This window comes from Oncorhynchus nerka, linkage group LG11 (genome assembly GCF_034236695.1).
Source record: "Oncorhynchus nerka isolate Pitt River linkage group LG11, Oner_Uvic_2.0, whole genome shotgun sequence".
Classification (NCBI taxonomy): Eukaryota; Metazoa; Chordata; class Actinopteri; order Salmoniformes; family Salmonidae; genus Oncorhynchus; species Oncorhynchus nerka.
Window position 1 is genome coordinate 7,321,117 of NC_088406.1, and position 72,089 is coordinate 7,393,205.

Here is a 72,089-nt window from a genome sequence, read left to right on the forward strand (position 1 = left end):
AGTAGTCTATTAGTCTTGTATTATATTAGTAGTCTATTAGCCCTGTATTATATTAGTAGTCTATTAGTCTTGTATTATATTAGTAGTCTATTAGTCTTGTATTATATTAGTAGTCTATTAGTCTTGTATTATATTAGTAGTCCTGTATTATATTAGTAGTCTATTAGTCTTGTATTATATTAGTAGTCTAGTAGTCCTGTATTATATTAGTAGTCTATTAGTCTAGTATTATATTAGTAGTCTATTAGTCCTGTATTATATTAGTAGTCTATTAGTCTTGTATTATATTAGTAGTCCTGTATTATATTAGTAGTCTAGTAGTCCTGTATTATATTAGTAGTCTATTAGTCCTGTATTATATTAGTAGTCTATTAGTCCTGTATTATATTAGTAGTCTATTAGTCTGTATTATATTAGTAGTCTATTAGTCTTGTATTATATTAGTAGTCTTGTATTATATTAGTAGTCTAGTAGTCCTGTATTATATTAGTAGTCCTAGTCTTGTATTATATTAGTAGTCCTGTATTATATTAGTAGTCTAGTAGTCCTGTATTATATTAGTAGTCTATTAGTCCTGTATTATATTAGTAGTCTATTAGTCTTGTATTATATTATATTATTAGTCCTGTATTATATTAGTAGTCTATTAGTCTTGCATTATATTAGTAGTCCTGTATTATATTAGTAGTCTATTAGTCTTGTATTATATTAGTAGTCCTGTATTATATTAGTAGTCTATTAGTCTTGTATTATATTAGTAGTCTATTAGTCCTGTATTATATTAGCAGTCTAGTAGTCTTGTATTATATTAGTAGTCTATTAGTCTTGTATTATATTAGTAGTCTATTAGCCCTGTATTATATTAGTAGTCTATTAGTCTTGTATTATATTAGTAGTCCTGTATTATATTAGTAGTCCTGTATTATATTAGTAGTTTATTAGTCCTGTATTATATTAGTAGTCGTCTATTAGTCTTGTATTATATTAGTAGTCTATTAGTCTTGTATTATATTAGTAGTCTATTAGCCCTGTATTATATTAGTAGTCTATTAGCCCTGTATTATATTAGTAGTCTATTAGTCTTGTATTATATTAGTAGTCTATTAGCCCTGTATTATATTAGTAGTCTATTAGTCTTGTATTATATTAGTAGTCTATTAGTCCCGTATTATATTAATAGTTTATTAGTCCTGTATTATATTAGTAGTCTTGTATTATATTAGTAGTCTATTAGTCTTGTATTATATTAGTAGTCCTGTATTATATTAGTAGTTTATTAGTCCTGTATTATATTAGTAGTCTTGTATTATATTAGTAGTCTATTAGTCTTGTATTATATTAGTAGTCTATTAGTCTTGTATTATATTAGTAGTCTATTAGTCTTGTATTATATTAGTAGTCTATTAGCCCCGTATTAGTAGCTGTATTTGTATCCAAGTGACCTAATGAAGTCCAATAGGGTCAGAAAGCCTGATTGATGCCAGCTTCAACCTGATTCATTACCACGGTAGTGTGGAGGGTTTGGTCGGTGACCTTCAGGCTAGCAAAGAGGAGCTCTACAACTACTAGCATGTTCAAATCAGACAACAACCATCTCTACAATCCATCTTCTCACTATTGATTTTACTTTATTAAAAAAAAACTCAATGTTGCAGCAACAGAAAAATGTCTTCAACTATGAAAGATGATAACAAGCTCATAACAAAACCAGCAAATGTGGTCCCTATAGGTCTGTATACCTCTCTCTGGTCCCTACAGGTCTGTATACCTCTCTCTGGTCCCTACAGGTCTGTATACCTCTCTCTGGTCCCTACAGGTCTGTATACCTCTCTCTGGTCCCTACAGGTCTGTATACCTCTCTCTGGTCCCTACCTCTCTCTGGTCCCTAGGTCTGTATACCTCTCTCTGGTCTGTATACCTCTCTCTGGTCCCTACCTCTCTCTGGTCCCTACAGGTCTGTATACCTCTCTCTGGTCCCTACAGGTCTGTATACCTCTCTCTGGTCCCTACTCACCTCTCTGGTCCCTAAGGTCTGTATACCTCTCTCTGGTCCCTATAGGTCTGTATACCTCTCTCTGGTCCCTACCTCTCTCTGGTCCCTAGGTCTGTATACCTCTCTCTGGTCCCTATAGGTCTGTATACCTCTCTCTGGTCCCTATAGGTCTGTATACCTCTCTCTGGTCCCTGTATACCTCTCTCTGGTCCCTACAGGTCTGTATACCTCTCTCTGGTCCCTACAGGTCTGTATACCTCTCTCTGGTCCCTACAGGTCTGTATACCTCTCTCTGGTCCCTACAGGTCTGTATACCTCTCTCTGGTCCCTACAGGTCTGTATACCTCTCTCTGGTCCCTACAGGTCTGTATACCTCTCTCTGGTCCCTACCTCTCTCTGGTCCCTACAGGTCTGTATACCTCTCTCTGGTCCCTAGGTCTGTATACCTCTCTCTGGTCCCTACAGGTCTGTATGCCTCTCTCTGGTCCCTACAGGTCTGTATACCTCTCTCTGGTCCCTATAGGTCTGTATACCTCTCTCTGGTCCCTATAGGTCTGTATACCTCTCTCTGGTCCCTATAGGTCTGTATACCTCTCTCTACAGGTCTGTCCCTATAGGTCTGTATACCCTCTCTCTGGTCCCTATAGGTCTGTATACCTCTCTCTGGTCCCTATAGGTCTGTCTGGTCCCTATAGGTCTGTATACTCTCTCTGGTCCCTATAGGTCTGTATACTCTCTCTGGTCCCTATAGGTCTGTATACCCTCTCTCTGGTCCCTATAGGTCTGTATACCTCTCTCTGGTATACCTCTCTCTGGTCCCTATAGGTCTGTATACCTCTCTCTGGTCCCTACCTCTCTCTAGGTCTGTATACCTCTCTCTGGTCCCTATAGGTCTGTATACCTCTCTCTGGTCCCTATAGGTCTGTATACCTCTCTCTGGTCCCTATAGGTCTGTACTCTCTCTGGTCCCTATAGGTCTGTATACCTCTCTCTGGTCCCTATAGGTCTACCTCTCTCTGGTCCCTATAGGTCTGGTCTGGTCCCTATAGGTCTGTATACCTCCTCTGGTCTATAGGTCTGGTCCTCTCCCTAGGTCTGTATACCTCTCTCTGGTCCCTATAGGTCTGTATACCTCTCTCTGGTCCCTATAGGTCTGTATACCTCTCTCTGGTATAGGTCTGTATACCTCTCTCTGGTCCCTATAGGTCTGTATACCTCTCTCTGGTCCCTATAGGTCTGTATACCTCTCTCTGGTCCCTATAGGTCTGTATACCTCTCTCTGGTCCCTATAGGTCTGTATACCTCTCTCTGGTCCCTATAGGTCTGTATACCTCTCTGGTCCCTATAGGTCTGTATACCTCTCTCTGGTCCCTATAGGTCTGTATACCTCTCTCTGGTCCCTATAGGTCTGTATACCTCTCTCTGGTCCCTACAAGTCTGTATACTGGGGTGTTTCTCTGTGATCATTCATCTGAATTCCTATTACTGATCCACCAAAGCAGCAAGCTCCCTCCTGGCTGTAGCAACGCCAAGCGAAGACTGTTGATTTCCATGCCTGTGTTTTTGGGTTAGTCCTTCGAGGGCCTCCAGCAGCACACAGGAGGCTGAAACAGTGTTAGTTTTAGTCCTACGAGGGCCTCCGGCAGCACACTTGGGGCTGATCAAGGTTTAACCTGCCCCCTGCAGCAGCGCCTGTAGGTGTGCGTTCCAAATGGCAACCTATTCTCGATATAGTGCACTGCCCTATGGGGCCCTAGTCAAAAGAAGTGCACTATATAGGGAACAGTGAGTCATTTGGGACGCAACCCAGCTCCCGCCATGCCTGCCTCTATATGTAAAATAGTTTGTCATCCTGCTCGACAGGCAGAGACACGTCTAGGGACAGAGAAAAATGCAGCAGAGCGCCTATGACAACGCCCTCACTTTGTCACTCAGAAAACGTGACAGAGTGACTCCCAGTGTGCAAAGCATCGTGGCGTAACCCTGGACAACACCCCTGTCGTCCTCTGCAAACATCAAAGCATCGTGGCGTAACCCTGGACAACACCCCTGTCGTCCTGCAAACATCAAAGCATCTTGGCGTAACCCTGGACAACACCCCTGTCGTCCCTGACAACACCCCTGTCGTCCTGCAAACATCAAAGCATCGTGGCGTAACCCTGGACAACACCCCTGTCGTCCTCTGCAAACATCAAAGCATCGTGGCGTAACCCTGGACAACACCCCTGTCGTCCTCTGCAAACATCAAAGCATCGTAGCGTAACCCTGGACAACACCCCTGTCGTCCTGCAAACATCAAAGCATCGTGGCGTAACCCTGGACAACACCCCTGACGTCCTGCAAACATCAAAGCATCGTGGCGTAACCCTGGACAACACCCCTGTCGTCCTCTGCAAACATCAAAGCATCGTGGCGTAACCCTGGACAACACCCCTGTCGTCCTCTGCAAACATCAAAGCATCGTAGCGTAACCCTGGACAACACCCCTGTCGTCCTCTGCAAACATCAAAGCATCGTGGCGTAACCCTGGACAACACCCCTGTCGTCCTCTGCAAACATCAAAGCATCGTGGCGTAACCCTGGACAACACCCCTGTCGTCCTGCAAACATCAAAGCATCGTGGCGTAACCCTGGACAACACCCCTGTCGTCCTGCAAACATCAAAGCATCGTGGCGTAACCCTGGACAACACCCCTGTCGTCCTGCAAACATCAAAGCATCGTGGCGTAACCCTGGACAACACCCCTGTCGTCCTCTGCAAACATCAAAGCATCGTGGCGTAACCCTGGACAACACCCCTGTCGTCCTGCAAACATCAAAGCATCGTGGCATAACCCTGGACAACACCCCTGTCGTCCTCTGCAAACATCAAAGCATCGTGGCGTAACCCTGGACAACACCCCTGTCGTCCTGCAAACATCAAAGCATCGTGGCGTAACCCTGGACAACACCCCTGTCGTCCTCTGCAAACATCAAAGCATCGTGGCGTAACCCTGGACAACACCCCTGTCGTCCTCTGCAAACATCAAAGCATCGTGGCGTAACCCTGGACAACACACCTGTCGTCCTGCAAACATCAAAGCATCTTGGCGTAACCCTGGACAACACCCCTGTCGTCCTGCAAACATCAAAGCGGTGACTCGATCCTGCAGGTTCATGCCCTACGACATCCGTAGAGTACGACCCTTCCTCATACAGGAAGCGACGCAGGTCCTTAATCCAGGCACTTGTCATTTCCTGTCTGGACAGCTGCAACTCGCTAAAATGACTCAAATGTGTTCAGGCTAGCTTCCCCTCAGAAGCATAGTCTACTGCTTAGACAATACAGTATGAAACTGAGGCTAATGCAAAGACAATACAGTATGAAACTGAGGCTACTGCAAAGACAATACAGTATGAAACTGAGGCTACTGCAAAGACAATACAGTATGAAACTGAGGCTACTGCAAAGACAATACAGTATGAAACTGAGGCTACTGCAAAGACAATACAGTATGAAACTGAGGCTACTGCAAAGACAATACAGTATGAAACTGAGGCTACTGTAAAGACAATACAGTATGAAACTGAGGCTACTGTAAAGACGTCACAAGCTTGATTCAGAAGACCGGGAGAGATTTTTAATTGGCTACGAAAGAACGGATTGGCTTGTCAATGCTAATTAAAGGATACTAAAGCCCGAACGGATTGGTGAACTGAATGAGCCAAACGTAAAAAAATAATTAGTCAAGCCGTTTCCAGTTACAATAGTCATTTACAACATTAACAATGTCGACACTGTATTTCGGATCAGTTTTATGTTATTCTAATGAAGAGAAGAAAAACAAATCCATTTGCTTTTCTTTCAAAAACAAGGACATTTCTAAGTGACCACAAACTTTTGAACTGTGGTGTATATTTTGGGCAGAAACCTCTAAGGTGCAGGGTTACGTAACCGGGTGGAAGCCGCCTAGTGATGACCACTGTCTCTTTAAAAATAAATAAATACAAATTACAAGGACCCGACTGAAAAACCATCAGCAGCCCAGTAACGACCTGAAAGGGAGTCGGTCACCTCCGTCTGTTGACTGTAGAACCCCGTTGTTCTGTTTACCGAAGACAACCAGACCTGTCAAGAGAAGGTCGGCGCAGGGCCATTCACCACAAAAGGAACCTCGTCAACAGAAATGAGTTCACATCAGTTACTCTGTCCAACACATGAGACTCTGTCGCTGGCCCAGACGGCTCCCTAGTCAGAAGGAAGCAGCCATATTTCACCAAATAAACCTGTGTACAGGAATATGATTTGGTGAAAACAGTGATGCCACAATAAACAGAATCTAATCAAATCAAATGTTGAATAATAATGTAGGGTATGTAAACATTATATTAAGTAGCATTGTTTAAAGTGGCTCTCTGCACACACACAAAGTCTACATATGGACAAAATATAAGAGACTCAGAATCCACATACACTATATTGCACTATGAACCCTTGTTGGGCTACAGTGCACCATGTAGGAAGAGAGAATAGGGTGCCATTTGAACCACAAACACTCAGCCAGCCAATACCCAATATGTTCAAGTGTATCTGTTTTAGCCAAGTACCCTATAAAAAAAATAATGTTTTTAAAATGTGTGCATTTAACTACAGTATGGACTACTACTATAACCTAAGGTAAGCTACAAAATAATGTTTTATAGATGTGGGCATTTAACTACAGTATGGACTACTACTATAACCTAAGGTAAGCTACAAAATAATGTTTTATAGATGTGGGCATTTAACTACAGTATGGACTACTACTATAGCCTAAGGTAAGCTACAAAATAATGTTTTATAGATGTGGGCATTTAACTACAGTATGGACTACTACTATAGCCTAAGGTAAGCTACAAAATAATGTTTTATAGATGTGTGTATTTAACTACAGTATGGACTACTACTATAGCCTAAGGTAAGCTACAAAATAACGTTTTATAGATGTGTGTATTTAACTACAGTATGGACTACTACTATAACGTTTTATAGATGTGTGTATTTAACTACAGTATGGACTACTACTATAACGTTTTATAGATGTGTGTATTTAACTACAGTATGGACTACTACTATAATGTTTTATAGATGTGTGTATTTAACTACAGTATGGACTACTACTATAACGTTTTATAGATGTGTGTATTTAACTACATAGCTACAGTATGGACTACTACTATAGCCCAAGGTAAGCTACAAAAAATAAATGCTACAGTAATGTAGCTGTAATTAACTATTAGTGACCACCCTGGAGAGACACGAATGGCATTCAGTCACAAATTGCACTGTCTGTATCTGAACCAGGAGTTAATTAAACAGCCGTGTAAAATGTGTAAGTCCCAGGTTCACTGCCTATTCCAGCACCCAGGGGACAGGGGCTAAATTACACAGAACCGTTGTTTTCTGGGTAGACTACAGACGACGTTGTTTTCTGCTTGGATAAGATATCAGCATGTTTTATTCACAGTGTAGCCAACCAGTAGGCCTGTGATCTCAAAACAGTCTTAAAAGGTACAGTGCCTACAGGAAGTTCACATCACCTTGAACTTTCTTTGACATTATTTTTTTTGAATGACTACCCCCCTTCTTCCTCTGTCCCGCAAAATAAGGATGTGTTCTTAACTGACTTGCCTAGTGAAATAAAAAGGTAAAAATAAAAATAACTGAAATACATACAACATCTGTAAGGTCCCAGAGTCAAGTATCGGAATTTCAAGCACAGATGAAACTACAAAGACCAGGAGCTTTTCAAAAAGCCTCACAAAGAAGTGCAGGGATTGGTAAACGGGGAACGATGACGAATCAGACATTGAATATATCTTTAAGCACATGGTCAAGCACATAATTAGGCTGTGGATGAATTATTAAACTACCCAGACACATCAAAGATGCAGTCGTCCTTTGGAACTGAAAAGACAGGAAGGAAACTGCTCAGGGAAGTCACCGCGAGGCCATTGGTGGGCTTTTTTTTTTTAAAGGTACAAAGTTGAATGGCAGAAAACAGAGGATGGATCAACAACATTGTAGTGACTCCACAATAATATCCTAAATGACAGAGTCAAAAGAAGGAAAATACTACAGAATAAAAAGGATGCTTCACTATAGTTACCTACTTCTACTCTGCACACAAACGGTAAATTATTCCCTAGACAGTGATCAGGGCCCATTTGGATCTGTCTGAATAACTCACATGGTACGAGTAGGCCACTGTACTGTCAGTAGGTCTGTAGACTACATACAGCACCCAGAGTCTACTACAGAGCCTAGCCTACATACAGCACCCAGAGACTGCTACAGAGACTAGCCTAAACACAGCACCCAGAGGTCTGTAGACTAGCCTTCACACAGCACACAGAGGTCTGTAGACTAGCCTACACACAGCACCCAGAGGTCTGCTACAGAGACTAGCCTACATACAGCACCCAGAGGTCTGCTACAGAGACTAGCCTAAACACAGCACCCAGTCTGCTACAGAGACTAGCCTACATACAGCACCCAGAGTCTGCTACAGAGCCTAGCCTACATACAGCACCCAGAGTCTACTACAGAGACTAGCCTAAACACAGCACCCAGTCTGCTACAGAGACTAGCCTACACACAGCACCCAGAGGTCTGTAGACTAGCCTACATACAGCACCCAGAGTCTACTACAGAGACTAGCCTAAACACAGCACCCAGTCTGCTACAGAGACTAGCCTACACACAGCACCCAGAGGTCTGTAGACTAGCCTACATACAGCACCCAGAGTCTACTACAGAGACTAGCCTACATACAGCACCCAGAGTCTGCTACAGAGACTGTAGTCTACCCAGAGTCTGCTACAGAGACTAGCCTACATACAGCACCCAGTCTGCTACAGAGACTGTAGTATACCCGGAGTCTGCTACAGAGACTGTAGTCTACCCGGAGTCTGCTACAGAGACTGTAGTCTACCCGGAGTCTGCTACAGAGACTGTAGTCTACCCGGAGTCTGCTACAGAGACTGTAGTCTACCCGGAGTCTGCTACAGAGACTGTAGTCTACCCGGAGTCTGCTACAGAGACTGTAGTCTACCCGGAGTCTGCTACAGAGACTGTAGTCTACCCGGAGTCTGCTACAGAGACTGTAGTCTACCCGGAGTCTGCTACAGAGACTGTAGTCTACCCGGAGTCTGCTACAGAGACTGTAGTCTACCCAGAGTCTGCTACAGAGACTGTAGTCTACCCAGAGTCTGCTACAGAGACTGTAGTCTACCCAGAGTCTGCTACAGAGACTGTAGTCTACCCAGAGTCTGCTACAGAGACTGTAGTCTACCCAGAGTCTGCTACAGAGACTGTAGTCTACCCAGAGTCTGCTACAGAGACTGTAGTCTACCCAGAGTCTGCTACAGAGACTGTAGTCTACCCAGAGTCTGCTACAGAGACTGTAGTCTACCCAGAGTCTGCTACAGAGACTGTAGTCTACCCAGAGTCTGCTACAGAGACTGTAGTCTACCCAGAGTCTGCTACAGAGACTGTAGTCTACCCAGAGTCTGCTACAGAGACTGTAGTCTACCCAGAGTCTGCTACAGAGACTGTAGTCTACCCAGAGTCTGCTACAGAGACTGTAGTCTACCCAGAGTCTGCTACAGAGACTGTAGTCTACCCAGAGTCTGCTACAGAGACTGTAGTCTACCCAGAGTCTGCTACAGAGACTGTAGTCTACCCAGAGTCTGCTACAGAGACTGTAGTCTACCCAGAGTCTGCTACAGAGACTGTAGTCTACCCAGAGTCTGCTACAGAGACTGTAGTCTACCCAGAGTCTGCTACAGAGACTGTAGTCTACCCAGAGTCTGCTACAGAGACTGTAGTCTACCCAGAGTCTGCTACAGAGACTGTAGTCTACCCAGAGTCTGCTACAGAGACTGTAGTCTACCCAGAGTCTGCTACAGAGACTGTAGTCTACCCAGAGTCTGCTACAGAGACTGTAGTCTACCCAGAGTCTGCTACAGAGACTGTAGTCTACCCAGAGTCTGCTACAGAGACTGTAGTCTACCCAGAGTCTGCTACAGAGACTGTAGTCTACCCAGAGTCTGCTACAGAGACTGTAGTCTACCCAGAGTCTGCTACAGAGACTGTAGTCTACCCAGAGTCTGCTACAGAGACTGTAGTCTACCCAGAGTCTGCTACAGAGACTGTAGTCTACCCAGAGTCTGCTACAGAGACTGTAGTCTACCCAGAGTCTGCTACAGAGACTGTAGTCTACCCAGAGTCTGCTACAGAGACTGTAGTCTACCCAGAGTCTGCTACAGAGACTGTAGTCTACCCAGAGTCTGCTACAGAGACTGTAGTCTACCCAGAGTCTGCTACAGAGACTGTAGTCTACCCAGAGTCTGCTACAGAGACTGTAGTCTACCCAGAGTCTGCTACAGAGACTGTAGTCTACCCAGAGTCTGCTACAGAGACTGTAGTCTACCCAGAGTCTGCTACAGAGACTGTAGTCTACCCAGAGTCTGCTACAGAGACTGTAGTCTACCCAGAGTCTGCTACAGAGACTGTAGTCTACCCAGAGTCTGCTACAGAGACTGTAGTCTACCCAGAGTCTGCTACAGAGACTGTAGTCTACCCAGAGTCTGCTACAGAGACTGTAGTCTACCCAGAGTCTGCTACAGAGACTGTAGTCTACCCAGAGTCTGCTACAGAGACTGTAGTCTACCCAGAGTCTGCTACAGAGACTGTAGTCTACCCAGAGTCTGCTACAGAGACTGTAGTCTACCCAGAGTCTGCTACAGAGACTGTAGTCTACCCAGAGTCTGCTACAGAGACTGTAGTCTACCCAGAGTCTGCTACAGAGACTGTAGTCTACACACAGCACCCAGAGTCTGCTACAGAGACTAGCCTACATACAGCACCCAGTCTGCTACAGAGACTGTAGTCTACCCAGAGTCTGCTACAGAGACTGTAGTCTACCCAGAGTCTGCTACAGAGACTAGCCTACATACAGCACCCAGTCTGCTACAGAGACTGTAGTCTACCCAGAGTCTGCTACAGAGACTGTAGTCTACCCAGAGTCTGCTACAGAGACTGTAGTCTACCCAGAGTCTGCTACAGAGACTGTAGTCTACCCATAGTCTGCTACAGAGACTGTAGTCTACCCAGAGTCTGCTACAGAGACTGTAGTCTACCCAGAGTCTGCTACAGAGACTGTAGTCTACCCAGAGTCTGCTACAGAGACTGTAGTCTACCCAGAGTCTGCTACAGAGACTGTAGTCTACACACAGCACCCAGAGTCTGCTACAGAGACTAGCCTACATACAGCACCCAGTCTGCTACAGAGACTGTAGTCTACCCAGAGTCTGCTACAGAGACTGTAGTCTACCCAGAGTCTGCTACAGAGACTAGCCTACATACAGCACCCAGTCTGCTACAGAGACTGTAGTCTACCCAGAGTCTGCTACAGAGACTGTAGTCTACCCAGAGTCTGCTACAGAGACTGTAGTCTACCCAGAGTCTGCTACAGAGACTGTAGTCTACCCATAGTCTGCTACAGAGACTGTAGTCTACCCAGAGTCTGCTACAGAGACTGTAGTCTACCCAGAGTCTGCTACAGAGACTGTAGTCTACACACAGCACCCAGAGTCTGCTACAGAGACTAGCCTACATACAGCACCCAGTCTGCTACAGAGACTGTAGTCTACCCAGAGTCTGCTACAGAGACTGTAGTCTACCCAGAGTCTGCTACAGAGACTAGCCTACATACAGCACCCAGTCTGCTACAGAGACTGTAGTCTACCCAGAGTCTGCTACAGAGACTGTAGTCTACCCAGAGTCTGCTACAGAGACTGTAGTCTACCCAGAGTCTGCTACAGAGACTGTAGTCTACCCATAGTCTGCTACAGAGACTGTAGTCTACCCAGAGTCTGCTACAGAGACTGTAGTCTACCCAGAGTCTGCTACAGAGACTGTAGTCTACCCAGAGTCTGCTACAGAGACTGTAGTCTACCCAGAGTCTGCTACAGAGACTGTAGTCTACCCAGAGTCTGCTACAGAGACTGTAGTCTACCCAGAGTCTGCTACAGAGACTGTAGTCTACCCAGAGTCTGCTACAGAGACTAGCCTACACACAGCACCCAGAGAATTCACACGATGATACCTGTGATTCTATTAAACTGGGTATGTTGAAATCATTGTGTTTATATGTTTTTGTGTTCCCTATACTTCTGATACATTAAGTAATGCAGTAGAAGACAGTGGTTGATGTTAGTGAAATAAAATAATTGTTACATTATGATTCATAACATTTGACTAGTGGATTGTATCTGGAAACTTCATGGAGACAAACATCTTAACGTTGTCACCTATATAGTCAGTCAATGGTTATGACCACAGTCATACAGCTATAGTCACAGGCCAGCAGCAGAAGTGTTACAATGTATCTACTAGCCAGAACCACCTGGTTTTAGGCTCTGAATGTAGCTAATAATAATGCTCTGACACACACACACACAGAAGTAGGCTGCCTGCTTCCTCAACCATGCTGGCGTGTTCAGTCATACACTGGGCGGAACCACCTGGCTGACTGGAACAAATGAGCTGTCAAAGCTGAGGAAGGAGGATGGATGGTGAAACAGTGTGGTAGCTAGTTTTACTACCGGCCAGCCACTGGCACCAAAGGGGAATGGTTAGAGACATAGCTATCATGACTATAGTATTGCTTTGTAATTGTAACAATAGAATAGTATGACCACGTCGAGGAGAATATTTGGTATTGTAGTAAGGATGACAGGCGAACGAACACCATACCATTAGCAAACCGTTTAGCCCGGGCTTCTGGTCACTGCGACAGTTAAGGACACAGCAAGCTTTCATGCGACCGCTATGCTGCGGTTCTCTCAAATGTCACTCAATGAATGTACTAGAAGGCGACTGTAGGATTTGAACAAATATGTATCTATCTGGTGTTTCTGGTGTTTTTACGAATAGACATGTATACCAGCTCGAGCCTGACGGTTGTGCACGGTACAGCGACGAGCTTGAACTGTGAGCTGTGCAGCATTTTAGCACTGAAAAAGCCTTATTTTACCTCCTCCTGAAGTCCTTTTCGTACTGTTTGAGGTAGGGATCCATTTGAAGAAGGGAGTTGAACTCAGGAATTGTAACATTATCCCATGAATCCGCCATGGTCCTTACAGTCGAAAGCAATCGAGCACCGAGTGTCGCAGCTGGTAGAACACAAGTAACAGTCACCGCTGAGCCTTTGTTACGTGCCAGAAAGGGTTCAGAGACAACAGCGAATCAGGGTCATTCTAATCCGCCCCAGCCTATCACAATACCAACTTTATCACCCCGATCCACTCCAATAATATCAAATCAAATAATGATGATGCTTGATGAGAGGCGGTGTGTTTCTTTAAGATGACAGCGGAAGCGTTTTGGAAGTAGGAAGAAGTGTATCACTGTCACATTCTTGTAGTCTTTAAACACTGCTCTGAAAATGAACCCCAATGTCAAAGATTATGAGGGCACAGGATTGTTCGTTATCACGTTGCAACCATAGATATTATGCTACAAAAATATAATTGTTACAATCTTAACCTACAACGTGATACAAACTACTTCATTCGTCTCGTTCAAAAAATGAGATAGCGAGACGGATAGTAAAAATTGTAGGCTAAATGTGACACAGAATACTCGCATCTGATTCTACTCAAATAGATACGATTACTATTTACTAGTGAACAGAGATATTCGAAGTAGCTTTGCTAAATCTAACAGCAATTTATACTGTGTGTTTATAGTTTATTGTGAAATTGCTCTTTGACATCCCATCTTGGTAAGTTCATACAAACACATTGATTTGGACAAAGTGTGTTCATGTTTTTTTCACGTGACGGTTGAATCGGTCCAAATGGCACCCTATTCCTTATTTGGTACACTGCTTTTGACCAGGCTTGATCAAAAGTAGTGCACTATATAGAGGATAGGGTGCCATTTTGGAATAGAGCCGGTGGAGCAATCCACCCCGCTGTGCCCTGAGTTACACAACCCAATGTGTTCATATCAGGGCTTTGAGGTCGTTTTTTCCTCAACACAGGACTGTAAAGGCCAATGGCTGAAGCTGGAGCTGTTTGCCAACAACATGTTGGTATTTTAAAGAGTCAAGGCCTATCGTAGTAGATAAAACCAGATGATGTAACATATGATGCATTCGGAAAGGGTTCAGACCCCTTCATTTTATCCACATTTCAGTAACGTAACAAAATGTGGGAAAAGTCAAGGGGTCTGAATACTTTTCGAATACAGTGTAGGCTGACTTAGTAATAGACCTTGTGTCACGCTACTTATTCCATCCTTAAAGTACTATATAATATAATTGGGTACACATTAGGCAAATATATTGTAGTGAATTATATGTAGGCCCTCAAAGTTCTACAGCTGCGCCATCGAGAGCATCTTGACTGGCTGTATGACTGCTTGTTATGGCAACAGCACCGCCCTCGATCGCATGGCAACTACAGAGGGTGGTGCGGACAGCCATCCAGGACCTCTATCAGGCAGTGTGAATGGAAGGACCGGGTTCTCTCTGCTTCCGCACGGCAAAAGGTACCGGTGTATCAAGTCTGACGCCCACAGGCTCCTTAAAATCTTCTGTCCCCAGACCTACCAGATCACGACTTCAAAACCTAACCCAGACCTACCAGATCACGACTTCAAAACCTAACCCAGACCTACCAAATCACCACTTCAAAACCTAACCCAGACCTACCAAATCACCACTTCAAAACCTAACCCAGACCTACCAAATCACCACTTCAAAACCTAACCCAGACCTATCAAATCACCACTTCAAAACCAATCCCAGACCTACCAAATTACCACTTCAAAACCTAACCCAGACCTACCAAATCACCACTTCAAAACCAATCCCAGACCTACCAAATCACCACTTCAAAACCTAACCAGACCTACCAAATCACCACTTCAAAACCTAACCCAGACCTACCAAATCACCACTTCAAAACCTAACCCAGACCTACCAAATCACCACTTCAAAACCTAACCCAGACCTACCAAATCACCACTTCAAAACCTATCCCAGACCTACCAAATCACCACTTCAAAACCTAACCCAGACCTACCAAATCACCACTTCAAAACCTAACCCAGACCTACCAAATCACCACTTCAAAACCTAACCCAGACCTACCAAATCACACTTCAAAACCAAATCACCATTTCAAAACCTAACCCAGACCTACCAAATCACCACTTCAAAACCTAACCCAGACCTACCAAATCACCACTTCAAAACCTACCAAATCACCACTTCAAAACCTAACCCAGACCTACCAAATCACCACTTCAAAACCTAACCCAGACCTACCAAATTACCACTTCAAAACCTAACCCAGACCTACCAAATCACCACTTCAAAACCTACCAAATTACCACTTCAAAACCTAACCCAGACCTACCAAATTACCACTTCAAAACCTAACCCAGACCTACCAAATCACCACTTCAAAACCTACCAAATCACCACTTCAAAACCTAACCCAGACCTACCAAATCACCACTTCAAAACCTAACCCAGACCTACCAGATCACGACTTCAAAACCTAACCCAGACCTACCAAATCACCACTTCAAAACCTACCAAATCACCACTTCAAAACCTAACCCAGACCTACCAAATCACCACTTCAAAACCTAACCCAGACCTAACAAATTACCACGTCAAAACCTAACCCAGACCTACCAAATGATCACTTCAAAACCTACCAAATCACCACATCAAAACCTAACCCAGACCTACCAAATCACCACTTCAAAACCTAACCCAGACCTACCAAATCACCACTTCAAAACCTAACCCAGACCTACCAAATCACCACTTCAAAACCTAACCCAGACCTACCAAATCACCACTTCAAAACCTAACCCAGACCTACCAAATCACCACTTCAAAACCTAACCCAGACCTACCAAATCACCACTTCAAAACCTAACCCAGACCTACCAAATCACCACTTCAAAACCTAACCCAGACCTACCAAATCACCACTTCAAAACCTACCAATCACCACTTCAAAACCCGGGACTGTTTCCTCTGCTTCTATACACTAATAATTAATTTTGCATCCCAAATGGCACCATTTTCCCTTTTTAGTGCATGATAGTGTGCCTAGACTGCTTCTGTATACTAGTAGTAATTAATGTAATTTAGTATTCATGCAGTAGATGTGATTTGTTTAATCAGGGGAGCTGTAACTTCTCTCCGCAGCACTAATTGCTGTTGACTAAGGAAGTTCTCTATGTGAAAGAAGAGAAACGTATGAATAAATTATGGAGGTTGGCTGTTGCTGTTCCCTGGTTCTGTTTGGGGTTGTAGGGGGTTTGGTTTACTTCCACACTCTGAATGTTCAATCTACCATCATGAAGAGGAGAAGACTAGTGGGACTTTTTTCTCTCTCAGCAAACATCTACAGAGCTATAGTCCCTAATTGCTTCTAGGGCAGAAGGAGGAAGTTCTGGTGTGAAGAGTCTGAGATATAAGCCTCTGAAAAACCAAGTGAGAGAGAGAGAGAGAGAGAGAGAGAGAGAGAGGGGGTAAACAGAGAGGGTGAGAGAGTGGGGGTAAACAGAGAGGGTGAGAGAGTGGGGGTAAACAGAGAGGGTGAGAGAGTGGGGGTAAACAGAGAGGGTGAGAGAAATAGATACGGGGGAGAGAGATAATACAATCTAATCAGAAACTCATACACTTAAGGTTGGATGTTTTCAGTTGATAATATCATCTAATAGAAACAAGAGATATTTTCAGTTGATAATATAATCTAATAGAAACAGATCATTTCAGTTGATAATGTAATTTGTCATGAAAAAGAGAAATATCAGCGATTCTTCTCAGTGATTTTTAGATATGAATATTTTGAATGGTCACGATCCAACATGGGAGTGGGTCTAGATTCTCCCCAGTGCTGTTATCAGGGACCATACGTATCGAGTGTCTCGTCGTAAGTGTGCTGATTTATGATCAGTTTTGTCCTTTAGATCACAGTGAATAAGATAACATGGACGGACGGACGGACTGATCCTAGATCAACACTCCTACTCTGAGACACTAGATACAAAACAGTCCCTTAATATTTGAAATGGTCAGTGGATCATATGTCAGTGTTGAACTCTGTGTGGACATCACTCGGCAGAGCCCTCTGTTGGGAATCAGTGGAACAGAAGCCCTGACCCGTCTCTTTACAATGAAAGTGGGGTTTTTAAATACACTTCTCAGTATTTTCTTAGATTAGTCAGGAGTTTATACATCAGATTGGTAATCAAAAATGCCATTGTCAAATGCACTATAATATCAGTAAATATACTATTATAAATGTATTATACATTTATTTCTATATCAATTTCTTATATCCTATGTTCTTAGTGTGAAATGAAGCTATTTTTTTTATATATATATTTTTTTTTATGTCGAGGAGCGATGTTTGAGCACAACTCCTTTAGCTATAATGGAGAATCTCCAACTATAACAGAGAATCTCCAACTAGAACAGAGACTCTCCAACTATAACAGAGAATCTCCAACTATAACAGAGAATCTCCAACTATAACAGAGAATCTCCAACTATAACAGAGAATCTCCAACTATAACAGAGAATCTCCAACTATAACAGAGACTCTCCAACTATAATGGAGAATCTCCAACTATAATAGAGAATCTCCAACTATAACAGAGACTCTCCAACTATAACAGAGAATCTCCAACTATAATGGAGACTCTCCAACTATAACGGAGAATCTCCAACTATAACAGAGAATCTCCAACTATAACAGAGAATCTCCAACTATAACAGAGAATCTCCAACTATAACAGAGAATCTCCAACTAGAACAGAGACTCTCCAACTATAACAGAGAATCTCCAACTATAACAGAGAATCTCCAACTATAACAGAGAATCTCCAACTATAACAGACTCTCCAACTATAACAGAGACTCTCCAACTATAACAGAGAATCTCCAACTATAACAGAGAATCTCCAACTATAACAGAGAATCTCCAACTAGAACAGAGACTCTCCAACTATAACAGAGAATCTCCAACTATAACAGAGACTCTCCAACTATAACAGAGACTCTCCAACTATAACAGAGAATCTCCAACTATAACAGAGACTCTCCAACTATAACAGAGACTCTCCAACTATAACAGAGAATCTCCAACTATAACAGAGAATCTCCAACTATAACAGAGACTCTCCAACTATAACAGAGAATCTCCAACTATAACAGAGAATCTCCAACTATAACAGAGACTCTCCAACTATAACAGAGAATCTCCAACTATAACAGAGAATCTCCAACTATAACAGAGAATCTCCAACTATAACAGAGAGATCTCCAACTATAACAGAGACTCTCCAACTATAACAGAGAATCTCCAACTATAACAGAGAATCTCCAACTATAACAGAGACTCTCCAACTATAACAGAGACTCTCCAACTAGAACAGAGAATCTCTATAACAGAGAATCAACTATAACAGAGAATCTCCAACTATAACAGAGAATCTCCAACTATAACAGAGAATCTCCAACTATAACAGAGAATCTCCAACTATAACAGAGAATCTCCAACTATAACAGAGAATCTCCAACTATAACAGAGACTCTCCAACTATAACAGAGACTCTCCAACTATAACAGAGAATATCCAACTATAACAGAGACTCTCCAACTATAACAGAGACTCTCCAACTATAACAGAGACTCTCCAACTATAACAGAGACTCTCCAACTATAACAGAGAATCTCCAACTATAACAGAGACTCTCCAACTATAACAGAGAATCTCCAACTATAACAGAGACACTCCAACTATAACAGAGAATCTCCAACTATAACAGAGAATCTCCAACTATAACATAGAATCTCCAACTATAACAGAGAATCTCCAACTATAACAGAGACTCTCCAACTATAACAGAGACTCTCCAACTATAACAGAGAATCTCCAACTATAACAGAGAATCTCCAACTATAACAGAGACTCTCCAACTATAACAGAGAATCTCCAACTATAACAGAGAATCTCCAACTATAACAGAGAATCTCCAACTATAACAGAGACTCTCCAACTAGAACAGAGAATCTCCAACTATAACAGAGAATCTCCAACTATAACAGAGAATCTCCAACTATAACAGAGACTCTCCAACTAGAACAGAGAATCTCCAACTATAACAGAGAATCTCCAACTATAACAGAGAATCTCCAACTATAACAGAGAATCTCCAACTATAACAGACTCTCCAACTATAACAGAGACTCTCCAACTATAACAGAGAATCTCCAACTATAACAGAGAATCTCCAACTATAACAGAGAATCTCCAACTATAACAGAGACTCTCCAACTATAACAGAGAATCTCCAACTATAACAGAGACTCTCCAACTATAACAGAGACTCTCCAACTATAACAGAGAATCTCCAACTATAACAGAGACTCTCCAACTATAACAGAGACTCTCCAACTATAACAGAGAATCTCCAACTATAACAGAGACTCTCCAACTATAACAGAGAATCTCCAACTATAACAGAGAATCTCCAACTATAACAGAGAATCTCCAACTATAACAGAGAATCTCCAACTATAACAGAGACTCTCCAACTATAACAGAGAATCTCCAACTATAACAGAGACTCTCCAACTATAACAGAGAATCTCCAACTATAACAGAGAATCTCCAACTATAACAGAGAATCTCCAACTATAACAGAGACTCTCCAACTATAACAGAGAATCTCCAACTATAACAGAGAATCTCCAACTATAACAGAGACTCTCCAACTATAACAGAGAACTCTCCAACTATAACAGAGACTCTCCAACTATAACAGAGACTCTCCAACTATAACAGAGAATCTCCAACTATAACAGAGACTCTCCAACTATAACAGAGAATCTCCAACTATAACAGAGACTCTCCAACTATAACAGAGACTCTCCAACTATAACAGAGACTCTCCAACTATAACAGAGAATCTCCAACTATAACAGAGAATCTCCAACTATAACAGAGACTCTCCAACTATAACAGAGACTCTCCAACTATAACAGAGACTCTCCAACTATAACAGAGACTCTCCAACTATAACAGAGACTCTCCAACTATAACAGAGACTCTCCAACTATAACAGAGACTCTCCAACTATAACAGAGACTCTCTCCAACTATAACAGAGACTCTCCAACTATAACAGAGAATCTCCAACTATAACAGAGACTCTCCAACTATAACAGAGAATCTCCAACTATAACAGAGAATCTCCAACTATAACAGAGAATCTCCAACTATAACAGAGACTCTCCAACTATAACAGAGAATCTCCAACTATAACAGAGACTCTCCAACTATAACAGAGAATCTCCAACTATAACAGAGACTCTCCAACTATAACAGAGACTCTCCAACTATAACAGAGACTCTCCAACTATAACAGAGAATCTCCAACTATAACAGAGAATCTCCAACTATAACAGAGAATCTCCAACTATAACAGAGACTCTCCAACTATAACAGAGAATCTCCAACTATAACAGAGAATCTCCAACTATAACAGAGACTCTCCAACTATAACAGAGACTCTCCAACTATAACAGAGAATCTCCAACTATAACAGACTCTCCAACTATAACAGAGACTCTCCAACTATAACAGAGACTCTCCAACTATAACAGAGACTCTCCAACTATAACAGAGACTCTCCAACTATAACAGATAATCTCCAACTATAACAGAGAATCTCCAACTATAACAGAGACTCTCCAACTATAACAGTGACTCTCCAACTATAACAGAGAATCTCCAACTATAACAGAGACTCTCCAACTATAACAGAGACTCTCCAACTATAACAGAGACTCTCCAACTATAACAGAGAATCTCCAACTATAACAGAGAATCTCCAACTATAACAGAGACTCTCCAACTATAACAGAGACTCTCCAACTATAACAGAGACTCTCCAACTATAACAGAGAATCTCCAACTATAACAGAGACTCTCCAACTATAACAGAGACTCTCCAACTATAACAGAGAATCTCCAACTATAACAGACTCTCCAACTATAACAGAGACTCTCCAACTATAACAGAGACTCTCCAACTATAACAGAGACTCTCCAACTATAACAGAGACTCTCCAACTATAACAGATAATCTCCAACTATAACAGAGAATCTCCAACTATAACAGAGACTCTCCAACTATAACAGTGACTCTCCAACTATAACAGAGAATCTCCAACTATAACAGAGACTCTCCAACTATAACAGAGACTCTCCAACTATAACAGAGACTCTCCAACTATAACAGAGAATCTCCAACTATAACGGAGAATCTCCAACTATAACAGAGACTCTCCAACTATAACAGAGACTCTCCAACTATAACAGAGACTCTCCAACTATAACAGAGAATCTCCAACTATAACATAGAATCTCCAACTAGAACAGAGACTCTCCAACTATAACAGAGACTCTCCAACTATAACATAGAATCTCCAACTATAACAGAGACTCTCCAACTATAACAGAGAATCTCCAACTATAACAGAGACTCTCCAACTATAATGGAGAATCTCCAACTATAATAGAGAATCTCCAACTATAACAGAGAATCTCCAACTATAACAGAGACTCTCCAACTATAACAGAGAATCTCCAACTATAACAGAGAATCTCCAACTATAACAGAGACTCTCCAACTAGAACAGAGAATCTCCAACTATAACAGAGACTCTCCAACTAGAACAGAGAATCTCCAACTATAACAGAGAATCTCCAACTATAACAGAGACTCTCCAACTATAACAGAGAATCTCCAACTATAACAGAGACTCTCCAACTATAACAGAGACTCTCCAACTATAACAGAGACTCTCCAACTATAACAGAGAATCTCCAACTATAACAGAGAATCTCCAACTATAACAGAGACTCTCCAACTATAACAGAGACTCTCCAACTATAACAGAGACTCTCCAACTATAACAGAGACTCTCCAACTATAACAGAGACTCTCCAACTATAACAGAACTAACAGAGACTCTCCAACTATAACAGAGAATCTCCAACTATAACAGAGAATCTCCAACTATAACAGAGACTCTCCAACTATAACAGAGAATCTCCAACTATAACAGAGACTCTCCAACTATAACAGAGAATCTCCAACTATAACAGAGAATCTCCAACTATAACAGAGAATCTCCAACTATAACAGAGACTCTCCAACTATAACAGAGAATCTCCAACTATAACAGAGACTCTCCAACTATAACAGAGAATCTCCAACTATAACAGAGACTCTCCAACTATAACAGAGACTCTCCAACTATAACAGAGACTCTCCAACTATAACAGAGAATCTCCAACTATAACGGAGAATCTCCAACTATAACGGAGAATCTCCAACTATAACAGAGACTCTCCAACTATAACAGAGAATCTCCAACTATAACAGAGAATCTCCAACTATAACAGAGACTCTCCAACTATAACAGAGACTCTCCAACTATAACAGAGAATCTCCAACTATAACAGAGACTCTCCAACTATAACAGAGAATCTCCAACTATAACAGAGAATCTCCAACTATAACAGAGACTCTCCAACTATAACAGAGACTCTCCAACTATAACAGAGAATCTCCAACTATAACAGAGACTCTCCAACTATAACAGAGAATCTCCAACTATAACAGAGACTCTCCAACTATAACAGAGACTCTCCAACTATAACAGAGAATCTCCAACTATAACAGAGACTCTCCAACTATAACAGAGAATCTCCAACTATAACAGAGAATCTCCAACTATAACAGAGACTCTCCAACTATAACAGAGACTCTCCAACTATAACAGAGAATCTCCAACTATAACAGAGACTCTCCAACTATAACAGAGAATCTCCAACTATAACAGAGACTCTCCAACTATAACAGAGAATCTCCAACTATAACAGAGAATCTCCAACTATAACAGAGACTCTCCAACTATAACAGAGACTCTCCAACTATAACAGAGACTCTCCAACTATAACAGAGAATCTCCAACTATAACAGAGACTCTCCAACTATAACAGAGAATCTCCAACTATAACAGAGAATCTCCAACTATAACAGAGACTCTCCAACTATAACAGAGACTCTCCAACTATAACAGAGACTCTCCAACTATAACAGAGAATCTCCAACTATAACAGAGACTCTCCAACTATAACAGAGACTCCAACTCCAACTATAACAGAGACTCTCCAACTATAACAGACTCTCCAACTATAACAGAGACTCTCCAACTATAACAGAGACTCTCCAACTATAACAGAGACTCTCCAACTATAACAGAGACTCTCCAACTATAACAGATAATCTCCAACTATAACAGAGAATCTCCAACTATAACAGAGACTCTCCAACTATAACAGTGACTCTCCAACTATAACAGAGAATCTCCAACTATAACAGAGACTCTCCAACTATAACAGAGACTCTCCAACTATAACAGAGACTCTCCAACTATAACAGAGAATCTCCAACTATAACAGAGAATCTCCAACTATAACAGAGACTCTCCAACTATAACAGAGACTCTCCAACTATAACAGAGACTCTCCAACTATAACAGAGAATCTCCAACTATAACAGAGAATCTCCAACTAGAACAGAGACTCTCCAACTATAACTCCAACTATAACATAGAATCTCCAACTATAACAGAGACTCTCCAACTATAACAGAGAATCTCCAACTATAACAGAGACTCTCCAACTATAACAGAGACTCTCCAACTATAACAGAGACTCTCCAACTATAACAGAGAATCTCCAACTATAACAGAGAATCTCCAACTATAACAGAGACTCTCCAACTATAACAGAGACTCTCCAACTATAACAGAGACTCTCCAACTATAACAGAGAATCTCCAACTATAACAGAGACTCTCCAACTATAACAGAGACTCTCCAACTATAACAGAGAATCTCCAACTATAACAGAGACTCTCCAACTATAACAGAGACTCTCCAACTATAACAGAGACTCTCCCAACTATAACAGAGACTCTCCAACTATAACAGAGACTCTCCAACTATAACAGATAATCTCCAACTATAACAGAGAATCTCCAACTATAACAGAGACTCTCCAACTATAACAGTGACTCTCCAACTATAACAGAGAATCTCCAACTATAACAGAGACTCTCCAACTATAACAGAGACTCTCCAACTATAACAGAGACTCTCCAACTATAACAGAGATCTCCAACTATAACAGAGAATCTCCAACTATAACAGAGACTCTCCAACTATAACAGAGACTCTCCAACTATAACAGAGACTCTCCAACTATAACAGAGAATCTCCAACTATAACATAGAATCTCCAACTAGAACAGAGACTCTCCAACTATAACAGAGACTCTCCAACTATAACATAGAATCTCCAACTATAACAGAGACTCTCCAACTATAACAGAGAATCTCCAACTATAACAGAGACTCTCCAACTATAACAGTGACTCTCCAACTATAACAGAGAATCTCCAACTATAACAGAGACTCTCCAACTATAACAGAGACTCTCCAACTATAACAGAGACTCTCCAACTATAACAGAGAATCTCCAACTATAACAGAGAATCTCCAACTATAACAGAGACTCTCCAACTATAACAGAGACTCTCCAACTATAACAGAGAATCTCCAACTATAACGGAGACTCTCCAACTATAACAGAGAATCTCCAACTATAACAGAGACTCTCCAACTATAACAGAGACTCTCCAACTATAACAGAGACTCTCCAACTATAACAGAGAATCTCCAACTATAACGGAGAATCTCCAACTAGAACCTCCAAATCACATATCTCTTATATAGTGCTAAAGTGGATAATATCATCTAATAGAAACAGATAATTTCAGTTTTGTTTTTTTGTGTTTTCAACAGGCCGTGTGTACTGTAGAGACATAGAGGAAACCTTACTACTAGACAACTACTGTAAAGCGGGTATGGGAATTTATGAAGCATGCGTGGAAAAACATGATCTGATCTGTGACTTTGATTTTTGTTTCTAGCAAAGTGCTTATTCATTTCCCAGTACTGTATGTAGTAAATACAAAGACTATTATAACCCCCCTACTGTAATACTGAAACAAGTTTTTTTTCTTTCTTATTCTGCTAAAACAAGTCAAAAGAGACAAACTATGTATACTTGCAAATTCAAAATGTATTTCCAAATCAGTCCCACTCCCTACGTAAAGCACTTTGTTTGACCATAGCCCCATGGGTAGTGGTCAAAACCAGTGCTCCATGTTCTCCCGAGTGGCACAGAGGTCTAAGGCACTGTATTGAAGTGCTAGAGGCTTCACTACAGATCCGGGTTCGATTCCGGGCTGTGTTTGTAGCCGGCCAAGACCCGGGTGTGTGTGGTGGTGGTGGGAAAAAGTACTTGAGTAAAAGTATAGATACCTTTAATAGAAAGTTACTCAAGTGAAAGTGAAAGTCACCCAGTAAAATACTACTTGAGGAAAAGTCTAAAAGTATTTGGTTTTAAATATACTTAAGTATCTAAAGTAAATGTAATTGCTAAAATATTCTTAAGTATCAGAAGTAGAAGTAAAAGTTTAAATTATTTAAAATTCCTTATATTAAGCAAAGCAGACACTGCCGTTTTCTTGTTTTTAAAATGTACAGATAGCCAGGGGCACACTCCAACACTCAGACATGATTTACAAAAGATACAAGTGTGTTTAGTGAGTCTGCCAGATCAGAGGCAGTAGGGATGACCAGGGATGTTATCTTGACAAGTACATGAATTGGACCATTTTCTGTCCTGCTAAGCATTCAAAATGTAACGAGTACTTTTGGGTGTCGGAGAAAATGTATGTAATGAAAATATTTTCTATAGGAATGTAGTGAAGTAAAAGTTGTCAAAAATATAAATAGTAAAGTAAAGTACAGATACCCAAAAAACGACTTAAGTATTACTTTAAAGTATTTTTACTTAAGTACTTTACACCACTGCCCATGAGGCGGCGCACAATTGGCCCAGCGTCGTCTGGGTTAGGTGAGGGTTTGGCCGGCCCGGGATGTCCTAGTCCAATCGCGCTCTAGCGACTCCTGTGGTTGGCCGGGCGCCTGCATGCTGACACGGTCGCCAGTTGTATGGTATTTCCTCCGGCACGTTGGTGAGCTTCCGGGTTAGCGACCAGTGTGTCAAGAGGCAGTGCTGCTTGGCAAGGTCGTGTTTCTGAGTACCTATTGGGAATATAGGGAATATGGTATCATTAGAGACATTATCATCCCCTTCCGTCTGGTACCATTAGAGACATTACCATCCCCTTCCGTCTGGTACCATTAGAGACATTACCTTCCTCTTCCGTCTGGTATCATTAGAGACATTACCTTCCCCTTCCGTCTGGTACCATTAGAGACATTACTTTCCCCTTCCGTCTGGTATCATTAGAGACATTACCTTACCCTTCCGTCTGGTATCATTAGAGACATTACTATCCCCTTCCATCTGGTATCATTAGAGACATTACCTTCCCCTTCCATCTGGTACCATTAGAGACATTACCTTCCCCTTCCGTCTGGTACCATTAAAGACATTACCTTCCCCTTCCGTCTGGTACCATTAAAGACATTACCTTCCCCTTCAGTCTGGTATCATTAGAGACATTATCTTCCCGTTCCGTCTGGTACCATTAGAGACATTACCTTCCTCTTCCGTCTGGTACCATTAGAGACATTACCTTCCTCTTCCGTCTGGTATCATTAGAGACATTACCTTCCCCTTCCGTCTGGTACCATTAGAGACATTACCTTCCCCTTCCATCTGGTATCATTAGAGACATTACCTTCCCCTTCCGTCTGGTACCATTAGAGACATTACCTTCCCCTTCCGTCTGGTATCATTAGAGACATTACCTTCCCCTTCCGTCTGGTACCATTATAGACATTACCTTCCCCTTACGTCTGGTATCATTATAGACATTACCTTCCCCTTACGTCTGGTATCATTAGAGACATTACCATCCCCTTCCGTCTGGTATCATTAGAGACATTACCTTTCCTATTCCGTCTGGTATCATTAGAGACATTACCTTCCCCTTCCGTCTGGTACCATTAAAGACATTACCTTCCCCTTCAGTCTGGTATCATTAGAGACATTACCTTCCCCTTCCGTCTGGTATCATTCGAGACATTACCTTCCCCTTCCGTCTGGTACCATTAGAGACATTATCATCCCCTTCAGTCTGGTATGATTCGAGACATTACTTTCCCCTTCCGTCTGGTACCATTAGAGACATTATCATCCCCTTCCGTCTGGTATCATTAGAGACTTAATTCTAAACCTGTGTCATCTGAAACCATGATCATCTCTGCGTAATAAGTAATAAGACATACACAGTACATGAATGTAATGTAGATTGCGAGAAAGAAGTGTTGAGTCCCAGACAGACCTGTCGGGGAGAGGAATGTTGCGGTTCCTATTTGCTTGGGCATTATTCTGCTTGGCTGAGCATGCCGTCTTTAACTGTGCAGGCAGGCAGGGAGACACTGGACCGTGTCGTGTGGTTCAGCTAGCTCCCCATCCTTCAGTCCCAGGAGGAAGTGAACACGAGAGAAAACACCTGGTGACTTCTGTTCTGCATCTACTCAGGAGCAGCTGACCGGTCTGAGACAAGGCTGGGCTGGGGGTCCATGAGGCTGGGGGTTCATGAGGCTGGGCTGGGTGTCCATGAGGCTGGGCTGGGTGTCCAGGAGGCTGGGGTTCCATGAGGATGGGGGTCCATGAGGCTGGGGGTTCATGAGGCTGGGCTGGGTGTCCAGGAGGCTGGGGTCCATGAGGCTGGGGGTTCATGAGGCTGGGCTGGGCCCCCATGAGGCTGGGGGTTCATGAGGCTGGGCTGGGGGTCCATGAGGCTGGGCTGGGGGTCCATGAGGCTGCGCTGGTGTCCATGGGTGTCCATGAGACTGGGCCGGGGGTCCATGAGGCTGGGCCGGGGTCCATGAGGCTGGGCTGGGGTCCATGAGGCTGGGCTGGGGGTCCATGAGGCTGGGGGTCCATGTGGCTGGGTGTACATGAGGCTGGGCTGGGGGTCCATGAGGCTGGACTGGGGGTCCATGAGGCTGGGCCGGGGTCCATGAGGCTGGGCTGGGGGTCCATGAGGCCGGGGTCCATGAGGCTGGGCTGGGGGTCCATGAGGAGGCTGGGGGTCCATGAGGCTGGGCTGAGGGGGGTCCATGAGGCTGGGGGTCCATGAGGCTGGGCTGGGGGTCCATGAGGCTGGGGGTCCATGAGGCTGGGCTGGGGTCCATGAGGCTGGGGGTCCATGAGGCTGGGGGTCCATGAGGCTGGGCTGGGGGTCCATGAGGCTGGGCTGGGAGTCCATGAGGCTGGGCTGGGGGTCCATGAGGCTGGGCTGGGGGTCCATGAGACTGGGCTGAGGGGGGTCCATGGGAGACTGGGCTGGGGGTCCATGGGGAGACTGGGCTGGGGTCCATGAGGCTGGGGGTCCATGAGGCTGGGCTGGGGGTCCATGAGGCTGGGCTGGGGGTCCATGAGGCTGGGGGTCCATGAGGCTGGGCTGGGGGTCCATGAGGCTGGGGGTCCATGAGGCTGGGGGTCCATGAGGCTAGGGGTCCATGAGGCTGGGGGTCCATGAGGCTTGGGGTCCATGAGGCTGGGGGTCCATGAGGCTGGGGGTCCATGCAGTGTTCAGTTCGGTCAATTCAGGAAGTTAATTTACATTTATGAATTGAAAATTGTCCCCCACTGTTTTCTACCTGTATTTGTAAATTCGTTGATTAGAATGTAATTGAACTTCTTATTGAATTGGCTGAATTAAAAAATGAATTTATCACCAAGCCTGTGTTTGAAACCTGTGTGGACTCAACCCTGGTCTGATGAGTGATGGATGGACACAGGACGGGGATATCCAATGTGGTCCAGAGCTATAGCGATTAAGGGTACATCTCAAATGGTACCCTATTCCTTACATAGTGCACTACTTTTAACCAGGTATTACATAGAGATTAGGGTGCCATTTCGGACACTATCATCCATTATGGCAGGTTTCCAGACAGACCAGACTGACTCCAGCTGTCACAGAAGCAGCCGAGTCAGCTCTCCTCTCCTCTTTGTGGAGGAACAGAACACATCCAGTTTATTTATTATATATATATATTGCATCCCAAATGGAAACCTATGCCCTATATAGTGCACTGTCTTTCACCAGGGCCCATATAAGTAGCGCACTGTGTAGGGAATAGAGTGCAATTTGAGACATACAGCTGGATATCAGGTCCCATCAATCACACTAAACAAAGCACAGGAGATGGTGGCCGGCACTTCCCATCAGAGAGCCAGGCCAAAGGAAATCTATTGATGTACCATATGGGAAACATCTACTCTGACTCATCAATTGTTTGGATTGTGAATCGATGACTTCATAGTGTTCACTTTGGAATACAAAGCAGAGGAGGCTGGTGGGACGGAGATATAGGACGACTGGCTCATTGTAAATGATGGAAACGGTATCAAACACGTGGTTTTCCGTATGTTCGATATGGTTCCAGTAATTCCATTCCAGCATTCATTCATTACAATGAGCCCAGCCTCCTATTTCTCCACCCACCAGCCACCGTTGGCACAGATGTTCACATACATATTCCATGCGCGAGAACGAATGCATTTACCAAGCTTAGTCTATGGCATAAACTAAATGGTACCTAGAACGAATGCATTTACCAAGCTTAGTCTATGGTATAAACTAAATGGTACCTAGAACGAATGCATTTACCAAGCTTAGTCTATGGTATAAACTAAATGGTACCTAGAACGAATGCATTTACCAAGCTTAGTCTAAATGGTACCTAAACGAAAATGGTCTACCTAGAACGAATACATTTACCAAGCTTAGTCTATGGCATAAACTAAATGGTACCTAGAACGAATACATTTACCAAGCTTAGTCTATGGTATAAACTAAATGGTACCTAGAACGAATACATTTACCAAGCTTAGTCTATGGCATAAACTTAATGGTACCTAGAACGAATGCATTTACCAAGCTTAGTCTATGGCATAAACTAAATGGTACCTAGAACAAGTCTATGGTAATAAAGTGAATGTTTCCTACAGTAAGTCTATAGTTGTCCCGGAATTCTAGGAGTGGAGGGTGTAGAGTCAGACGCAGAGAGCAATACATCCAATGGGTGCGTTTATTTCGCTTGGTCTAGCCAACAATCAGGCAATGACCATAAATCAGGTATGTCACCCAAAAAAACAGGACATAAACAGGACATAACATACAACAAATTACACAGGATAAAAACAACTCCACCACTGACAGTAGGAATAAGCACAAAAAGCAAGAGGGCACTGGAAGTTTAAATAGACCATTGATGAACCAAAATAAGCAAAAAGTTAAAACAATCAAGACAAAAACCAACAGAAAAGGAAAACGGGATCGGTGGCAGCTAGTAGACCGGTGACGATGACCGTGGAGCTCTGCCCGAACAGGAAGTGGAGCCACCTTCGGTAGGAAGTCGTGACAATAGTAGTGTAAAAGGTTCATGTTTCTCTTATTTCTCCAACATGGTATTGCTGAATCATCCCATATATACCGGGAGGTTTTTTACAGGAGCTTGTCCTCCTGTGCCCTTGTATCTACCCTACTGGATTCAAACGCATTGACAGATCATCTGGGTATTCTTGGGGAAGCCAGGCGACAATAGGAAACCGAAGACAGTGACATTTGAAAAATCCCTGAAAATGATCCCACCCCCCCCCTCCCATATCATAATCTGAACATCGTGCTCTTTTATAGCTCCAACCTTTAGTTAGATCACATTGTGTGTGTGCACTGCAGCAAATCCCCGCACATCCACATATTCAAAGGCCTTTTATGTAGTCCTGGGATGTTCCCAGAGTGAGGAGAGAGAGAGGGAGAGAGAGGGAGAGAGGGAGAGTGTAGAGAGGCAAGGTGAGAGCACTGAAGCATGTTTCTGCTGTGGATGGATTATTCATGACCACGGGAATTATTGTGAGTTTTTTTTTCTCTTCTTTGTATCACAGGAATGGATGCCTTTAAGCCTGGTTGGGTGTGAGACAGGATGGAGACGGTGAGACGTGACGTGACGTGAGGGCTGCAGCGGTGACCTGGAGGGAGGGAACGCAGTGCAGACTCAGAGGTCTGGTCACCAGCTAGCAAGGTCAAGGACCATGGAGAGACTCTTCAACCTCCACGGTATATGTACTTAGCTAACCCACATGGGAAAGATATTGAATCATTTATTTATTTATGCGTTCTACCTGGAATTTGTCAATAATACACATGGCAGCAAATACACCGAGAAGATTCAGGAGGTGGAGGAGGGAGGAGCAGGAGCAGGGAGGAGGAGCAAGAAGAGTAACGGGGAGAAGGAGAGGAGGGGGAGGAGAGGGGCGAGGACAGCTGGAGGAGGAGGGCAGGAGGAGGGGGAGCGCAGGAGGAGGAAGGCGGAGAAGGTGAGGAAGTGGGAGGACAAGAGGAGGATGAGGGGGAGGAGGAGGGCAGGAGGGGAAGGAAGAGAGGGAGGAGGAAAAGAGGAGGAGGTGGGGAGGGAAACAGTCATTATTGGTTTCAGGTGTACCCAGCAACTCAAGATGGAACTTTGTATCACGGATTGTTATAATATACTGCAAAATTCACCTGAGCTTCGTAGACTGTTCTTCTCTGGCTGTTTGACCCTGATGAGACCCCTGTCACCATCTGATCCGGCTAAGACATGATGATCATAGTGTTGTACACTGACTGTGCACCATGACAACCTGTTTATGCCGTGTCAGTGTGAAAAGTAGGGAATTAGTTAGGGAAACTTGACAGATCAATAACGTTACATTGATATACTGACATAATAAAAACTAACATTGCGCTGAAAAAAAAGTCAGAATGGCTGCCGGTTTCATCGTTTGATTCAAATCTAGTGTGATTGAAGCAAAAAAAATAATAGCTGAAGTTAGTGAGCTAACTAGCTAGGTAATGTTAGCCAACTTTTGGCTATAGCTCTAGCTAATGGTATAATGGCGCATCATCAAATGTACTTCTGTTGAAACGGGACATTACAAAGACTACACATCATCTCCATACACACAACAGCTGTTAAATACTGCTAACTGACAGATAGCTAGAGGCTCCAAAAGTAACCCTCCAAAAAGTAATTCATTAATCTTTTTAATTTCCATCTGTACTAGGAAGCGTTTGTTTCTTGGGCTTCAACAATGTGATTGATCAAAGTGCCTCAGGCCTTGAAAAATAAATAATTGAACTGATTGAAAGTAAGAGGATATCGGTGAACAAATCCCTATGTCAAGGCTACGACGTGGAGCTTACTCAAGTGTTGATCCTGATGCTTCTTAGGTAAGTTCTTTATTCGTTTCAGTTGAGAAAACTATCTCACAGTAGATGCAACAGTTGCAGGGATGGTTAAACAGCTTGATTGCCGTAGCAACATCAGGGAAACTGGGCAGAAAGTTGTTGTGCTTCAAATGAACAGTTTTGCAGAATCTTTAATTGAGACTCTCATTCTCCTTAATTGACGGCCTCCTATCCTCTCTCCTCCTCTCCTCCTGCTCTCCTATCCTCTCTCCTCCTCCTGCCCTCCTGCTCTCCTATCCTCTCTCCTCCTCTCCTCCTGCTCTCCTATCCTCTCTCCTCCTGCCCTCCTGCTCTCCTATCCTCTCTCCTCCTGCCCTCCTGCCCTTATCTCTGGTATATCTTGGCATGCACCATTCATACTGATGAGCCAGGGTTTGAAGTGTGTGATTACAATATCAACAGTCCCTTATCTCTGGTATATCTTGGCATGCATCATTCAAGACTAAGTTCAAATGGTGTACATCGCAATGGACAATGGACACCAATCCTCAAAAGTGGAGACAAATTTGACTCCAATAATTACTATGAAATCTGCATCAACAGCAATCTTGGAAAAATCCTCTGCGGTATTAAAAGCAGGCTCCAACATTTCCTCAGTGAAAACAATGTCCTGAACAAATTAGCTTCTTACCAAAATAACGTACGACAGAACATGTATACAACCTACACACCCTTACTGACAAACAAAACAAAACAAAAGTCTTCTGCTGTCACGCCTTGGTCATAGTGTTTTGTGTTTTAGTTATAGAGTTGGTCAGGCCAGGGTGTGACATGGGTTTATGTGTTGTATTTCGTATTGGGGTTTTGTATTAGTGGGATTGCGGTTGAGTAGGGGTGTTGTTAGGCTGGGCTGCCTGAGGCGGTTCTCAATTAAGAGTCAGGTGCTTCTCGTTGTCTCGGATTGGGAACCGTATTTAGGTAGCCTGAGCTCACGTTGTATTTCGTGGGTGATTGTCCCTGTCTTTGTGTATTCACCAGATAGGCTGTAATAGTGTCACGTTCCGTTTGTTGTTTTGTATTGTATAGTTATTTCATGTATCACGTTTTTCTTCATTAAAGTAACATGAGTAACCTACACGCAGCATTTCGGTCCGACTCTCTTTCCACAAACCAAGAACTCCGTTACATCTGCTTTGTTGATCATCTTCATTTGGCATGAAGGTCTGCTATACAAATGGATGGAGAGCGGTGTTGGGGGGAAACGGATATGACATGATCAAATATATGTACACAAAAACAAGTGTTCGGTTAAAAGTGGCAATAAACACACAGATCTCTTTCCTCAGGGCCGTGGGGTGAGACGGGGATGCAGTTTGAGCCCTACCCTCTTCAACATATACACTGAGTATACCATACATGAGGAACACTTTCCTAATATTGAGTTACAAGCGACATCAATAAAGGATCATACCTTCCACCTGGGTTCACCTGGAAATAGTAGGTGCTCTATATGTTTTGGTATATCAATGAATTGGTGAGGGCACTAGAACAGTCTGCAGCACTTAAATTGACAAAAATGTCTATAAACCTGTTTTCGCTTTGTCATTATGGGGTAATTGTTTGTAAATTGATGACAATTTTTATTTTATTTAATCCATTTTAGAATAAGGCTGTAAAGTAACAAAATGTGGAAAAAGACAAGGGGTCTGAATACTCTTCCTATGGCACTGTATGGAGCATAATTTATTTACAGTTTTATTCACGTTTTCAAGTACTGGTGACAAATTATGCATTTCGATTCTTGCATAGATTCTAATGGACACCTATGATGTGTGTAAAATACTTTTTTGAAGGTGGCACACTACCGATTATGATGAGCTAATGCTAAGCTATTTGCTAGCTATGAGTGGCGCCATGTTTTTTACATGTTTCATTTAAATGTAAACTTTTATTTAACTAGGCAAGTCAGTTAAGAACAAATTCTTATTTACAATAATGGCCTACCCCGGCCAAACCCAGATGAAGCTGGGCCAATTGGGCGCCGCCCTATGGGACTCCGAATCACGGCCGGTTGTGATACAACCCGGATTTGAACCAGGCTGTCTGTATTGACGCCTCTAGCACTGAGATGCAGTGCCTTAGACCGCTGCACCACTCGGGCATACATACATTATACATTATGAAATGATTATGGACAAAAGAGCGGGATAGTTATTTATCAAAAGGCAGCCAAGCATCGATCATCATGTCACCAGAAAAGGACCCTCGATATTTATTGGAAAGGAGCATCAAACTCGTCACCTTGCACTATCACCACCCTGTGAAATGCATCATACTGTATACAGTAAGTGAATTTGTCCCAGTACTTTTGGAGCAAGATGTTACGTGTCCGTAGCTAGGTTGAATTTTCACAGAGCCTCTCGTCTTTATAAAACTGACTTCACTCCGTTAGTTTACTGATGTACCTAGCTGTTACGAATCCCTTTTGGCCCGACAGTCTAGGGGGGGATGGTAATGAGACCCGTAACATAACTCATGCAAATTATTATTGTGACAAAGTAAAAGTGTGCACGAAATAACCACGACAACAGAAATCTACCGTCAAACTCTAGGTTTATTTATAAACACACGGTAATGGGGGGAGCAGGAAAAGGGGCTGAGCTGGACCCAAGAAAAGAAACAATAAGTATTCAAAAACACCCCTAAGCTAGACTAGCCTACTTTAACAGCTAACTAACTAACCAAAAATACAGTGGGTGGTCCGCCCAGTTCTAACTAGTGTATTTAACAAAGTTCACCTACGGGTAGTGTATGCCCATGGGCGACTTGTCTTGGTTTCCCCCTTTTCCCACCAGCAACACACAAACACCATAACCAAAAACAATACTCACAGGTGATGACAAAGTGCTATGAGGTGCTTAAACAAAAGAGAGGTTAAGACACAAAGCGAGAGTGAAACACAGAGACCTACAGACATGGCATTTACACAGAGATTGAGCTTTAGAACAAACAAATGATGGGGTTTTTAAACCATGGGGAAGGAACTGTGATAGGGTAGGAAATAGGAGGTGTGTCTTCTGATTGATGATTGATTGTTGACTGATTGGGGAGTGATGATTTTCACCTGTGAGGGGAGAAGGAGAGAAAAGAAACACACACAGGATACACAAACACACAGGATAACTGTATCCGTAACACTAGCTAAGTACATGTAGTTTCATACATCACTAGCAGGGTCAAGGAGCTATACTGTAGATCACTAGCAGGGTCAAGGAGCTATACTGTAGAGCGTTTCACTCCCCAAGAGAAACCTTGGTCTACCTGCTGTAGGTAGGATGAATGCAGAGTTAGTTGTTTCATACATCACTAGCAAGGTCAAGGAGCTATACTGTAGAGCGTTTCACTCCCCAAGAGAAACCTTGGTCTACCTGCTGTAGGTAGGATGAATGCAGAGTTAGTTGTTTCATACATCACTAGCAAGGTCAAGGAGCTATACTGTAGAGCGTTTCACTCCCCAAGAGAAACCTTGGTCTACCTGCTGTAGGTAGGATGAATGCAGAGTTAGTTGTTTCATACATCACTAGCAAGGTCAAGGAGCTATACTGTAGATCACTAGCAAGGTCAAGGAGCTATACTGTAGAGCGTTTCACTCCCCAAGAGAAACCTTGGTATACCTGCTGTAGGTAGGATGAATGCAGAGTTAGTTGTTTCATACATCACTAGCAAGGTCAAGGAGCTATACTGTAGATCACTAGCAAGGTCAAGGAGCTATACTGTAGAGCGTTTCACTCCCCAAGAGAAACCTTGGTATACCTGCTGTAGGTAGGATGAATGCAGAGTTAGTTGTTTCATACATCACTAGCAAGGTCAAGGAGCTATACTGTAGAGCTTTTCACTCCCCAAGAGAAACCTTGGTCTACCTGCTGTAGGTAGTATGAATGCAGAGTTAGTTGTTTCATACATCACTAGCAAGGTCAAGGAGCTATACTGTAGAGCTTTTCACTCCCCAAGAGAAACCTTGGTCTACCTGCTGTAGGTAGGATGAATGCAGAGTTAGTTGTTTCATACATCACTAGCAAGGTCAAGGAGCTATACTGTAGAGCTTTTCACTCCCCAAGAGAAACCTTGGTCTACCTGCTGTAGGTAGGATGAATGCAGAGTTAGTTGTTTCATACATCACTAGCAAGGTCAAGGAGCTATACTGTAGAGTGTTTCACTCCCCAAGAGAAACCTTGGTCTACCTGCTGTAGGTAGGATGAATGCAGAGTTAGTTGTTTCATACATGACTAGCAGGGTCAAGGAGCTATACTGTAGAGCGTTTCACTCCCCAAGAGAAACCTTGGTCTACCTGCTGTAGGTAGGATGAATGCAGAGTTAGTTGTTTCATACATCACTAGCAGGGTCAAGGAGTTATACTGTAGAGCGTTTCACTCCCCAAGAGAAACCTAGGTCTACCTGCTGTAGGTAGGAGGAATGCAGAGTTAGTTGTTTCATACATCACTAGCAAGGTCAAGAAGCTATACTGTAGAGCGTTTCACTCCCCAAGAGAAACCTTGGTCTACCTGCTATAGGTAGGATGAATGCAGAGTTAGTTGTTTCATACATCACTAGCAGGGTTAAGGAGCTATACTGTAGAGAAACCTTGGTCTACCTGCTGTAGGTAGGATGAATGCATAGTTAGTTGTTTCATACAGTGGCCTTCAGAAAGTATTCACACCCCTTGACTTTTTGTTGTTGTTTAATAGCCTGAATTGAAAATCGATTACATTTTTGTCACTCGCCTACACTCAATACCCCATAATGTCAAAGTAGAATTATGTTTTCAGACATTTTGACAAAATATATATATATATATTTTTAAAGAATTGTATTAGAATATATTATTATTGTTTTTGGGCCCATCCACCACCCCCCCTCTTCGGAGGACGAAGTACGTTCTACACACATTTTCCATACTTGTCACTATTTATTTTGTGTTTTAGTAGTTACATAGCAAGAATAAAGTCATTTGATATTTTGATATACTTTACATCTGGACAGATAGTAATTCTACATTATAAATCTTGTTTTCAGTCATAACTATAATGGAACATGAGCTTTTCAACCCACCCCTCCATAACCCCACCCCTCAGCTACTCTCAGTCCATCCCAACTAGCTCCATAAACCCACCCCTCAGCTACTCTCAGTCCATCCCACCTAGCTTCATAAACCCACCCCTCAGCTACTCTCAGTCCTTCCCACCTATCTCCATAAACCCACCCCTCAGCTACTGAGCTACTCTCAGTCCATCCTACCCAGCTCTATAAACCCACCCCTCAGTTACTCTCAGTCCTTCCCACCTAGCTCCATAAACCCACCCCTCAGTTACTCTCAGTCCATCCCAACTAGCTCCATAAACCCACCCCTCAGTTACTCTCAGTCCTTCCCACCTAGCTCCATAAACCCACCCCTCAGCTACTCTCAGTCCATCCTACCTAGCTCCATAAACCCACCCCTCAGCTACTGAGCTACTCTCAGTCCATCCTACCTAGCTCCGTGAACCCACCCCTCAGCTACTCTCAGTCCATCCTACCTAGCTCCATAAACCCACCCCTCAGCTACTCTCAGTCCATCCCACCTAGCTCCATAAACCCACCCCTCAGCTACTCTCAGTCCATCCTACCTAGCTCCATAAACCCACCATTCAGCTACTCTCAGTCCATCCTTCCTAGCTCCGTGAACCCACCCCTTAACTACTCTCAGTCCATCCTACCTAGCTCCATAAACCCACCCCTCAGCTACTCTCAGTCCATCCCACCTAGCTCCATAAACCCACCCCTCAGCTACTCTCAGTCCATCCTACCTAGCTCCGTGAACCCACCCCTCAGCTACTCTCAGTCCATCCCAACTAGCTCCATAAACCCACCCCTCAGCTACTCTCAGTCCATCCCACCTAGCTCCATAAACCCACCCCTCAGCTACTCTCAGTCCATCCTACCTAGCTCCATAAACCCACCATTCAGCTACTCTCAGTCCATCCTTCCTAGCTCCGTGAACCCACCCCTTAACTACTCTCAGTCCATCCTACCTAGCTCCATAAACCCACCCCTCAGCTACTCTCAGTCCATCCCACCTAGCTCCATAAACCCACCCCTCAGCTACTCTCAGTCCATCCTACCTAGCTCCGTGAACCCACCCCTCAGCTACTCTCAGTCCATCCCAACTAGCTCCATAAACCCACCCCTCAGCTACTCTCAGTCCATCCCACCTAGCTCCATAAACCCACCCCTCAGCTACTCTCAGTCCATCCCAACTAGCTCCATAAACCCACCCCTCAGCTACTCTCAGTCCATCCCAACTAGCTCCATAAACCCACCCCTCAGCTACTCTCAGTCCATCCTACCCAGCTCCATAAACCCACCCCTCAGCTACTCTCAGTCCATCCCACCTAGCTCCATAAACCCACCCCTCAGCTACTCTCAGTCCATCCACCTACCTAGCTCATAAACCCACCCCTCAGCTACTCTCAGTCCATCCTACCTAGCTCCATAAACCCACCCCTCAGCTACTCTCAGTCCATCCACCTAGCTCCATAAACCCACCCCTCAGCTACTCTCAGTCCATCCTACCTAGCCATAAACCCACCCTCAGCTACTCTCAGTCCATCCTAAGCTCCATAAACCCACCCCTCAGCTACTCTCAGTCCATCCTACCTAGCTCCATAAACCCACCCCTCAGCTACTCTCAGTCCATCCTACCTAGCTCCATAAACCCACCCCTCAGCTACTCTCAGTCCATCCTACCTAGCTCCATAAACCCACCCCTCAGCTACTCTCAGTCCATCCCACCTAGCTCCATAAACCCACCCCTCAGCTACTCTCAGTCCATCAGCTACCTACCTAGCTCCATAAACCCACCCCTCAGCTACTCTCAGTCCATCCTACCTAGCTCTATAAACCCACCCCTCAGCTACTCTCAGTCCACCCCTAACCTAGCTCCCATAAACCCACCCCTCAGCTACTCTCAGTCCATCCCACCTAGCTCCATAAACCCACCCCTCAGCTACTCTCAGTCCATCCTACCTAGCTCCATAAACCCACCCCTCAGCTACTCTCAGTCCATCCTACCTAGCTCCATAAACCCACCCCTCAGCTACTCTCAGTCCATCCTCTATAAACCCACCCCTCAGCTACTCTCAGTCCATCCTACCTAGCTCCATAAACCCACCCCTCAGCTACTCTCAGTCCATCCCACCTAGCTCCATAAACCCACCCCTCAGCTACTCTCAGTCCATCCTACCTAGCTCCATAAACCCACCCCTCAGCTACTCTCAGTCCATCCCACCTAGCTCCATAAACCCACCCTCAGCTACTCTCAGTCCATCCTACCTAGCTCCATAAACCCACCCCTCAGCTACTCTCAGTCCATCCCACCTAGCTCCATAAACCCACCCCTCAGCTACTCTCAGTCCATCCTACCTAGCTCCATAAACCCACCCCTCCTATCTCAGCTAGCTCCATAAACCCACCCCTCAGCTACTCCAGTCCATCCTACCTAGCTCCATAAAACCCACCAGTCCATCCCAGCTAGCTCCATAAACCCACCCTCAGTCCAGTCCATCCCACCTAGCTCCATAAACCCACCCCTCAGCTACTCTCAGTCCATCCTACCTAGCTCCATAAACCCACCCCTCAGCTACTCTCAGTCCATCCCACCTAGCTCCATAAACCCACCCCTCAGCTACTCTCAGTCCATCCCACCTAGCTCCATAAACCCACCCCTCAGCTACTCTCAGTCCATCCTACCTAGCTCCATAAACCCACCCCTCAGCTACTCTCAGTCCATCACACCTAGCTCTATCCTCAGCTACCTCAGTCCATCCTACCAGCTCCATAAACCCACCCCTCAGCTACTCTCAGTCCAACCCTCCATAAACCCACCCCTCAGCTACTCTCAGTCCATCCTACCTAGCTCCATAAACCCACCCCTCAGCTACTCTCAGTCCATCCTACCAGCTCCATAAACCCACCCCTCAGCTACTCTCAGTCCATCCCACCTAGCTCCATCCAGCACTCAGTCCATCCTACCTAGCTCCATAAACCCACCCCTCAGCTACTCTCAGTCCATCCCACCTAGCTCCATAAACCCACCCCTCAGCTACTCTCAGTCCATCCTACCTAGCTCTATAAACCCACCCCTCAGCTACTCTCAGTCCATCCTACCTAGCTCCATAAACCCACCCCTCAGCTACTCTCAGTCCATCCCACCTAGCTCCATAAACCCACCCCTCAGCTACTCTCAGTCCATCCTACCTAGCTCCATAAACCCACCCCTCAGCTACTCTCAGTCCATCCTACCTAGCTCCATAAACCCACCCCTCAGCTACTCTCAGTCCATCCTACCTAGCTCCATAAACCCACCCCTCAGCTACTCTCAGTCTATCCTACCTAGTCTCAGTCCATCCCACCTAGCTCCATAAACCCACCCCTCAGCTACTCTCAGTCCATCCTACCCAGCTCCATAAACCCACCCCTTAACTACTCTCAATTAGTGTATTTTAATTTAATATTTATTTAATATATTTAATCATTTTTGTTGTAATATTTGTTCCGTCTTTTCTGTATGATGAAACCGGAATTGCAATTTTGAAAAAGGGTTCCGTTTTCAATTAACTGAAAGTGAGAGGTTGTAATCTGGATAAAAGGAAAAATTACATTTTTGAACAAGGTATGAGCAATTCTTACTAATCTGCTTTAGAACCTGTTTGGGTTGAAGTATAACTTTTGTATGACTGTATCACGGCACAAGGCGAGACCCCGATGCAGACACAGGAGGCAGACAGTTGGAGTCTTACAATGTTTATTAATCCAAAAGGAGTAGGCAAGAGAATGGTCGTGGACAGGCAAAAGGTCAAAACCAGTTCAGAGTTCAATAGGTACCGAAGGGCAGGTAGATTCAAGGTTGGGGCAGGCAGGATGATGAGGCAGGTGGGAAAGTAATCCAGAGTCAGGCAGGGGTCAGAACCTGGAGGACTATCGAAAAGAGAATAGAAAATGAGTATGGGAAAAACACGCTGGTTGACTTGACTAAACATACAAGATGAACTGGCACAGAGAGACAGGAAACACAGGGATAAATTCACTGGCACAGAGAGACAGGAAGCACAGGGATAAATACACTGGTACAGAGAGACAGGAAACACAGGGATAAATTCACTGGCACAGAGAGACAGGAAACACAGGGATAAATTCACTGGTACAGAGAGACAGGAAACACAGGGATAAATTCACTGGCACAGAGAGACAGGAAACACAGGGATAAATACACTGGTACAGAGAGACAGGAAACACTGGGGGAAAATATACTGGCACAGAGAGACAGGCAATACAGGGATAAATACACTGGCACAGAGAGACAGGAAACACAGGGATAAATACACTGGCACAGAGAGACAGGAAACACAGGGATAAATACACTGGTACAGAGAGACAGGAAACACAGGGATAAATACACTGGTACAGAGAGACAGGAAACACAGGGATAAATACACTGGCACAGAGAGACAGGAAACACAGGGATAAATACACTGGCACAGAGAGACAAGAAACACAGGGATAAATACACTGGCCCAGAGTGACAGGAAACACAGGGATAAATACACTGGCACAGAGAGACAGGAAACACTGGGGGAAAATATACTGGCACGGAGAGACAGGAAACACTGGGGGAAAATATACTGGCACGGAGAGACAGGAAACACAGGGATAAATACACTGGCACAGAGAGACAAGAAACACAGGGATAAATACACTGGCCCAGAGTGACAGGAAACACAGGGATAAATACACTGGCCCAGAGTGACAGGAAACACAGGGATAAATACACTGGCACAGAGAGACAAGAAACACAGGGATAAATACACTGGCCCAGAGTGACAGGGATAAATACACTGGCCCAGAGTGAAAGGAAACACAGGGATAAATACACTGGAGAAAATAAACGACACCTGGAGGGGGTGGAGACAATCACATGGACAGGTGAAACAGATCAGGGTGTGACAGACTGACGCTTTTAGTGATAGGTTTAATGCTTCAATATTCAATCATTTCAGCCCCCCTGAAGTCCGATTCATTATATAAATAAGCATGTTTAATTTGTTTGGTTTGCCATTCCAAATAAAGTGAAATGTTTTTTGCTCAGATAATTTAAAAAAGAAATAGTTCCGAGTAGGCAGGGCCATAAGGAAATAGGTAAATTGGGATATGACAACTGCATTAATCCAGATTATCCCCCCCCCCCACACACACACAAATAGACAGTTATTTACCTTTCCATGGTAGCAAGATCTTATCTATTTTTGCTAACTGGTGGGGTAACTGTGTGTGTGTGTGTGTGTGTGTGTGTGTGTGTGTGTGTGTGTGTGTGTGTGTGTGTGTGTGTGTGTGTGTGTGTGTGTGTGTGTGTGTGTGTGTGTGTGTGTGTGTGTGTGTGTGTGTGTGTGTGTTAGAGCCGTGTGTAAGGTGACTATGCAAACAATTTGGAATTTTCAATACATGACTGTTTATTAAAAAGAAGAAGTGATGCAGTCAGTCTCTCCTCAACTCTTAGCCAAGAGAGACTGACATGCATAACATTTCTATCAGCCCTCTGATTACAATGTAGAGCAAGACGTGCCGCTCTGTTCTGGGCCAGCACTTGACCACATGGTTGGAGCACTTGACCACATGGTTGGAGCACTTGACCACATGGTTGGAGCACTTGACCACATGGTTGGAGCACTTGACCACATGGTTGGAGCACTTGACCACATGGTTGGAGCACTTGACCACATGGTTGGAGCGCTTGACCACATGGTTGGAGCACTTGACCACATGGTTGGAGCACTTGACCACATGGTTAGAGCGCTTGACCACATGGTTGGAGCACTTGACCACATGGTTGGAGCACTTGACCACATGGTTGGAGCACTTGACCACATGGTTGGAGCACTTGACCACATGGTTGGACAATAATCAAGATAAGATAAAACTACAGCCTGCAGGACATGATTTGTGGTGTCAAAAAAGCAGAAAGCATCTCTTTATTTACGGACAGACCTCTCCCCATCTTTACAACCATTAAATATATATAATATATGTTTTGATCGTGACAGTTTACAATCTAAGGTAACAAGTCATTTAGTCACCACCATTCATTGCCAGATTCAGCTTCAAATTCAGATTCAGCTTCAGATTCAGCTTCAGATTCAGCTTCAGATTCAGCTTCAGCTTTAGATTCACATTCAGCTTCAGATTCAGCTTCAGATTCAGCTTCAGATTCAGCTTCAGCTTCAGCTTCAGATTCAGCTTCAGATTCACATTCAGCTTCAGATTCAGCTTTAGATTCAGCTTCAAATTCACATTCAGCTTCAGATTCAGCTTCAGATTCAGCTTCAGATTCAGCTTCAGCTTCAGATTCAGCTTCAGATTCAGCTTCAGCTTCAGATTCAGCTTCAGATTCAGCTTCAGATTCAGCTTCAGCTTCAGATTCAGCTTCAGATTCAGCTTTAGATTCAGCTTCAGATTCAGCTTCAGCTTCAGATTCAGCTTCAGATTCAGAGGTGTAGAACACGACAGAGCTTGAAGAATTAAACAAATAATAACGGGCAAATATTGTACAATCCAAGTGTGCAAAGTAATGTAACAGTATAGCTTCCATCCCCTCTCCTCGCCCCAACCTGGTCTCGAACCAGGGACTCTCTGCACACGTCAACCACAGTCACTCACGAAGCATCGTTACCATCGCGCCACAAAACCACGGCCCTTGCAGGGCAAAGGGGGAACCACTACTTCTAGGTCTCAGAGCGAGTGAAGAACACCGACTGAAACACTATTAGCGCGCACCACCGCTAACTAGCTAGCCATTTCACATCGGCCACACAAAGCTCTTAGAGACTTACCCAGAATGACTCACAGCTGTAATCGCTGCCAAATGCGATTCTAACATGTATTGTATTGGTGTGAAAACGTATTTAAATTAAATATTTCTGCTAAAATGACTAAAAACATGTTTTCACTTTGTCATTTTAGGGTATTGTATGTAGATGGGTGAGGAAAAACCAAAATGTCATCCATTTTGATTTCAGGCTGTAACACAGCAGAATTTGGAATAAGTCAATGGGTATGAAGGCAGTGTACATCACTGGGTGGTATGACCACTTAATAAGCTAGCAGAGGCCAGAGAGAGCTGACATATTGATATTGTGTGGCATGGGTGATATTATGTGGCCTGGGTGATATTATGTGGCCTGGGTGATATTATGTGGCCTGGGGGATATTATGTGGCCTGGGTGATATTATGTGGCCTGGGTGATATTATGTGGCCTGGGTGATATTATGTGGCCTGGGGGATATTATGTGGCCATGGGGGATATTATGTGGCCTGGGTGATATTATGTGGCCTGGGTGATATTATGTGGCCTGGGTGATATTATGTGGCCTGGGGGATATTATGTGGCCATGGGGGATATTATGTGGCCTGGGGGATATTATGTGGCCATGGGGGATATTATGTGGCCTGGGTGATATTATGTGGCCTGGGTGATATTATGTGGCCTGGGTGATATTATGTGGCCTGGGTGATATTATGTGGCCTGGGTGATATTATGTGGGCTGGGTGATATTATGTGGCCTGGGTGATATTATGTGGCCTGGGTGATATTATGTGGCCTGGGGGATATTATGTGGCCCGGGTGATCTAGGGGTCTTGTGGACTAATGGTCACATTCAATGTATCACTGCCATCGTGGGTTTGAATGTGGCCCTGTCTTTCAGCACACTCTCTCGTTTTCTCCTATCTTTCACCTCGCTCTCTATCCAGTAAACATACACATATAAATGTATATTATATCTACTGCAACAGTTGTTACAGGCTTTGGTTTTTCCATTTTATATTTAGAGGTTAGCACATGGATGGGTGTCACCTTGTTAGTCAGTTACACCTGCACTCATTTGTCATCTCGTTAGTGGAAAGGTGTTTCACCTGTGCTGGCCCAGGTGCTATTTAAGAGTGGCCTGCCCGGTGCTCCAGTTGTGTTGAGAGATGTGGAGCTGTAACACTTTAAGTTGGCTCTCCCCTAGTTGAGTTCTAGACAAAACAATCCTTTATCTGATCTACCCTGTTTTTCTTTTCCTACACTTTTTGTTTTGCTTCGTACCTTTTTGTTTAAGTGTGGTGTGTTTAAAAAATTTAAAAATACATCTTTTGTTTGCCTCTTCTTGGGCAAATTTCCTGGGTGCTCATGGTCGGGGTCTTTTAGGTACCAGTTGTTGCTAGTCATCTTTCAGTGGACACTCGAGTAATTTAGAACCACCCATAAAACCCACACATTTAATTTTGGTTGTTGTCAGTGACTCTTTGTTAGTTCCCCTTTCTGTTTGCGTGAATATTATTTTATTTTTTTCTTGCTGGGGAACGTACCAAAATGGAGGCTCATTCGGGATCTTGTTTACCGTGAGTGTGTTAGTCGCTCTAATCATCTTCTCTTTAAGCTCTGCTGCGTTCAGATATTTGAGTTTTCAAAAGACACATGTGGCAGACTTTCTGTCACTGACATCCACCCTGAGGGGTTATAAGATTGGTGGAATCATTTTGAAAGTTGCATGAACACAGGCTTATAAAATAAAAAGCCTAGGGACTCTAAGTTGGAAGCGTTTGTGGAAAACTCTACATGGGAGATGCTAGATAAATGTACAAAAGGTGAATCTGCTTGTCATTGCAAAGCATTGTGACCTCAAAGTTGCACATGCCGATTGAAAAGCTGTATTCGGAGAGTTAGGAGAAGGAGGAATACACCCCATTGACGTGCAACTAAGAGGTAGAACTGTTCGGGATTTCCTCCTCTTCTTCCGAAGAGGAGAGGCGAAAAGGATCAGAGGACCAATATGCGGCGTGGTAAGTGTCCATGGTTCTTTTAATACGAAATAGTACACATGAACAACTGAATACAAAAACAATAAACGTGGAATGAACTAAACCCAAAACAGTGTGGTGAAAAAACACAGACACGGAAACAAACACCCACAAACACACAGTGAAACCCAGGCTACCTAAGTATGATTTCATGACACCTGCCTCTGATTGAGAACCATACTAGGCCGAAACATAGAAATCCCCAAATCATAGAAAAAAAACCATAGACTGCCCACCCCAACTCACGCCCTGACCATACTAAATAACGACAAAACAAAGGAAATAAAGGTCAGAACGTGACAAGAACTAAAGGCAAAATGGGACCAACCGAAACTACAGCTTGTGCACAAGGAAATAAAATGTGCAGACAGACTACGACAAGAACAAGACAAATGTGTGCACGCCATTTGATTAAGAGAGATGGATCTGGAAGCGCTCCGAATCCAGTCAGAACATCCTGCACCCAGTAGAGTTTCATCTTGGTGGGAACAACCGACGTGTTTTGTCCATCAACGGAAGAGAGGTGGATGTATATTTTACTCTGAGTGGATTGACACATCCCTAAAGGAGACATTGTCTCTCAGTGACAGAAGGACAAGGCAGTTTCTTCTTGTGGGAACACTCCAGTCTCTGGTCGGGACCTGGTGTATCTCCTAAACAAGAATTTGGATCAGATGTCTATGAACCCTTTGTTTCAGACGGGTTTGTGTGTCTGCAGAGTGGCGATGCTGGTGAAGATACTGTGAGACACTGGGGCAGGCCAGTCCTTCATTCTGGAGGGCGTTTTGCCTTTTGTCCGACACTTCAGCAACTGGTTACAGTCTGTTAGTACAAGGCGTGGAGATGGGTTGCATGGAAGTTCTTTTGTATAATGTGGAACTCGAGTCTGATGTTATTCCTCGTCATTGGAGTTGAGGCCTAGCCTACCTGTGAAGGTGGTCTCATTCATTTTAGAAAAGGATTTGGCTGGAGGGAAGGTCAAGCCAAATCCTGTACTCTCTATGGAACCCAGAGTAGAGGAACGTGATAGGTTATCAGAAAAGTACCCTAGCGTGTGCTGTTACAAGTGTCTAAGAAAGTTGGCGCGAACAAGTCTAGTGTTGAGGAGGACGTCGTCAGCGATCCCACCATGGTTGATCTGTCTGGGATGTTTGTGATCCTGATTTTGGTTTGAGTTGTGACCCGTCCTTTGTGACCCGTCCTTTGTGACCCCCGTCCTTTGTGACCCGTCCTTTGTGACCCGTCCTTTGTGACCCGTCCTTTGTGACCCCGTCCTTTGTGACCCGTCCTTTGTGACCCGTCCTTTGAGAGAGTTTGTTGTGCCCGCTGAAGGAAGAGAAGGTTCCTATAGTTGACACTTCGATGTCTAGGATGTAGCTTATTGCTGAACAGAGTAAAGATGATTCACTCTCCTCTCCTTTTTGCTGAGATAAGTCCAGAAGAAGAGTTTTATGAATCATGAAGGGGTTACTTTGACAGAGAACGTGTTCTAACGTTCTCGCACCACTTCTGAGCAAGACGATTGGCGTATTTCAAATTGTCGTTCCATTTACACTTCGACAAGAGATATTGAGGTTGGCTCACGATGGTAATATGGCACGCCATCTTGTGGTCAAACAAGGCCTATGACCGTATCTTGCATAACTTCTGGCCTGGTCTAAAACAATATGTTGTGGCTTACTATAAATCTTGTTGCGTTTGCCAGCGGAGGGGTAAACCCCAATCAAGCTGTGCCAGTTGCATCTTTGCAGCCTATTCCTGCTTTTGACTTCCCTTTCAGCAGGGTTCTGGTGGATCGTGTTGGTCTTTTGCAGTGGCAACCAGTTTCTCTTAACCATCATGTGTACTGCCACTCATTTCCCCCTTGAAGCCGCTGAGGAAAATCACGGTTCCCAGTATTGTCAAGGCCCTTGTGAAATCATTTTTCAACATTTAGACTTCAAGCAGGTAATGCAATCAGACCAAGGTTCAAAGGTCTTCCAGTAAAATTCTACAACCGTTGGGTGTCACCCATTGGCCCCTCTACTTCCTACAACTCAGAATCTCTCGGTGGTTTTGAGAGATTTCTGTTGAGAGCTTCACTGCCGGGAGGTTGTTCAGGAATCTCTCTGGTTTTAGTCCGAATTAGCTTCTGTTTGGCCATCATGTCAGAGATCCTTTAAGCTAGCTGAGAGGTTGCAGGGCAACACCTTGAACACAAAAACAAATCTGTTGGAACACATTAGCACTTTTCCATACAGATTGCCTGTGAGTTTGCCAGTGAGAATCTGGAGAAGACCCAATCAAAAAATGAAAGTTTAGTGTGATTGAAAGGCCCGAAGCCGCACTTTCGATGTGGGTGACCTAGTCTGGCTTTTGTTGCCTGTTCCGGGGTCACCGTTGCAGGCTTACTTTTCAGGACCCTGCACCTCCCCTCCCCCAAGACCCTGCCCCTTCCTCCACCCCAAGACCCTGCCCTTCCTCCCCCCCCAAGACCCTGCCCCTTCCTCCACCCCAAGACCCTGCCCCTTCCTCCCCCCCAAGACCCTGCCCCTTCCTCCACCCCAACACCCTAGAGGTAATCTGGATTACATCATCTGGAGAACAAAAAAACAGGCAGTTTCATGTCAACATGTTGAAACCGCACTTCACCCGCTACAATCGGGGTGGAGAAGTTGGTGGAAACTACTATTGTTGTTTGCCTGTAGCTGCTGTCTGCTGTCTGCTGTCACCGTTGACTATAGTCTTCCTCTAGCATGAAGAAAGCCCAATACACCCTGTGCTTGTTGGACGGTTGAGTAACTCAGAGATTCTAGAAAACCTTGATGTCTTTTTGGCATACTTGTCTCCGGAGGAAAAAGGCAAACATTGTTCGCACTGCTTTCAGAGTATCAGGGTTTATTCTCAGATGTGCCAACTCAGACAAATGTACTAGAGCATGACATTGACGTTGGGGACAACATGCCTATTGAGTGAATCCTGAAACGAGAGAGAAGCTCCGCAGTGAGGTGACATTCATACTTGAGCAACAGTCTGTGGAGTTCGGCATGTAAATAAGCACATAAAGCGGATGGGTCTCTGCGGTTTTGTTCTGATTTTGTTCTGATTTTGCGAAACTCGGTGTCGTTACTAAGTCGGATTCGTAACCTTTTGCCCAGGGTCAACCATTGTGTGAACCGTGTTTGCGCTGCTAAGTACGTTAGCAAGTCTGATCTGCTGAAGGGATATTGGCAGGTCCCTCTAACTGAGGGTGCCAAAGAGTTGTCTGCTTGAATACATACCATACGAAACATAACATATCACACTAAATGGTGTGTCTAGGATTTACTTACAGAATAATACGAAATGCTCTGAGACCAGGTTGAGAGGAATGAGATGTGCGACGTTTAACAATGAGTAGGGTTAGAGAGAGCGCTGGAGAGAGAGAATGGGAATGAGGCTAATGAGAGGTGATAAGATTTATTCCAGACCTCAATTTCAAGAATGGAGGAGCAAGGGGGGGGACTAGGATGCTGCCACGAGAGGAGAGATCCCTAATGTAAGACATTAGAGACACAGGAACAGACAGGAAGCAGCTAATATCCTTGGATCTCTGCTTGGATAAGGCAGAGATGAGGTGCAGCCTACATCCCAAATGGCAACCTAGCCCCGACATAGTGTATTACTTTTGACCAGGGCCCGTAGGGAATAGGGTGCAATCTCACATAGTTTGTGCTGCCGACATTGTGGTCTCTCCTCTCTGTGAGCCTGCCTGCCTCCCTGACTGACTGCCTGCCTGCTGTCTGATTGGTGCATGAATCCACTTTATAGTGCTCTGCTAGTTAGAGCTGAAAGCTAGGACTGTACTGGAGGTTTTATTCCCTATTAGCTAAGATGACATCACTGTGCGCCGCGCCTGTCACCATATGTTTTGTCATCACCGCTCGCCGCGCCTGTCACCATATGTTTAGGGACTCATTGTGTTGGCCCCTTTTCTGAATAATTTACCCTGAGAATATGTCTCGCTTGCTTGGACAGTCCTGTGACTCTGAAACAGATTCTGAATAATATAATTTGGAGTTGTTTTTTTTTCTTTCTTCTTCTCCGTTATGATAAATATTCTAGCTGATGATGTAGGTTGAGGAGGCAGTCGGTCGGGGTGCTGTGCCATGCCCGGGCTGTGTATTGCAGCACTCAGGGTTTTCACAAAACTCAATTACCAATTTCAGACGACTAACATCGACAGACTACTGCCTCAGCCAAACTGAATTGTTAACACCTGACCTCCAGATAAAACGGTTTCTGGGGAGCAGGTACGTCCCAAATAGAAGCCTAGTCCCTACATAGTGCACTGCTTTTGACCACAGTCCTATTGTCCCTGGTCAAAAAGTAGTGCGCTACATATGGAATAGGGTGCCATTTGGGACACAAAGGAGTCAGAGAGAGGAGGGGATGGGGGGGAAAGAGGGACCGTCTTTGAGTAGTGTTTCAGGTCAAAGAGTTGCTAGAATTACAGCCACAGGAAAGTAAAATTTTCTCAACTTAATAAAGGTTGTGCAAAGGAAATGAACCTGGCTGCACATACAGTGCCGTTGGAAAGTATTCAGACCCCTTGACCTTTTCCACATTTTGTTATGTCATGGCCTTATTCTAAAATGGATTAAATAAAATAATTCCCTCAGTAATTTACACACAATACCCCATAAAGGGAACACATATATATATAATTGTTTTTACATTTTAGCAAAAATAAATAAATAAATACCTTATTTCCATCAGTATTCAGACCCTTTGATATCAGACTCGAAATTGAGCTCAGGTGCATCCTGTTTCCATTGATCATCTTTGAGATATTTCTACAACTTGATTGGAGTCCACCTGTGGTAAATTCAATTGATTGGACTTGATTTGGAAATATGCTCACCTGTCTATATAAGGTCCCACTTGACAGTGCATGTCAGAGCAAAAACCAAGCCATGAGGTCGATGGAATAGTCCCCAGAGCTCCGAGACAGGATTGTGTTGAGGCACAGATCTGGGGAAGGCTACCAAAACATTTCTGCAGCATTGAATGTCCTTAAGGCCACAGTGGCTTCCATCATTCTTAAATGGAAGAAGTTTGGAACCAACAAGACTCTTCCTAGAGCTGGCCGCCCGGCCAAACTGAGCAATCGGGGAGAAGGGCCTTGGTCAGGGAGGTGGCCAATGACCCGATGGTCACTCTGACAAAGCTCCAGAATTCCTCTGTGGAGATGGGAGAACCTTCCAGAAGGACAACCATCTCTGCAGCACTACACCAATCAGGCCTTTATGGTAGAGTGGACAGACGGAAGCCACTCCTCAGTAAAAGGCACATGACAGTTTGCCGAAAGGCACATAAAGGCACCTCTCAGACCATGAGAAATAAGATTCTCTGGTCTGATGAAACTAAGATTGAACTCTTTGGCCTGCATGCCAAGCGTCACGTCTGGAGGAAACCTGGCATGGTGGTGACAGCATCATGCCGTGGGGATGTTTTTCAGTGGCAGGGACTGGGAGACTGGTCAGAATCGAGGCAAAGATGAACGGAGCAAAGTACCGCTGTAACTCCCTGTTTGCTGCTTTGTCAATGTTGAAATTCTTTCTGGGGATCTACAGGAGTCAGAAAAACTCTAACTTCTCCCAGCTTGATTTCTATTGGAATTCAATTCTCAAAGTGGTCCATGGTTGGCACAGCATAAATGTGGACCGCTTAAGGCATAAAAGTCTGGCTACATCCCAAAATCGTACCCTATTCCATATATAGTGCACTATACGGCTCTGGTCAAGAGTAGTGCACTATATAGGGAATAGGGTGCTATTTGGGATGAAGTCGCTGTCTGCCCACCTACAGTTGGCATCTCACCTGCCTGACCCCTCCCCTTCCCCTCTATACAGTTTTACAGTTGGCATCTCACCTGCCTGACCCCTCCCCTTCCTCTCTATACAGTTTTTACAGTTGGCATCTCACCTGCCTGACTCCTCCCCTTCCTCTCTATACAGTTTTTACAGTTGGCATCTCACACTGCCTGACCCCTCCCCTTCCTCTCTATGCAGTTTTTACAGTTGGTATCTCACCTGCCTGACCCCTCCCCTTTCTCTCTATGCAGTTTTTACAGTTGGCACACCCCCTCCCTTCCTCTCTTACAGTTTTTACAGTTGGTATCTCACCTGCCTGACCCCTCCCCTTTCTCTCTATGCAGTTTTTACAGTTGGCATCTCACCTGCCTGACCCCTCCCCTTCCTCTCTATACAGTTTTTACAGTTGGCATCTCACTGACCCCTCCCCTTCCTCTCTGCCAGTTGGCATCTCACCTCCCTCCTGGCATCTCACCCCTCCCCTTTCCTCTATACAGTTTTTACAGTTGGCATCTCACCTGCCTGACCCCTCCCTTCCTCTCTATACAGTTTTTACAGTTGGCATCTCACCTGCCTGACCCCTCCCCTTCCTCTCTATACAGTTTTTACAGTTGGCATCTCTCACACTGCCTGACCCTGACCCCTCCCCTTCCTCTCTATACAGTTTTTACAGTTGGCATCTCACCTGCCTGACCCCTCCCCTTCCTCTCTATACAGTTTTTACAGTTGGCATCTCACCTGCCTGACCCCTCCCCTTCCTCTCTATACAGTTTTTACAGTTGGCATCTCACCTGCCTGACCCCTCCCCTTCCTCTCTATACAGTTTTTACAGTTGGCATCTCACCTGCCTGACCCCTGACCCCCCCTTCCTCTCTATACAGTTTTTACAGTTGGCATCTCACCTGCCTGACCCCTCCCCTTCCTCTCTATACAGTTTTTACAGTTGGCATCTCACCTGCCTGACCCTCCCCTTCCTCTCTATACAGTTTTTACAGTTGGCATCTCACACTGCCTGACCCCTCCCCTTCCTCTCTATACAGTTTTTACAGTTGGCATCTCACACTGCCTGACCCCTCCCCTTCCTCTCTATACAGTTTTTACAGTTGGCATCTCACCTGTCTGACCCCTCCCCTTCCTTTATACAGTTTTTACAGTTGGCATCTCACCTGCCTGACCCCTCCCCTTCCTCTCTATACAGTTTTTACAGTTGGCATCTCACCTGCCTGACCCCTCCCTTCTCTATACAGTTTTTACAGTTGGCATCTGCCTCCTCCCTTCCTCTCTCTATACAGTTTTTACAGTTGGCATCTCACACTGCCTGACCCCTCCCCTTCCTCTCTATGCAGTTTTTACAGTTGGCATCTCACCTGCCTGACCCCTCCCCTTCCTCTCTATACAGTTTTTACAGTTGGCATCTCACCTGCCTGACCCCTCCCCTTCCTCTCTATACAGTTTTTACAGTTGGCATCTCACCTACAGCCTGACCCCTCCTCCCCTTCCTCTCTATACAGTTTTTACAGTTGGCATCTCACCTGCCTGACCCCTCCCCTCCCCTTCCTCTCTATACAGTTTTTACAGTTGGCATCTCACCTGCCTGACCCCTCCCCTTCCTCTCTATACAGTTTTTACAGTTGGCATCTCACCTGCCTGACCCCTCCCTTCCTCCCCTTCCTCTATACAGTTTTTACAGTTGGCATCTCACCTGCCTGACCCTCCCCTTCCTCTCTATACAGTTTTTACAGTTGGCATCTCACACTGCCTGACCCCTCCCCTTCCTCTCTATACAGTTTTTACAGTTGGCATCTCACCTGCCTGACCCCTCCCCTTCCTCTCTATACAGTTTTTACAGTTGGCATCTCACACTGCCTGACCCCTCCCCTTCCTCTCTATACAGTTTTTACAGTTGGCATCTCACACTGCCTGACCCCTCCCCTTCCTCTCTATGCTATTGGTGGGTGATGAGGGCAGAATGCAGAGTGAGAACCAATCAGTCTGCGAGGACATGCTGTCTGGTCTTTCCATGTACATGCATGGATGATGTGAAAAGGTTGGTGTTAAGGTCAGGACAGTGAACATGCAGACGTGGAGATCTACTGTCCTGTAAGTTCAGTCCAACCCTCTTCCTGGAGATCTATGGCCTGTGGGTTTTCAGTTCAACCCCCTTCCTGGAGATCTATGGCCTGTGGGTTTTCAGTTCAACCCCCTTCCTGGAGATCTATGGCCTGTGGGTTTTCAGTTCAACCCCCTTCCTGGAGATCTATGGCCTGTGGGTTTTCAGTTCAACCCCCTTCCTGGAGATCTATGGCCTGTGGGTTTTCAGTTCAACCCTCTTCCTGGAGATCTACCGTCCTGTAGGTTTTCAGTTCAACCCTGATTTAGCACACCTGATCCTATTTATTAGCTGCTCGACAAGACCTTAACTAGCTGAACCAAATACACAAAATTAGGGTTGGACTGAACCTACAGGACAGTAGATCTCCAGGAAGAGGGTTGGATTGTAAACCTACAGGACAGTAGATCTCCAGGAAGAGGGTTGGACTGAACTTACAGGACAGTAGATCTCCAGAAAGTGGGTTATATGCAGTAATGTTAAGATTTCCCTTCACTGGAACTGTCTTGAAAAACAACCCCAGACCATTATTCCTCCTCCACCAAACTTTACAGATTGCACAATGAATTAGGGCAGGTAGCGTTCTCCTGGCATCCGCCAAACTCAGATCCGTCCAACTACCAGATGGTAAAGCGTGATTCATCACTCCAGAGAACGTGTTTCCACTGCTCCAGAGTTCAATGGCGGTGAGCTTTACATCACTCCAGCCGACACTTGGCATTGCTCATGGTGATCTCAGGCTTGTGTGCGGCTGCTCGGCCATGGAAACCCATTTCATGAAGCATCCCGACGAACAGTTCTTGTGCTGACGTTGCTTCCAGAGGCAGTTTGGAACTCGGTAGTGAGTGTTGCAACCGAGGACAGATGATTTTCATGCGCTACGCGTTTCAGCATTTGGCGGTCATGTTCTGTGAGCTTGTGTGGTCTACCACTTTGTGGCGGAGCCGTTGTTGCTCCTAGACGTTTCCACTTCACAATAACAGCACTTACAGTTGACCGGGGAAGCTCTAGCAGGGCAGAAATTTGACAAACTGACTTGTTGGAAAGGTGGCATCCTATGACGGTGCCACGTTGAAAGTCACTAAGCTCTCCAGTAAGGCCATTCTACTGCCAATGTTTGTCTATGGAGTCTGCATGGCTGTGTGCTTGATTTTTATACACCTGTCAGCAATGGGTGTGGCTGAAATAGCAGAATCCACTAATTTGTAAGGGTGTCCACATACTTTTGCAAATATAGTGTATGTGTGTACAAAACATTAGGAACACCTGCTCTTTCCATGACACAGACTGACCAGGTGAATCCAGGTGACTGACCAGGTGAATCCAGGTGACTGACCAGGTGACTGACCAGGTGAATCCAGGTGACTGACCAGGTGAATCCAGGTGACTGACCAGGTGACTGACCAGGTGAATCCAGGTGACTGACCAGGTGAATCCAGGTGACTGACCAGGTGAATCCACGTGACTGACCAGGTGAATCCAGGTGACTGACCAGGTGACTGACCAGGTGAATCCAGGTGACTGACCAGGTGAATCCAGGTGACTGACGAGGTGAATCCAGGTGACTGACCAGGTGACTGACCAGGTGACTGACCAGGTGAATCCAGGTGACTGACCAGGTGAATCCACGTGACTGACCAGGTGAATCCAGGTGACTGACCAGGTGAATCCACGTGACTGACCAGGTGAATCCAGGTGACTGACCAGGTGACTGACCAGGTGAATCCAGGTGACTGACCAGGTGAATCCAGGTGACTGACCAGGTGAATCCAGGTGACTGACCAGGTGAATCCAGGTGACTGACCAGGTGAATCCAGGTGACTGACCAGGTGACTGACCAGGTGAATCCAGGTGACTGACCAGGTGAATCCAGGTGACTGACCAGGTGAATTCAGGTGACTGACCAGGTGAATTCAGGTGACTGACCAGGTGACTGACCAGGTGAATCCAGGTGACTGACCAGGTGAATCCAGGTGACTGACCAGGTGACTGACCAGGTGAATCCATGTGAAAGCTATGATCCTTTATTGATGTCACCTGTTAAATCCACTTTAATCAGTGTAGAAGAATGGGGGGAGTGGGGAGACGGGGGTTAAAGAAGGACATGTTTTGCTATCCTTGAGACAATAGAGACATGGATTGTGTCTGTGCCAATCAGAGGGTGAATGTGGGAAAGACCAAAAGATTTAAGTGCCTTTTTGTGTATTTAAAAAAAAAAGTAATATATATAATATATCCACATTTTCAGAGTAGGATGTGTTACGAATTTGTAAATGCTTAAGATCCCAGACTACGTCTTTAACTTTAACAGTCTGACAAATAGATGAAATATGCCTGAGTCTACTATTCAAAATGCTTCCTCTCAGCAGGGGATTACACCAGACGGGACGAGATGGGAGAAATATAGCTTTTACACCTGACCTTCGGTGCAACAGTCTACAATGCTACATGCCACAGCTGCCAATCTTATTTTCTGCTTTGTAAGCCCATGTTAGAGGGGATATCTTGAGATGTATGACAGGTAGTATAAAAATACCTCTGGGACAACTGAAGCCACCCTTAAATCTAGAAATAGTTGGTATCCTACACCCTGTCCTGGGTTTGCGGAATGTTCCACAGGAACTGTGGAGAGAGTTCGTACCTCCAAATCAAATGTTTTTTTTCTCCCACGTCTGCACCCGAATACAACCGGTGTAGACCATACTCTTTAAACGACGACTGTTGGAACAGGATCAAACTGGATCAAACTGGATAGCAGAGATGACACGGGTCAGGTAGAACATTGCTCTTCAACATCTGCACCATACGGAGATCTCTGTGGTCTGTACAGACTAAAGGGAGAAAAAAGTCTTAAATGAAGTCCTCTTAGAATCAGTAGGTCCTTCTACAGGTGTCCTGACCATGATGTCATAGAAGATGTCATGGTAACCTGTTTCCTTGCTTGGTTGGTTTAGCTTATCCCATTGTATATTCTCTGCTTTATTTAACCATGAGATGACAGACTAAAGAAACAGAAAAACATGGTTACCTCCCAAATGGCACCCCGTCCCAAATGGCACCCTATTCCCTACATAGTGCACTACTTCTGATCAGGGCCCATTGGGACTAGGTTGCCATTTGGGAGGCAGACCATTGCTTATCTCAAAACATTAAACATCCAGGGTCAAAAACAGCGAGCCGCAAACAGGAATTAGTTTTGAGCCTTTCGGCATCATTAAGTCACGAGCCAACCAGTCTAATGTCCTCGATTAGCCCTAATGGATGCAGGAATACCTGGAAGGTCTAAATTCCATTGAGTTCACTAGAGTGCTCTCTCTCTCTCTCTTTCTCTCTCTCTCTCTCTCTCTTTCTCTCTCTCTTTCTCTCTCTCTTTCTCTCTTTCTCTCTTTCTCTCTTTGTCTCTTTCTCTCTTTCTCTCTTTCTTTCTGTCTCTGTCCCTCTCTCTCTCTTTCTCTCTTTCTCTCTCTCTTTCTCTCTTTCTCTCTCTCTCTCTTTCTCCCTTTCTCTCTCTCTCTCTTTCTCTCTCACCCCCTCTCTCTTTCTCTCTTTCTCTTTCTCTTCCTCTCTCTCTTTCTCTTCCCCCATATGTCTCTCTTCCTCTCTCTCTCTTTCTCTCTTTCTCTTCCTCTCTCTCTTTCTCTTCCCCCATATGTCTCTCTTCCTCTCTCTCTCTTTCTCTCTTTCTCTCTTCCTCTCTCTCTTTCTCTTCCCCCATATGTCTCTCTTCCTCTCTCTCTCTTTCTCTCTTTCTCTCTTCCTCTCTCTCTTTCTCTTCCCCCATATTTCTCTCTTTCTCTTCCCCCATATCTCTCTCACTCTCTCTCGCTCTCCCTCTCTTCCCCCATATCTCTCCCCCTCTTTCTCTCTCTCCCTCTCTTTCTCTTCCCCCATATCTCTCTCTCTCTCCCTCTCTTTCTCTCATTTCATCAAGCATGTTTCCAAAATGTAACTGTTTCCAAAATGTAACTGTTTTCCATTAAATGAGGACTGTTTCTATCTTTATGATGAGTTTGTTGACCCTGAGATACTGTAGGTTTCCTAAATGGCCCCCTATTCCCTATATAGTGCACCAGGACTCGTCAAAAAAGAAGTGAACTATACAGGGAATAGGGTACCACTTGGGATGTAACCTTAGCTGGAATTCTGCTGTACCGACGCTTTGTGTCAACATGTTATTTGGCTAATGCATAATTTCTACCGTATTTTTCCTGCGTTTGTTCTCGCTTGTGATCAGTTTGTGATCGTTTGACAGCTCTTTCAAAACAGATACAAGTACACCTCAACGGTGCTCTGCTAAATATAATCTGATGGTTCCTTTGAATATGTCAACAGCTGGGACTTAAAGATGAATAAACAAAGAATCTGTCAAACTAATAGCATCATTACGCCCACAGCAATTAAAACCAATAGAATCATTAGAACCACAGTAATTAAACCAATAGAATTATTAGAACCACAATAATTAAACCAATAGAATCATTTGAACCACAGCAATTAAAACCAATAGAATCATTAGAACCACAGTAATTAAACCAATAGAATTATTAGAACCACAATAATTAAACCAATAGAATCATTAGAACCACAGTAATTTAACCAATCGAATAATTTGAACCACAGTAATTAAACCAATAGCATCATTAGAACCACAGTAATTAAACCAATAGAATCATTAGAACCACAGTAATTTAACCAATAGCATCATTAAAACCACAGTAATTTAATCAATAGCATCATTAGAACCACAGTGATTTAACCAATATCATCATTAGAACCACAGTAATTTAACCAATAGCATCATTAGAACCACAGTAATTAAACCAATAGAATCATTAGAACCACAGTAATTTAACCAATAGCATCATTAGAACCACAGTGATTTAACCAATAGCATCATTAGAACCACAGTGATTTAACCAATAGCATCATTAGAACCACAGTAATTTAACCAATAGCATCATTAGAACCACAGTAATTTAACCAATAGAATCATTAGAACCACACTAATTTTAACCAATAGCATCATTAGAACCACAGTAATTTAACCAATAGCATAATTGGAACCACAGTAATTGAACCAATAGAATCATTAGAACCACAGTAATTTAACCAATAGAATCATTAGAACCAAAGTAATTTTAACCAATAGAATCATTAGAACCACAGTAATTTAACCAATAGCTAAGAGAGAAATACAGATTCACTGGAATATGTGTGTGTCTATAAAAGTGTCTCCACAGGAGAATTGACGGTCTCTGTCTCTGTCTGTGTGTGGAGGTCCCCACTGACAGGCCAATTAATGGATCTGGCATTGTTCTGTAGATGAGGTGAGAGCAGGTCATTATATTTCCCTGTGATTCTACCTCCCTTCTCTCCTCCCTCTTCTCTTTTCTCTTCTCTCCTCCCGCTTCTCTTCTCTCTCCTCCCGCTTCTCTTTTCTCTTCTCCCGCTTCTCTTCTCTCTCCTCCCGCTTCTCTTCTCTCTCCTCCCGCTTCTCTTCTCTCTTCTCCCGCTTCTCTTCTCTCTCCTCCCGCTTCTCTTCTCTCTTCTCTCGCTTCTCTTTTCTCTTCTCTTCTCTCTTCTCTCTTCTCTCGCTTCTTCTCTCTTCTCTCGCTTCTTCTCTCTTCTCTCGCTTCTCTTCTCTCACTTCTCTTCTCGCTTCTCCCGCTTCTCTTCTCTCACTTCTCTTCTCGCTTCTCCCGCTTCTCTTCTCTCTTCTCCCGCTTCTCTTCTCTCTTCTCTCTTCTCCCGCTTCTCTTCTCTCTTCTCTCTTCTCCCGCTTCTCTTCTCTCTTCTCTCGCTTCTCTTCTCTCTTCTCCCGCTTCTCTTCTCTCTTCTCCCGCTTCTCTTCTCTCTTCTCCCGCTTCTCTTCTCTCTTCTCCCGCTTCTCTTCTCTCTTCTCCCGCTTCTCTTCTCTCTTCTCCCGCTTCTCTTCTCTCTTCTCCCGCTTCTCTTCTCTCTTCTCGCTTCTCTTCTCTCTTCTCCCTTCTCTTTCTCTTCTCTCTTCTCCCGCTTCTCTTCTCTCTTCTCTCTTCTCCCGCTTCTCTTCTCTCTTCTCTCGCTTCTCTTCTCTCACTTCTCTTCTCGCTTCTCCCGCTTCTCTTCTCTCTTCTCCCGCTTCTTCTCTCTTCTCTCGCTTCTCTTCTCTTCTCTCCTCCCACTTATCTTCTTCTTCTCCATTTTATCCTCTGGCTTTCCCCTACTTTCCTCCTCCCTCCCCCTTCTCTTCTCTGCATGTCTCCCTCTCTACCCCCCCCACCCCTCTTGTCCCTGTCTGTTCAGACTTGTAGTGGAGCAGTCATATGAGAACCCAGATGGTGACGTGAGCCCAGGTAATTCCTGCAGATTTCCACGGTTCCAAGCGGCATATCTCTCCTATACTGAACAGACCGCTTTTAAAATCAGCGCCCTATTTATCACGCTGGGAACGGGGGGTGATGCTTGTAATTATTACAAACAAGAATAAACATGCAAAGGGAAATTGATTTCATAGATGTAATTTATAACTGATTAACTAAGCGGGATGGTAGCAGCTGATATAGCAGGCGGTATCATCCTCCTCTGTCGGGTTGAATCCCAAATGGCACACTATCCCCTAAAAAAGTGCACTACTTTTAACCCAGGGGCCCAGGCCATAGGACTGTGGATATGGTGCAATTTGGGACACACACATAATTGAACCATAACCCACAATAGATTACCATGATTTATAGTACCTGTTAGTATTTATCATAATCCATTCATCATCATGTATTCATCATAATAAGGTTCCTCTGGTAAATCTGTATAATATTCTACTTCCTTAAGACATGGTAAATGTGATTTGACTGGCTGGTCTGCAGATATCTTTCCTATTACCGCGGGTTTAGTTTGCCATTGAGAGAGAGATATCTTTAACGCCCTATCAGAGGCAGTCACAGTGTTTTCCTACTGTCACAGATACTGAGCCTGTCTGTTGGTGTTTCTACTGTCACAGATACTGAGGAGCCTGTCTGTTGGTGTTTCTACTGTTACAGATACTGAGCCTGTCTGTTGGTGTTTCTACTGTCACAGATACTGAGCCTGTCTGTTGGTGTTTCTACTGTCACAGATACTGAGCCTGTCTGTTGGTGTTTCTACTGTCACAGATACTGAGCCTGTCTGTTGGTGTTTCTACTGTCACAGATACTGAGCCTGTCTGTTGGTGTTTCTACTGTCACAGATACTGAGCCTGTCTGTTGGTGTTTCTACTGTCACAGATACTGAGCCTGTCTGTCGGTGTTTCTACTGTCACAGATACTGAGCCTGTCTGTCTGTGTTTCTACTGTCACAGATACTGAGCCTGTCTGTCGGTGTTTCTACTGTCACAGATACTGAGCCTGTCTGTTGGTGTTTCTACTGTCACAGATACTGAGGAGCCTGTCTGTTGGTGTTTCTACTGTTACAGATACTGAGCCTGTCTGTTGGTGTTTCTACTGTCACAGATACTGAGCCTGTCTGTTGGTGTTTCTACTGTCACAGATACTGAGGAGCCTGTCTGTTAGTGTTTCTACTGTCACAGATACTGAGCCTGTCTGTTGGTGTTTCTACTGTCACAGATACTGAGCCTGTCTGTTGGTGTTTCTACTGTCACAGATACTGAGCCTGTCTGTTGGTGTTTCTACTGTCACAGATACTGAGCCTGTCTGTCGGTGTTTCTACTGTCACAGATACTGAGCCTGTCTGTCGGTGTTTCTACTGTCACAGATACTGAGCCTGTCTGTCGGTGTTTCTACTGTCACAGATACTGAGCCTGTCTGTTGGTGTTTCTACTGTCACAGATACTGAGCCTGTCTGTTGGTGTTTCTACTGAGCCTGTCTGTTGGTGTTTCTACTGTCACAGATACTGAGCCTGTCTGTTGGTGTTTCTACTGTCACAGACACTTAGTCTGTCTGTTGGTGTTTCTACTGAGCCTGTCTGTTGGTGTTTCTACTGTCACAGATACTGAGCCTGTCTGTTGGTGTCCCTACTGTCACAGATACTGAGGAGCCTGTCTGTTGGTGTTTCTACTGAGCCTGTCTGTTGGTGTTTCTACTGTCACAGATACTGAGCCTGTCTGTTGGTGTTTCTACTGTCACAGATACTGAGCCTGTCTGTTGGTGTCCCTACTGTCACAGATACTGAGGAGCCTGTCTGTTGGTGTTTCTACTGAGCCTGTCTGTTGGTGTTTCTACTGTCACAGATACTGAGCCTGTCTGTTGGTGTTTCTACTGTCACAGATACTGAGGAGCCTGTCTGTTGGTGTTTCTACTGTCACAGACACTGAGCCTGTCTGTTGGTGTTTCTATCACAGACACTGAGCCTGTCTGTTGGTGTTTCTATCACAGACACTGAGCCTGTCTGTTGGTGTTTCTACTGAGCCTGTCTGTTGGTGTTTCTACTGTCACAGACACTGAGCCTGTCTGATGGTGTTTCTACTGTCACAGATACTGAGCCTGTCTGTTGGTGTTTCTACTGTCACAGACACTGAGCCTGTCTGTTGGTGTTTCTACTGTCACAGATACTGAGCCTGTCTGTTGGTGTTTCTACTGTCACAGATACTGAGCCTGTCTGTTGGTGTTTCTACTGTCACAGATACTGTGCCTGTCTGTTGGTGTTTCTACTGTCACAGATACTGTGCCTATCTGTTGGTTGAGCAGATCATCTTTTGATGGATGTCTTGTGATAAAATGCCGGAGGACCTCATCGTCTCCGATGACGCTGTCCAATTTAGGATCCGTCCCAAATGGCACCCTATTCCCTACATAGTGCACTGTGCCCTGGTCAATAGCAGTGCACTGCGTAGGGAATATGGTGCCATTTGGGACGGAACCCTAGCCTTTCTCCCGAGCTATTGGTTCATAGATCAAACTTGTTTCCTCATGCTCCAATCGTCGACTGTGACATTGGAGAGGAATTCCACTGGCTTATTGGATGCATTGTTGTGTGTGCAAAGGTTAGGCCATACTTCAGCATCCCCCGTGATAGGATGACAGCAGGCAAACACTGATTTTCAGAATCTATTTTGTTGCCATTGAACTAAACCATTTGTCATTGGTTTGCAGAAAGGTCTCAGACCAAGCTGTCTGCATTATACTGGATAAGGTGGATGTCACATTGAGTCATAACCAGTCAGTCCAAGGTGAGTTCTCACCTGTGGAAAAACACATGGTATCCATACTTATACAATCTACCGGGTAATACTGGTATATCTACAGGGTAATAATTATATATATATATATATATATGGTAATACTGGTATATCTACAGGGTAATACTGGTATATCTACAGGGTAATAATTATATATATATATATATATATGGTAATACTGGTATATCTACAGGGTAATACTGGTATATCTACAGGGTAATAATTATATATATATATATATATATATGGTAATACTGGTATATCTATAGGGTAATAATTATATATATATATATATATATGGTAATACTGGTATATCTATAGGTAATAATTATAATATATATATATATATATATATATATATATATATATATATATATGGTAATACTGGTAGATCTACAGGGTAATAATTATATATATATATATATATATATATATGGTAATACTGGTATATCTACAGGGTAATAATTATATATATATATATATATATATATGGTAATACTGGTATATCTACAGGGTAATAATTATATATATATATATATATATATATATATATATATATATATATATATATGGTAATACTGGTATATCTATAGGGTAATAATTATATATATATATATATGGTAATACTGGTAGATCTACAGGGTTTTACTGGTATATCTACAGGGTAATAATGATATATATATATATATATATATATATATATATATATATATATATATATGGTAATACTGGTATATCTACAGGGTATTAATTATATATATATATATATATATATATGGTAATACTGGTAGATCTACCGAGTAATACTGGTATATCTACAGGGTAATAATTATATATATATATATATATATATATATATATGGTAATACTGGTAGATCTACAGGGTTTTACTGGTATATCTAGAGGGTAATAATGATATATCTAGAGGGTAATAATGATATATGCATATCAATAGGGTAAAACTGGTATCTATAGGGTAATACTGTTATATCTATATGGTAATAATGGTATATCTACCTCTAGGGTAATAATGGTATATCTACCTCTAGGGTAATAATGGTATATCTACCTCTAGAGTAATAATGGTATATCTACCTCTAGGGTAATAATGGTATATCTACCTCTAGGGTAATAATGGTATATCTACCTCTAGGGTAATAATGGGTATAATCTACCTCTAGGGTAATAATGGTATATCTATCTAGGTAATAATGGTATATCTACCTCTAGGGTAATAATGGTATATCTACCTCTAGGGTAATAATGGTATATCTACCTCTAGGGTAATAATGGTATATCTACCTCTAGGGTAATAATGGTATATCTACCTCTAGGGTAATAATGGTATATCTACCTCTAGGGTAATAATGGTATATCTACCTCTAGGGTAATAATGGTATATCTACCTCTACGGTAATAATGGTATATCTACCTCTAGGGTAATAATGGTATATCTACCTCTAGGGTAATAATGGTATATCTACCTCTAGGTCTGGTAATAATGGTATATCTACCATTCTAGGGTAATAATGGTATATCTACCAGGTTTTCTCCAGAATGGTAATAATGGTATATCTACCTCTAGGGTAATAATGGTATATCTACCTCTAGGGTAATAATGGTATATCTACCTCTAGGGTAATAATGGTATATGTACGTGTGTGTGTGTGTGTGTGTGTGTGTGTGTGTGTGTGTGTGTGTGTGTGTGTGTGTATATATATATATATCCATATTTATATATCCATATTTATATATATATGAAATATAGACAGTGCATTTCTTGCTTGCACAGTGCTCCTTGGGAGTTTATGGGAAATCGTATCCCCCTTGAACTTTGCGACCTTTTGCCACATTTCAGGCATTTTCAAACATAAAGATATAAAACTGTATTTATTTGTGAAGAATCAACTTCAACAAGTGGGACAAAAATACAATCATGAAGTGGAAGTTCGACATTTATTGGATATTTCACACTTTTTTAACACTTTTTTTTTCTATCTATATATATCTATCTATATAGATATATCTATATATATCTATCTATATTTATCTATCTATATATATCTATCTATATTTATATATCTATCTATATTTATCTATCTATATAGATATATCTAGATATATCTATCTATATTTATCTATATATATATGTATCTATATAGATAGATAGATAGATAGATATAGATAGATATCTATTGGGTATATATATATATATATATTAGGGTAATAATGGTATATATATCTATAGGGTAATAATGGAATATCTACAGGGTAATACTGGTATATATATCTATAGGGTAATAATGGAATATCTACAGGGTAATACTGGTATATATATCTATAGGGTAATAATGGAATATCTACAGGGTAATACTGGTGTATCTACAGGGTAATACTGGTGTATCTACAGGGTAATACTGGTGTATCTACAGGGTAATACTGGTGTATCTACAGGGTAATACTGGTGTATCTACAGGGTAATACTGGTGCATCTACAGGGTAATACTGGTGCATCTACAGGGTAATACTGGTATATATATCTATAGGGTAATAATGGTATATATATCTTTAGGGTAATAATGGTATATATATCTACAGGGTAATAATGGTATATATATCTTTAGGGTAATAATGGTATATATATCTATAGGGTAATAATGGAATATCTACAGGGTAATACTGGTATATATATCTATAGGGTAATAATGGAATATCTACAGGGTAATACTGGTGTATCTACAGGGAAATACTGGTGTATCTACAGGGTAATACTGGTGTATCTACAGGGTAATACTGGTGTATCTACAGGGTAATAATGGTGTATCTACAGGGTAATAATGGTATATCTACAGGGTAATACTGGTGCATCTACAGGGTAATACTGGTGCATCTACAGGGTAATACTGGAATATATATCTATAGGGTAATAATGGTATATATATATTAGGGTAATAATGATATATATATCTATAGGGTAATAATGGTATATCTATAGGGTAATAATGGTATATCTACAGGGTAATAATGGTATATATATTTTTAGGGTAATAATGGTATATATATTTTTAGGGTAATAATGATATATATATCTACAGGGTAATAATGGTATATCTATAGGGTAATAATGATATATATATCATTATTACCCTATAGATATACCATTATTACCCTGTAGATATACCTATATATATATATATAGATAGATGAGGGTTCCAAGATGGCGTAGCAGTCGGACGTGTGTTTTGTCTTGTCCCGTCCTGTATAGTGTAAATATAGTTTTTCCTCGTTTTTTTCTGTATATATTTCGTACATATTTTAAACTTCACTTTCCAACTACAGGCTGAATATGCTCTCCTGCAACCCGCATCACCCAATGTGGTACGGATCTGCTTTTTCTATACTTTAGAATCGGAACCCTCATCAGAAGCTAGCCAGCTAACTAGCTACTAGCTAGTAGCTAGCCACTGCTAGCGGTCTTCAACGCTAACTAGGACACCAGCGCGACATCTACCCAAAGCATATCAGACTGCTTTTTCTCTACCACATCTCCGGATTCCTACCGCAAGCTCTGAACCTTTACACCGGATCATCGCAACTAGCTAGCTGCAATCCGAGTGGCTACTCCTGGCTAACGTCTCTGTCCCAGAGCAAGCACCAGTTAGCCTGGAGCTAGCCTCGAGCTAAGCCCATCTCCCGACTAGCCGAAGAGGTCCAACAATACCTATTTTGCCAATTGGCCTGGACCCTCTACTGCCGACACGGAGCCCCGCCCGATCCATCATGACTGGTCCGCCGACATAATCGTCCGAGGGGTTTCAACAGGCTTTTCCGCTGGGACATCGCCAAAGATCCATCTGCTGGCCAAGGCCCCGAGCTTTCTGAATCGCTGTATCTCCAGCTCACCGCATGAAGAGGAATAAACAGACTCACCCCATCGCGACGTCCCCCAAAGGTTAACTCTCTAGCCCTCGCTATCTCCCTGCTTGCTAATTCGGCCTGCTAACGGCTAGCTTGTCAAGCTCCGGTCCGCTAACTGCTACCTTGTCTAGCTCGGGCCTACGAACTGTTAGCTTGTTAGCACAGGCCTGCTAACCGTCTGAACCACCGCGTCCCAATCACTCTCTGACCCCATTTACTTTCTATCTCTTTTTGATTTTTAATTTGTTTATACCTTCCGGAAACCTGCCTCACCCAATGTGATACGGAATCGCTATTACTTTTACTCTTATTTTTATTTTTATGACACACTCAAGAACCTCCAGACGCTAACCAGCTAACTAGCTACAAGCTATTTAGTCATTGTTAGTTTAAAAAAAAACCTGGATAACACTCGCCAGCCCAGCCTCCCTGCCCATCCACCGCTGCCCCCTGGACACTGATCTCTTGGCTACATAGCTGACGCACGCTGGACTGTCCATTAATCACGGTACTCCTTTCTGCTTGTTTGTCTTACCTGTCGGCCCCGTTGCCTAGTCAACGCCATTTTACCTGCTGTTTGTTGTGCTAGCGGATTAGCCTCGCCTACTGTTTTTAGCTAGCTTTCCAAATTCAACACCTGTGATTACTGTATGCCTCGCTGTATGTCTCTCTCAGATGTCAATATGCCTTGTATACTGTTGTTCAGGTTAGTTATCATTGTTTTAGTTCACAATGGAGCCCCTAGACCCACTCTGCATACCCCTGTTACCTCCTTTGTCCCACCTCCCACACATGCGGTGACCTCACCCATTACAACCAGCATGTCCAGAGATACAACCTCTCTCATCATCACCCAGTGCCTGGGCCTACCTCCGCTGTACCCGCACCCCACCATACCCCTGTCTGCGCATTATGCCCTGAATATATTCTACCATGCCCAGAAACCTGCTCCTCTTATCCTCTGCCCCCAACGCTCTAGGCGACCAGTTTTGATAGCCTTTAGCCGCACCCTCATACTACTCCTTCTCTGTTCCGCGGGTGATGTGGCGGTAAATCCAGGCCCTGCATGTCCCCAGGTACCCTCATTTGTTGACTTCTGTGATCGAAAAAGCCTTGGTTTTATGCATGTCAACATCAGAAGCCTCCTCCCTAAGTTTGTTTTACTCACTGCTTTAGCACACTCTGCTAACCCTGATGTCCTTGCCGTGTCTGAATCCTGGCTCAGGAAGGCCACCAAAAATTCAGAGATTTCCATACCCAACTATAACATCTTCCATCAAGATAGAACTGCCAAAGGGGGCGGAGTTGCAGTCTACTGCAGAGATAGCCTGCAAAGTAATGTCATACTTTCCAGGTCCATACCCAAACAGTTCGAACTACTAATTTTGAAAATTACCCTCTCCAGAAATAAGTCTCTCACTGTTGCCGCCTGCTACCGACCACCCTCAGCTCCCAGCTGTGCCCTGGACACCATTTGTGAATTGATCGCCCCCCATCTAGCTTCAGAGTTTGTTCTGTTAGGTGACCTAAACTGGGATATGCTTAACACCCCGGCAGTCCTACAATGTAAGCTAGATGCCCTCAATCTCACTCAAATCATCAAGGAACCCACCAGGTACAACCCTAACTCTGTAAACAAGGGCACCCTCATAGACGTCATCCTGACCAACTGGCCCTCCAAATACACCTCCGCTGTCTTCAACCAGGATCTCAGCGATAACTGCCTCATTGCCTGTATCCGCCATGGAGCCGCAGTCAAACGACCACCCCTCATCACTGTCAAACGCTCCCTAAAACACTTCTGTGAGCAGGCCTTTCTAATCGACCTGGCCCGGGTATCCTGGAAGGACATTGACCTCATCCCGTCAGTTGAGGATGCCTGGTCATTCTTTAAAAGTAACTTCCTCACCATTTTAGATAAGCATTCTCCGTTCAAAAAATGCAGAACCAAGAACAGATACAGCCCTTGGTTCACTCCAGACCTGACTGCCCTCGACCAGCACAAAAACATCCTGTGGCGGACTGCAATAGCATCGAATAGCCCCCTTGATATGCAACTGTTCAGGGAAGTCAGGAACCAATACACGCAGTCAGTCAGGAAAGCTAAGGCCAGCTTCTTCAGGCAGAAGTTTGCATCCTGTAGCTCCAACTCCAAAAAGTTCTGGGACACTGTGAAGTCCATGGAGAACAAGAGCACTTCCTCCCAGCTGCCCACTGCACTGAGGCTAGGTAACACGGTCTCCACCGATAAATCCACGATTATCGAAAGCTTCAATAAGCACTTCTCAACGGCTGGCCATGCCTTCCGCCTGGCTACTCCAACCTCGGCCAACAGCTCCGCCCCCGCAGCTCCTCACCCAAGCCTCTCCAGGTTCTCCTTTACCCAAATCCAGATAGCAGATGTTCTGAAAGAGCTGCAAAACCTAGACCCGTACAAATCAGCTGGGCTTGACAATCTGGACCCTCTATTTTTGAAACTATCTGCCGCCATTGTTGCAACCCCTATTACCAGCCTGTTCAACCTCTCTTTCATATCGTCTGAGATCCCCAAGGATTGAAAGCTGCCGCAGTCATCCCCCTCTTCAAAGGGGGAGACACCCTGGACCCAAACTGCTATAGACCTATATCCATCCTGCCCTGCCTATCTAAGGTCTTGAAAGCCAAGTCAACAAACAGGTCACTGACCATCTCGAATCCCACCGTACCTTCTCCGCTGTGCAATCTGGTTTCCGAGCCGGTCACGGGTGCACCTCAGCCACGCTCAAGGTACTAAACGATATCATAACCGCCATCGATAAAAGACAGTACTGTGCAGCCGTCTTCATCGACCTCGCCAAGGCTTTCGACTCTGTCAATCACCATATTCTTATCGGCAGACTCAATAGCCTCGGTTTCTCGGATGACTGCCTTGCCTGGTTCACCAATTACTTTGCAGACAGAGTTCAGTGTGTCAAATCGGAGGGCATGCTGTCCGGTCCTCTGGCAGTCTCTATGGGGGTGCCACAGGGTTCAATTCTCGGGCCGACTCTTTTCTCTGTGTATATCAATGATGTTGCTCTTGCTGCGGGCGATTCCCTGATCCACCTCTACGCAGACGACACCATTCTATATACTTTCGGCCCGTCATTGGACACTGTGCTATCTAACCTCCAAACGAGCTTCAATGCCATACAGCACTCCTTCCGTGGCCTCCAACTGCTCTTAAACGCGAGTAAAACCAAATGCATGCTTTTCAACCGATCGCTGCCTGCACCCGCATGCCCGACTAGCATCACCACCCTGGATGGTTCCGACCTTGAATATGTGGACATCTATAAGTACCTAGGTGTCTGGCTAGACTGCAAACTCTCCTTCCAGACTCACATCAAACATCTCCAATCGAAAATCAAATCAAGAGTCGGCTTTCTATTCCGCAACAAAGCCTCCTTCACTCACGCCGCCAAGCTTACCCTAGTAAAACTGACTATCCTACCGATCCTCGACTTCGGCGATGTCATCTACAAAATGGCTTCCAACACTCTACTCAGCAAACTGGATGCAGTCTATCACAGTGCCATCCGTTTTGTCACCAAAGCACCTTATACCACCCACCACTGCGACTTGTATGCTCTAGTCGGCTGGCCCTCGCTACATATTCGTCGCCAGACCCACTGGCTCCAGGTCATCTACAAGTCCATGCTAGGTAAAGCTCCGCCTTATCTCAGTTCACTGGTCACGATGGCAACACCCATCCGTAGCACGCGCTCCAGCAGGTGTATCTCACTGATCATCCCTAAAGCCAACACCTCATTTGGCCGCCTTTCGTTCCAGTACTCTGCTGCCTGTGAATGGAACGAACTGCAAAATGAGACAAAATCGCTGAAGTTGGAGACTTTTATCTCCCTCACCAACTTCAAACATCAGCTATCCGAGCAGCTAACCGATCGCTGCAGCTGTACATAGTCTATTGGTAAATAGCCCACCCATTTTCACCTACCTCATTCCCATACTGTTTTTATACTGTTTTTTTTTATTTATTTACTTTTCTGCTCTTTTGCACACCAATATCTCTACCTGTACATGACCATCTGATCATTTATCACTCCAGTGTTAATCTGCAAAATTGTATTATTCGCCTACCTCCTCATGCCTTTTGCACACATTGTATATAGACTGCCCATTTTTTTTCTACTGTGTTATTGACTTGTTAATTGTTTACTCCATGTGTAACTCTGTGTTGTCTGTTCACACTGCTATGCTTTATCTTGGCCAGGTCGCAGTTGCAAATGAGAACTTGTTCTCAACTAGCCTACCTGGTTAAATAAAGGTGAAAAAAAATATATATATATATGAGTAATGAACCATGACATACAGGTTTGCACATTTTTCTTCTTCTAGTCTCATTATGGAAGTTGTTTTGAGATGTTTTAGTCATGACCTTTTTCAGCAGGTGAACATGGACTGAAGAGTCATCTAAAATTAGACCGTGTTTGTGTGGTGTGGTGTATGTGTGTAACAGCAGGTAGAGCAGAGCGAGTACCCTCCTAATAGGCTCTGGAGGTGAATTAGCCATTAGCGAAAAAGGCTAAATCACCTCTACCACAGTCTGCACAGATGGCTTTTCCAAATGAGGTGAGAAATAAAGAAGACGAGCTGAACATTTAGAACAGTAAAAAATGAAGAAACAAGCAGAACAGTAGAACATGAAGGGTAGTAGAACAATAGAACAGTAGAACATGAAGGGTAGTAGA

At 43.8% G+C, this 72,089-nt stretch overlaps 3 protein-coding genes across 3 annotated transcripts in view; 1 reads left to right on the forward strand and 2 right to left on the reverse strand.

Moving 5' to 3' along the window:
* The window catches only part of LOC115120576 (1,4-alpha-glucan-branching enzyme-like), a 234,388-nt gene extending 220,699 nt beyond the window's left edge, over positions 1–13,689 (reverse strand). Inside the window, exon 1 of the mRNA XM_065024960.1 lies at positions 13,054–13,689. Within this exon, the coding sequence (XP_064881032.1) occupies positions 13,054–13,151 (98 nt within the window). The 5' untranslated portion in view covers positions 13,152–13,689. The remainder of the gene's footprint in view (positions 1–13,053) is intronic.
* A 14,172-nt stretch (positions 13,690–27,861) lies between these two features.
* On the reverse strand, positions 27,862–28,656 carry LOC115125914 (uncharacterized). The gene has a single exon (XM_029655504.2). It carries the CDS (start codon positions 28,654–28,656, stop codon positions 27,862–27,864), a length of 795 nt encoding a protein of 264 aa, XP_029511364.2.
* Positions 28,657–30,555: 1,899 nt separating this feature from the next.
* Positions 30,556–40,421, forward strand: LOC135574084 (uncharacterized). Its single transcript, XM_065024961.1, has 5 exons — positions 30,556–30,599; positions 31,403–31,568; positions 37,919–38,880; positions 39,008–39,596; positions 39,957–40,421. The coding sequence occupies exons 1-5, from the start codon at positions 30,556–30,558 to the stop codon at positions 40,419–40,421; spliced, it is 2,226 nt and encodes a 741-aa protein (XP_064881033.1).
* The last annotated feature ends 31,668 nt before the right edge of the window (positions 40,422–72,089 follow it).

Excerpts from the sequence above, each read along its gene's own strand:
- LOC115125914 (XM_029655504.2), bottom strand. The coding sequence starts at position 28,656 with ATGGACCCCCAGCCCAGCCTCATGGACCCCCAGCCTCATGGACCCCCA.
- LOC135574084 (XM_065024961.1), top strand. The coding sequence starts at position 30,556 with ATGACCGTGGAGCTCTGCCCGAACAGGAAGTGGAGCCACCTTCG. Across the intron at positions 30,600-31,402 it reads AGGAAGTGGAGCCACCTTCG|CAAATACACCGAGAAGATTC; the intron begins GTAGGAAGTCGT and ends TACACATGGCAG. Across the intron at positions 39,597-39,956 it reads CCACCCCTCAGCTACTCTCA|CTCCATAAAACCCACCAGTC; the intron begins GTCCATCCTACC and ends CATCCTACCTAG.